A 63,946-nucleotide genomic window follows, 5' to 3' on the forward strand; every position below is an offset into this window, starting at 1 on the left:
TGAAATACTTGAGCACCACAACAAGATAAAGGTAAAGAATCCAATAGAAAAATGGGCACAGGATATGAACAGGCACTTCACCGAAGACGACATTCAGATGAATGGGTATTCTTGTCATTACAGAAGTCCAGAGTGAAGGCCTGCATATTGGAGTGAATGTGGGGGGAGGGATGACACAACAATAAAAGAATTTTTCTTTTTCTTTTCAAGAAGAGTGATTTGGGGAGAGGGGGTGGGCAGGACTGGAAATCCTGAGTCTCAGTAAACATTCATTAAAATTAATTAATAATTTAAAAAAAACCCCACCTCTTCAAAGCATTAAAGAAAGGATGTCAGTTTCAAGACTAAATGTGTACTTTATCCAAGGCATGGTATTTTTAATTGCTTCTTATGCTTATGAAAGTTGGACAATGAATAAGGAAGACCAAAGGAGAATTGGTAACTTTGAACTGTGTGCTAATGATGAGTATTAACTATACCATGTATGGACAAAAGAAGAAGCAAATTTGTGTTGGAGAAGTGCAAGTAGTGTACACCTTGGAGGCAAGGATGGCGAAACTGTCTTATACTTTGGACATGTTATCAGGAGTGGCCAGTCCTTGGAAAGACAATACACTCAGCAATGTAGAGTTTTCAGAAAGACCCTCAAAAGGATGGAATGACACAGTGACTGCAGCAAGAGGCATGAGAATGGCAGAGGCTGTGAGGACGATGCAGGATAGGGCAAGGTTTGATCAGCTGTACAGAGTTGCTATGAATCCTAATAAACCAGACCACACTGAACAATAACAGCTTGTATACTTGATGAGTATGATTTACATTATATGTTATGAAAGGATTGTTCAAAGCCAAAATTAATTGTGTCTGCTGCACTTAACACTTGGTGAAAGAGTAAATAATGAAGACTGACTTGGGTAAAATAAGGAGCAAATTGTATGCCTTTGAGTTGTGGTGTTGAAGATGAGTACTGAATATTCCATGGCCTTCCAAAAGAACAAGCAAATATGCCGTGAAGAAAGTGCAGCCAGGGCACTCTTTGGAGCCAAAGATGATAAACCTTCATCTCATATATTTTGGGCATATTGTTAGGAGGGGTCAGTCCTTGGGGAAGGACATCATGCTTTACAAAGGCTGATGGGCCAGAAACCCATACACAGAGAGAAAGACCCTCTATGAGTTGATTCACCTGGTGACTGTAACAATGCACTCAAGTGTGTCAGAGATGATGAAAATGGCACAGGATAAGACAAGGTTTAGATCCATCGTTCACTGAGTCACTATGAGTTGCAGTCCACTGGAAGGCACCTAACAATAACAGCTAGTGGCCTAGTGTAAGGAGCTGTGCTACCACTGCCACCCCAAAAGTATGTGGTCTAAACTTATAAGCTGCTCTGAGGGAGAAAGATCGCTAATCTACTCCTGTGATTTTCACACTCTGAAAACCCTTGGGAGGGTCAGCTATGAATCAGCTCCAACTGGATAACATATAACAACAGTGGCATTAATGGAGAGGAAAAGACTATACAAATAAAAGGATACATGGAACACATGAGAGTAATGAGGAGAAATTTATTATTATGAATCCAGACAATACTTCAATGGGTGTGTACATACTACCTATTACAGAGCCCTTTGTTGTTGCTGTTGTTGTTATGTGTCGTCGAGTCACTTGAGACTCATAGCGACCCTATGTACAACAGCCCTAAACTCTGCTCTGTCCTGTGCCATTCACACTGTCTCTGACACTCCCATACCGATTATCCCAGTCACTGAATCAATCCACCTCATAGAGGGCCTTCCCCTCCTGTGCCGTCCCTCCACCCTCCCAAGCATGATGTCCCTCTCTAAGGACCGGTCTCTCCTCACAACATGTCCAAAGTAAGTTAGATGGAGCCTCAGAATCCTTGCCTCCAAGGAGCCACCTGGTTTAACCCTCTCCAGGACAAATCTGTTTGTTTTCCTAGCAGTCCATGGTATTCTCAATACTCTTCTCCAGCACCACAGCTCAAAGGCATCAATTCTCCTTCTATCCTCCTTAGTCACTGTCCAACTCTCTGATGCATAACAAGTGATTGAGAAGACCACGGCCTCTATCAGATGCACCTTAGTCTCCAGAGAGACACCATTGCTCTTCAGTACTGTAGAGAGGACCCTAATAGTAGCCTTTCCCATGGCAATGCGCCTTTTAATTTCCTGGCTGCTGGTGCCAAGACTGTTGACTATGGAGCCAAGCAAACTAAAGCTGTGTACAATCTCAATCTCTTCACCATCCATCCTGATGCTGCCAATTGGTCCAGTGGTGAGAATCTTTGTCTTCTTGACATTGAGCCTCAATCCATATTGGAGCCTGCAGTCCTTGACACTCTGCAGCAGGTGCTTTAGGTCCTCCTCAGTTTCAGCAAGCAGGGATAGGGGATGTTAATCACAGGGTCCCACAATTTGATGGGTGGAGGGAGGGGTGGGTAAAGGAAACGGAAAGATCCAGTGTAAAACGCAATGTATGCACACTTTCTAAGTAAACCAGTATAAAATAACATTTTTTAAAAAAACAACCAAGCCAACAAAAAGTTCACTAGGTAAGATGGGTTTTTTGTGTTTTGTTTTTTTTAACTTCTACATGAAACAAGTAGCGCCCCCATCCCCAATTATTTGTTGATGGTTTATTACTCTTCTAAGGTCGCGTTTGTTTTAGAAAACTGGTTCCATGATGTTATTGTCACTTTAGGGGATTATTGCTAGGCTTTTGTCCAAAACATCAAAATGCATGGATCCAAATTGCGCTTGTCCAAGCCGCAGCTGCTTAATTGTACAAGAATCCTTTAACAAAACACACACAAAAACAGCCATTAGGGGAATCTAAACCCGCAGCGGAAACCTCAAACACGAAGATCAAAGAGGTCTTATCCAACACTATCATCCGCTGGCCTGCAAATCCCAGCATTCACGCCTTCCATGAGAACCAATAAGGAAACCAAAAGTTTCTGCAGCCAATCACATCTCGACCTAGTGTACTACAGATTGAATTCTGGGACTTGTGGTTTTCACGTGGCAACATTATAGCACGGTGGCTAATGTAGGCCACGCGTCGGAGTGAAAAGGAACGCTTCCTGTAACAATTTTGTTGGTCCTAGGCTACCATTCGGTAGCATCCCTCCCCTGCCATAGTTCTAAAGTATCAGTATTCTTGTAACTCTTCATGTTCTGTAGAAATTAATATTCAAGTCGATTCACATTAGTGAAGGGTGCTTGTGCCATTCGCCTCCGTGCCTTTAACCGTCGCTCTGAACTATCGCGAGAATACCGCCTCTGGCCTTGGGCTTGCCTCCTTAAACCATGCACGCGAAGATTGACAGCAGCATTAGCCATCAGGATCGCTTTTTAACTAGCGCGAAAGTTGCGTGAGGGGTTCTTCGTGAACTTTGACCTGGGTTCTCCGCAGCGTGTCGCGTTTACCACGCCCGCCCCCGGAGTGAAAGAGGCGGGCTTTGGCCATTTGCCCTAGGGAGTGAGCGCGAAGGGTGTGCGAGTGAGAAGAACCTGAGTTGAAGCGTCTGGCTTCCTGGGGAGGCCCTGCCGTATCGCTCTGCCGCCCATGAACTCGTTCTCCCCGCGAGCAGCGCCGTCGTTAGGCGGGTAACGTAGCCTCCATTTTTCCCGAGACAGGCCCTCGCCTCGCCGGGGAGGGGGCAGCCCACTGAGGCGCCTCCCTAGTCCGCGTCGGCGTCGCGCTGCGACCCTGGAAGCGGGAGCCGCCGCAATCGAGAGGAGGAGCCCCAGCAGCAGCGGCGGCGGGTAACAGCACCAGCAGCGCCAGCGGGCGGGATCGCGGCCGTCAACATGGCGAGCGCCTCGTACCATATTTCCAATTTGCTGGAGAAAATGACATCCAGCGACAAGGACTTTAGGTGAGGCCGAAATCCTTGCCGCCCTCGGGGCTCCCCCTCCGCTGTGCTGGGCCCTGGCTGTAGGCTTTGCCCCACCCCTTCGGCCGGGGCCGGTTTCCTTGCTTCCCCCGGGGTCCCCAGCCCACTTCTCCGCTCTGCATCCCGTTAGGCCCCATTCCTCCCCCGCCTTTCCCATCTCCCCATTCTCCTCGGGAGGCCCTTCCCCGCCGCCGGCCCCGCACCCTTCCGTCTGCGTCCCCAAACGCCCCCCTCGCCATCGCAGCCCCCGGGGAGTGAGCCTCGCGTCCCAGGTAGCGCGAAGGGCCGAAAACATCCTGCGCCGTGGGGAAGGGGCTGCGCTAAGCCCGGGGACCGGCCAGTGGGGCCTAGCCGCCGGCCCGCCGAAGCGCTAGGCCTCCTTGCTCACAGGGGCCGAGGCTGCCCCGCTGCCCACTCGGTGCCCGCCCGCCGCCGCCTCGTAGGCCGCTTGGAGTGGGGTTAGCGTGGGCATAGGGTTCAGCCTGGAACGGTTAACTTTGACCGGCGCTCTGGTTGGTTCGGCTTATGCACCCTTTGTATTCTTCTTGAAGGTGGGGAGGAGGGGTGGGGGTCTGGGTGAAGGAAACTTGGCTTGGAGGTTTTCTCCGCCAGCATCTCGGTCACTTTTTCCCTTAACAAGTTAACCCCCCTGATGGAACTCGGGGTTTCCGCCTTACATCCAAAATCACTGCCTAAGGAGTGAATTGCCGAACGTGAAACGGAAAAGTAACCCGAGTAAATGGTTCATAACAGAGAGTAGAGGTTTGCTAACTTGAGGCCCGTGAATATCTTAAGAGATTCTCTTCCAGGGGATCTGCTTGGTCAGTTCTAAATTCTTGGTTAACTTGCATGTTGAAGAATTGTTACTTTTTATCACAGAGCTATTGGTTTCTTTTTTCCCCCGCTACAGTGACTTTTATATTATTATTCCTGCTTCTCTTCCCTCAAAAATAAGCATTCTATTTTTTTTTAAATCAAAACACAACAAAACCAAGAAAAATGTATTACTTTGGTACTGAGTCTTATTCTCTGGGACTGTTGTTAGAAGTCCAGTGCATTTCCAAAGAAAGGCCGAAATTTCCCGTTAGAATTGTGGCTAAGGACAAGGAGGAAATTTCTGTTTCTTAGAAGAGATCCATAATGGCCAAGAGAGTTTTAGGTCTGTGACTTTAAAGCCAAATACCATTTGAAGTTCTGCTCTGTAAGGAGATTTTTTAAATTTTTTTTTTTTTTTTAAGTGTATATAGAGCTCTAAAAACTCAGTTTCGTAACACTGAAGATTTTGGTGATGTGTCTTTTTGGAAGTTTGTTTTGAAAGTTTAGATTTATTCTAGTTCTATTTTTAAGATTAGTTTATTGGAAGAATCAGAGTTTAAAAAATACTGCTTTGCTGTGTATTGGTTATTGAAATTTGGTTCAAATGTTTGTGTATATACATTCATCACTTTTACCTGTTTAGGTTATGTGGTCTGATTTTTTTTCTCTTTCAGTTTTATTCAGTCATTATAATTACTAAAAACCATTCAAATTGCATCCACTTTCATTCAGAAGGTCACACTTCATATAATGATACAATTTTAATTATTCAAAATCACTAACATAAGTGTCTTTCTTACATTATAGTAAAGCAAAAATGTTTATATTTTATGACCAATCGGTGGCATCAGGATGGATGGCGAAGAGATTGAGATTGTTCACAGCTTCAGTTTGTTTGGCTCCATGGTCAACACTCTTGGCACCGGTAACCAGGAAATAAAAAAAAATATTGCAGTGGGAAAGTCTTCGGTTAGGGACCTCTCCAAAATACTCAAGAGCAACAGTGTCTCTCTGGAGACTAAGGTGTGCCTGATACAGGCCATGGTTTTTGCAATCACTTGTTATGCATCAGAGAGTTGGACCATGACTAGGGAGGATAGAAGGAGAATTGACGCCTTTGAGCTGTGGTGCTGGAGAAGAGTATTGAATGTACCATGGACTGCCAAGAAAAACAGATTCATCGTAGAGAGGATCAAACCAGGCTCCTCCTTGGAGGCAAGGATTCTGGGGCTTCGTCTGACATACTTTGGACATGTTGTAAGGAGAGACAGGTCTTTAGAAAGGGACATCCTGCTCGGTAGAGTAGAGGGACAGCGGAGGAGGGGAAGACCCTCTATGAGGTGGATTGATTCAGTGTCAGAGGCAATGAGATTGGCACAGGATAGAGCATGGTTTAGGGCTGTTGTACATAGGGTCGCTATGAGTCCCAAACAACTCGACGGCACATAACAACAACATGTAGAAAGGTTGAACTTGATGAGGACTATCTACCAGTTTGTTGTGTATTGATGAATCTAAGCATTGCTTGGGTGATCAGTTCATTCCCAGAAAATGACTATATTGATCTATTTCTGAAAGTTGATGAACACTGTAAGAAATATATTTAGAAATAGTAAAAGACTTAAGTAATTTGGCATTATTAAGATATATTTATTAACATTTCTAAGATTTTTTTTCTTTGTCATCCACTTTAACCATCCAGTTAACTGACAAGTCTTTGGGTTGAAAGTGCAGTGTTTATTACAGACAATTAAGTGTTTATTATGACATTTAATTAAAATAACATTTGAAGTCAAGTATTTTTAACATTATCCCATGTATTTTCAGTGTAGGTGTGGGGTTTTTTTCCCTCTAAGTTTTTACTTCTATTTAGGTGTACATAACTTTTTTTTTTAACCTTGCAATTTTTAAAACATTGGGTATCTGATGGATCTTGATGACAAGTTAATTAACATTAGAAATATCTAATAATTGCAAAGCCCATAATATAGTTCACATGGGAAACATTGGAAACTGGCATTTACTCAAAGGTGTTTGGGGAAAAAAAGTCTGCTGATCTGCTTCCCTATAAAGTCAGCCATTGAAAATCGAATGGAACAGTTCTGGTTTGACTCACATGGGGTCTCCTTGAGTTGGAATTGACTCCATGGCAACTGGATAATGTGTACAAGCATTTTACTTTGTTACTAAAGGAAACAAATAAAATGCAGCCAATAGAAAGAAAAACTCTTATTTTCTTCATTGCGGAATCCAAAGAGATTTTGACCTACTAATTAAAAAAACCATTGCAGAGGTTCATCAACAGAACACTGCCCAAAGATTCATAAGAGGGTGTGGGATAAAGAGGAGTCATTGAAAATAGCAAATGAACCTTGGCTGAAGTCAGAGAATATCTGTTTACATTTGCTTAGTTAACTGTGCAAAGGCATTTGGATATAGAAATCATAACAAATTATGGATGACATTGCCAAGAATGAGCATTCTAGAAAACTTAATTGTGTTGCTAAGAAATTTTATATATATATATATATCGAGAAGCAGTGGATTGACCAGAACAAGGGGTCTACTAAGAGGTTTAAAGTCAAGAAAGATGTCATGGTTGTATCTTTTCATCGCAATTCAATTTATGTGCTGAGCAGATCTGAGAAGCTTGATTAAATGAAGAAGAATGCAGCACCAGGATTGTTTGTGGAAAATCAAGAGGGTTTAAAGTATTTACTGATGAAAATCAAAGATTACAGCTTTCACTTGATTATACTGCAACATAAAACAAGATATCTTGCAGAATCATACATCATAAATGAAAATATTAAACTTTTCAGGAGTTCCTTTTATTTATAACCACAGTCAATGCTTATGGAAGCAAGAGCCTAGAAATCAGTTTGTTACATTGGACAAGTCTGCAGAATACAGCTCTTTAAAGTGTTAATAGTTGTCACCTTGATAACTAAGCCCAAAGTAGTTTCAGTTGCCTCATTTACATGTGCAAAAGCTGGACAGTAACTAGAGTAGACCAAAAAAAAAAAAACTTTTTAACTATACTGTTGACAAAGAATATTTCATAAACCACACACTGCCTGAAAAATTGTTTTTATTTGGAAGTAGTACAGCTAGCATGCTCCTTGGAAATGACAATGGTTGGACTCTAAAATGTGTTTTGGACATGTTATCAGGAGAGACCAATCTAAGGAGAAAGACGTTATGCTTGGTAAAGTAGGATGAGAAAAAAATTCTCCCTGAAATTCATTGACTTAAATGAGCAAGAATTGTAAGGATGGTAGAAGAATGACCTGTGTTTTGTAAGTAGGGATAATTATAAAGTCATTGACACCTAACAACAATCAAAGGATCCATTTCTAGTTACATAAAATTCTTTGTTGTGAACTCTGAGATTGTGGGCAACTTAACTTCTTTTGGAATTAGTATTTTTTACTTAGAGGCTTATGTAAAAAATCTCAGCCTTAAAATTTTAGATCTCTAGATATATCAAGTGATAAGGATGAAAAGGCAGAACAGATCTGATCAGAGTGTCACTGTGGGTCATGGTTGATTTGATGTCACCTAACAACACTTAATGATCAAGATGAAGGGCTGGTGAAGGAGTTGTTTAGTGACCAACCCAAAGGCAAGTCTACCAGTTCCTCTGAGTAGGAAAGAGGGGATCCTACCATGCCTCTGAAAAATGCCTCCCATAACCTCAGAAAACCTGCTGGAGGGTCAGCAGTGGATTCTGATCAAGTGACAGTGACATAATGCCTTCATGCTGTTGTGGGTAGCCCTTGAGTACACTGTGACACATGACCTTGAGAACAGAACACTAGATCTGAGCCATATTGTACCATCTTCACTCCCATTGTTGTTGTCACTGTATCAGAGTCTTCCTCGTTTTCACTGACTTCTCAGCATATTTTCCTCCCACAGAACTAGCTCTTCCTGACAACATATCCAAAGTACATGAGATGAAGTTTAACTATCCTTGTTTCTAAAGAGCAGCCTGACTGCACTTCTCTGAGATACATCATTTATTTGTTCTTTCAGTTCGTGGCATTTCAAAACTCCTCCAACTCTAGAGTTCAGAGATTGATTATCTGATTCAGAATGGTCAATGCCAGTCCATCTCAGCACAGTAATGCCTAGAATGTTGATCTTATTGTGTTCCCTTTCATTTTTGGAAACTTGGAGTTTTCTTAGATTTATACATTCCATGTTCTAATTAATGGTAGTCTGGCTGTTTCTCATTTTGAGTCTTAACTGCATCAACACATGGCGGTCTTTCATTGGGTTTTTGTCAGTAAGATAGATTACTTTGAGGAGACAGCTCTTCTGTGGACACATTTTGAGTACCTTCCATTCTGAGGTGCTCATTTTCCAGCAGTGTTCTTCTGTTATTTATAGGTTGGTTGCTTTTTTTTAAACTTTATTTTTATTATTTTGTGTGTGTTTGTACTGTCAAATTAGATCTGACTGGTACAGGAGGAGGTTGTCCCTCCTTATCCAGCAGAGCATCTGATGGATTCAAACCACTTATCTCTGGGATTGCAGTACATCTTCTTGCCACTAGGCCACCAGAGCTTGCCTTACCTCTCCCCCCCCCCCTTTTTTTTTTTTTTTTAATTTTATAGGGTTTTTGAAGACTTGGCCTGGACGCTCTACTGAAATCTATCATGAGTGACCCAGGTGGTATTTGAAAGAGTGGTAGCATAGCTTCCAGTATCACTGCAACATGCACACCAGCATACGGTATGAGTGATGGACATTAATGCAGAGAGAGGGGTAAAAAAAAAAGTAAAATTTTAAAGTTTCAGCATTTATTATAAAAGAATCATTGACTTAGAGAGTGAACTTATTGGAAAAATTTTACATATTTGTGTTTGCGTCTATATTCTTTTAAAGTGTGACATTGCCATTTAGGAAAAGTAATACTACATTAGAATAAAGAAATGTTAACTACGAACTCTTGAGTACAAAGGATAGGGTCATTTGTGTATATGGAAGTCCATATGACACCTAAAAAGAAAACATTATGTTTCCATTGGATGGTTCTGTAAATACCAGACTGAAAGTGTTAATATGGCTAAACTGTTTAATCCTTTACTGATGAATGTATATGTTGACTATTTTGGCTGGTGAGATAACCAATGATGGTCAACTTTTTAATGTTTCATTATAAGCTGAATTAAAGTATTCCAAGGAATCAGGAGCAGACATTTACTTTTCCTGTCTCTCCCTAAAACTCATTGCTGTTAATTAAGTTCCAACTCAGAGTTGACCCTCAACAGGGTTTTCTGAGGCTATGAACCATCAGAGGGAGTGCACCTTTTGGATTGGTAGGACAACTAATTATGGACTATGCCATCAGAGCTCTCTCAACACAATATAAATTTTTACTTTGGGCTTTATAGAAACCCTGGTTTCACACTGGTTAAGTATTTGTTACTAACTGGAAGGTCATTGATTTGAACCCACTATGAGCTCTGAATGAGAAAGATTGGGAAGCCTACTTTTGTAAAACTTCCAGCTTTGAAATACCGTAGGACAATTCTACTCTTGTGTACAGGAACCAGTAGTCAGTTTGATTAGAGAGCAATGGTTTCAGTGAGTTTAACATTTGATTTTATACGTCTCTTCATAAGTTTACTAAGTTCTTTTATTCTTGATTCATCACTGTTTATGGTCCCTAGCACCACTTATTGTTTTAGTATTTACCCAATGATATTTGTTAAATAAATAAACAAAGGTGCGTGTGCCAACCCAAAGGCAGACATTTCGTATTTACTAGTTGCTTTGCAGGGAAAAGATGGGCATTCTCCCATGGGATTTACAGCCTCTGAAAACACTCAAAAGTCAACTAAGAGTTGGATCTAACTGGAAGGCACATAACAGCAACATAAGGAGCTCTGGTGGTGCATTGTGTAACATTGGGCTGCTCACTAAAAGGTCAGCATTAGAATCCACTAGCTGCACTGGTGAAAGCTGTGCAGGAGAAAAGATGTAAAGATTTCTAGCCTTGGAAACCTGAGGGAGGGCCATTATGAGTAGGAACTGACTATGTGATAACGAATAGATACCGTTTATTCCCTTGCCATCCCTCAACCTCTGTAGGAGGTTTGAAAATAAACATCTTAACCTTTTCCTCTGCCACATAAGACCAAACTGTGCCCTTTCCTGTCCAGTTGGTAATAACTGTCCAGTGACCCCATAGGACAGAACTGATAGGGTTCCCAGACTGCTGCCTTTACAGAAGCAGACTGCCATGTTTTCCATTGAGCCGTTTTTATTAGGTTCTACAGTTTCTACTTGGCCTACAGTTTATAGTGACCTTATGAACAACAGATGTCAACCTTGCTCTAACCTGCACCATCTCACCATATCTTATGCTTGATCCCATTGTTAGAGTGACTGTGTTAACCATTCTTGTTGAGAGGATCTTTGCTTTCTGTGATCATCTGCCTTTCTCAGCATGATGTCATTTTCCAAGGACTAGCTCCTCCTCACAGCATGTCCAGAATATGACAACTTTTACTACCCTCATTTCTAAGGAGCACCTTGGTGCACTTCTCCAAGACAGACTTGTTCTTTTGATAGTCCATGGAATTTTTTTGTACTCTTCTCCAACACCACAACTCAAAGGCATTGATTCATCTAACATTCTTAGTCATTGTCCAACTTTCAGATGTGTAACAAGTAACTAAAAAGACGGTGACCTGGATCAGGCTCAGGTTAGTCTTTAATATCCTTGCTGTTTAGCACTTTGGAGAGGTCTTTGACAGCATATTTTCCCAGTGTAACACAGATTTTGATTTCTTGATTGCTGTTACCATGGGTATTGATGGTGGTATCAATGCATCTTGATTGCATGTTCGACTGATTTCCAACTGTAAAAAATCTTCTATTTCCTCTTCCTTGCCTCTGGTTGTTGGAGCATATATTTGAATGGTAGTGGTATTCACTGGCCTTCCTTGTATGTGTATGGATATTATCCTGTCACTCACAATACTGTACTTCAAGATGGATCTAGAAATTACTTTCTTAACTATGAAAGCAACTCCATTTTACCTCACCTTTTTATCTCCGGAATAATATATGGTCATCTGATTCAAAATGCCCCATGCCAGTCCATCTCCTGTCCCCAAAGCTTAGTATGTCAATATTTATGCGTTCCATTTCTTCCTTAACATTCCTATTTTTTCCTACATTCATGGTTCTCAGTTTCCATGTCCCAATCACTAGTGTCTGCTTACAACTGTTCCTCTTCCGTTGTATTTCCATACCTGAAATCTACATGTGTTGTGTTGTACATAGGGTTTTTGGAGGCCTGCTATTTCAGAAGTGGATGGCCAGTCTTTCTTCCTAGTCTGTCTTAAGCTCAAGGAACTGAAGATCAAATTCAAACCTCGAGTTGCTACAATCAAGGATGCTTTAGGCAGAATATTAAATGATCCAGGAAGTATTAAAAGAAGATGGAAAGAATATACTGAGTCACTGTATCGAAAAGAATTGGCAGACATAGAAGAATTTAATGAAATAACATATGAGCAAGAGCCTATGGTGATGAAGGAAGAAGTTCAAGCTGCTTTGAAGGAAATAGCAAAAAATAAGGCCCCAGGAATAGACTGTATACCAGTTGACATATTTCAGCCAGCAGATGTTGCCCTGGACGTGCTCACCAAGTTGTGCCAAGAAATCTGGAGAACAACCACCTGGTCAACTGACTGGAAGAGATCTATATTAGTTCCTATCCCAAAGAAGGGTGGAAACTATAGAACAATATCATTAATTTCACATGCAAGCAAGATTCTACTGAAGATTATCCAAAAACTATTGGAACAACACATCAGCAGAGAACTGCCAGAAGTCCAGGCTGGGTTTAGAAGGGGTCGTGGTACTAGGGATATTGTAGCTAATGGTAGATGGATCCCTGAAAGCAGGGAATACCAGAGGAATGTATATCTGTGTTTCATTGACTCTGCAAAGGCATTTGACTGTGTGTATCATAACAAACTGTGGCTGACTCTGAAAAGAATGGGAATACCAGAACATTTGATCATGCTAATGAGAAACCTATACTTGGACCAAGAGGCAGTCGTTAGAACAGAGCAAGGAAACACTGCATGGTTCAAAATTGGGAAGGGCGTACGCCAGGGATGTGTCCTGTCTCCATACCTTTCCAACCTGTATACAGAACAGATTATCTGAGAGGCTGGGCTCTGTGAGGAGAAGTGTAGCGTCAGGATTGGTGGAAGATCTATCAACAGTCTGGGTTACACAGATGACAAAACCCTGTTTGCTGAAACTGAGGAGGACCTGAAGCACTTGCTGCAGAGGGTCAAGGACTGCAGCCTCCAATATGGATTGAGGCCCAATGTCAAGAAGACAAAGATTCTCACCACTGGGCCAATAGGCAACATCAAGATGGATGGTGAAGCGATTGAGATTGTTCACAGCTTCATTTTGCTTGGATCCACAGTCAACACTTGGCACCAGGAAATTAGAAGACATATTGCGATGGGAATGTCTGCTGTTAGGGACCTCTCCAAAGTACTGAAGAGCAGTGGTGTCTCTCTGGAGACTAAGGTGCGTCTGTTACAGTCCATGGTCTTTGCTATCACTTGTTATGCATCAGAGAGTTAGACAGTGACTAAGGAGGATAGAAGGAGAATTTATGCCTTTGAGCTTTGGTGTTGGAGAAGAGTACTGAGGGTACCATGGACTGCTAGGAAAACAAATGGATTCATACTGGAAAGGGTCAAACCAGCCTGCTCCTTGGAGGCAAGGATTCTAAGGCTCCGTCTAACATAGTTTGAACATGTTGTAAGGAGGGACAGGTCCTTGGAGAGGGACATCATGCTTGGTAGGGTGGAGGGACAGTGCAGAAGGGGAAGGCCCCCTGTGAGATAGATTGATTCATTGATTGGGGTGATCGGGATGGGTGTATCAGAGACGGTGCGATTGGCATAGGACAGAGCAGAGTTTAGGGCTGTTGTGCATAGGGTCGCTATGAGTCGCAAGTGACTCAGCGGCACCTAACAACAATAACAACAACAACCTTGATGGTGGATGTAAGTTGAATGACGTTGAGAATTTTCAGTCTTTACTTCATCTCTCATTATGTTGATAGTGGTCCACTGGTGAGGATTTTTGTTTTCTTGAGATTTAATCTATGTTAAGGCTATATAGTCTTTGAACTTCTGCAGCAAGTACTTCAAGTCCTCTTCACTTTCAGCATGCAACAAGGTCTTATCATGTGCTTAATATAGTTTGTTGAGTTTTCCTCCAATCCTGTTTGGTTCCCCCCCCACCCCACCCCCGCCGCGCATACAGGTTGAAGAGGTATGGAAAACAGATAAGACTGTGATGCCCATTTTTTTCAGATTATAAACCATGCAGTATTCCTTTGTTCTATTTGAACAATTATTTCTTGGTAAGTTATAGGTTTCTCATGAGCATGATTAAATATTTTGGGATCCACATTCTTCTCTTTGTAACTCATAATTTGTTATGATCCACTTTGGTTCAAACTGCTGATTTTTAGTTTAGCAGCCAAGCATTTTATACCCTGAGGACTTTTTTTCTTGCTCCCTTTGACCTCTTTTTTTTTTAATTTTGACCTGTTGTATACTCCTTGAGGGCAGTGGTGCTAGTTCCGTTGTAGACCTTTACCTTCATTTGAGAAACCCAGGTTCACATGTCTAATGCACAACCATCAATTACCTGTCTGTATAGGTTTTAGTAATACTGTGATTCTGTGCATATTTCAGTGATTCTTGTAGACCAAGACAGACTTGGAAGAAAGATCTAAATCTGAATTTAAATCAGAAAATCATCCAGTGAAAATCTTAGAGATCACAATGAACTGATCTGTAAGCAATCATGGAAATGGGGTAGAACTGGGCAACCTTTGTTCTGGTGTGTGGGGGAGTGCCATGATTTGGGATGACAATTGACAAGACTAAGAAAAGATCTAGAAGAGAGGAATCATTTCTATTGGTTTATCCAGAGCATGCAGCATATTGTATGATAAGTAATCAGGTGTCACTACACATTAAAGGTATGATGGCCTCAGCTATAGGATTTGCCCAGCTAACCCAAAGGTAGCACCTCTCTGATAATTAGAATCCTCTAGGGGCTCTGAAGGAGAAAGTTGGGCAATAGAAAATCTATTAGAGGATCAGTTTATGAGTAGATTTTGATTCAGTGGCAATGAGTGAGTGATATTTAATATATAAGACATTTCTCCTCCTGACATTAGCCTTTCCTTCCAACTTTTTCCTGTTAGGTTTGTTATAGATTCTATAAACATTGGACTGTTCTTAAGTTCTTCACTCTAAAAGTATTGCTGCCATTCACCTAGCTGCTATCATACTAAAACAAAACAAAACAAAAGAAAAGTACGTGTAATTGAGTTGGGATTTACCCATAGTTTACCCTCCACTGGGTTTTCAGTGGCATTAAATTGCACAAGAGGAAACGGTCCATCTTGCCCATAGAACAGCTGGTGGATTCAAACTGCATGCCTTTGGGTTGGAAGTGTAGTGGTTTACCACATGGCCACTAGAGCTCCCTCAAAGAAAAAAAACAACAACTCCACAATAAAGCTACAAACCATGTTCTCCATACAGTCTCCTATTCCTTCAAGATCCATCCTAAAAAAGAAAAAAAAAATCTCTCTTAGGAACCAATTCTTTTCCAAATGCCCATGAATATTGTCTTACCATCCCTTCCCACCCCCGTTTGTCTTCACCAGCTGTCTTCCACATTAACAAAGGACTATATATTTAGGAAGCACTGATGACCTAGAGGGTAAAGAGCTGTACTACCAACCCATAGACATATAATTCAAATCTACCAGCCACAATAAATTTTGGAGAGGATGTGGAGAAGTGGGAACCCCCTCTTACATTCTTGGTGAGATTGTAAAATGGTGCAACCACTCTGGAAGGCATTTTGACAATTCTTCAGAAAGTTAAGCATAGAAACTCTGCATGACCCAGCTATTCTACTACTAGGAATACAACCCAAGGACCTCTCCAAAGTACTGAAAAGCAATGGTGTCTCTCTCGAGACTAAGGTGCATCTGATACAGGCCATAGTCTTTGCAATCACTTGTTTTGCATTTGAGAGTTGGACAATGACTAAGGAGGATAGAAGAATTGATGCCTTTGAGCTGTGATGCTGGAGAAGAGTATTGAGGGTACCATGGACTGCGAGGAAAACAGATTCATCCTGGAAAGGGTTAAACCGGGCTGCTCCTTGGAGGCAAGGGTTCTGAGGCTCCGTCTAACATACATTGGACATGTTGTAAGGAGAGACCAGTCCTTGGAGAAGGATATCATGCTTCGGAGGGTGGAGGGACGGCGCAGGAGGGGAAGGCCCTCTATGAGGTGGATTGATTCAGTGACTGGGGTAATCGGAATGGGAGTGTCAGAGACAGTGTGATTGGCACAGGACAGAGAGAGTTTAGGGCTGTTGTACTTAGGGTCGTTATGCCACTCGACGGCACCTAACAACAAGTGCCTATCTGATGTCACCTTTTAACTCTGAACCCCTCTCCTGCCTTTAGGGCCTTTTCTTCCGGCATATATACTCTTTTCACTTTATGTGGTTGATTATTTTAAGGAACAAGAGCTTCCCAATTGTTTTTTGTCACCTTGGAAGCCTGTATTGCTTGCCTGAAAATTGAACCAGGTTGAGTTTTGTTTCAGGTTGGTTAAAAGGGTGATTTAGGACCATAGCATAGTCTTAGGGGTTCTATCAGACCAGTAAGCCCAATTCTATAGTTCATAAAGGAATGGGGAATGGATGGGAATTTGTATTTTGGAAATTTCCCAGCGCTGTAATTTAAGACATTTACCCACAACAACCCAACATATGCTATTTTTTTTAAGATTTAAAAATATATTTAGTAAAATTATTTGATAATTTGTATATATTTTTTAATAATTTTAATGAACATTTATAGAGATTTTGGATTTCCATTCATTCATTGCTGCAACCAACATACACTATTAAACAGAGATGGTTTGTATTGTTTATAGTTAAGAGCTTCCTGGAAGAAGGGCAGTGATTGCTGGTCTTGTCAGTGAATTTTAAATCAAGACTAATCTTAGAGAAGATAATTTTGGATAATAATCCCTTGTTTTGAGTATTGAACATACCGTGGACCATGAAGAGAACAAACAGGTCTGTCTTAGAAAGGGTGAAATCAGGCTGCTTCTTGGAGGCAAGGATTTTGAACATACTTTGGGCTTGTGGCCAGGAAGGACCAGTACCTAAAGAAAGACATCATGCTTAGAAGGGTAGAGGGACAGCACAGAAGAGAAAGACCTTGGGTGGGATGGGTTTGCAAAGGTTGACTAGGGCAATGGGGATTGCTGTGTTGGAGACAGGAGACTGGCCCAGGATACTGCTGAGTTCAGAGCTCTTGTACTTGGGGTTGGTATGAGTTGCAGGCGACTCAATGGCACATAACAAAATTTTAAAAATACATAAAGATTACAGCGAATTCTAAGTGTGTTTTACCATTGTATATGCTTTTGATTTAAATTTGTGATCATTAAAGAAAATAAGTGGATGACAGTTTTGTATTATGTTCTGTTAGATAGATTTAAATTTAAAAATCATTGCTTTTTAATTGATGCTTTAAAATTTTTATATTAGCAGTAGCTAATCTCTGTTTTTTCTTTGTTAGGTTTATGGCTACAAATGATTTGATGACAGAATTGCAGAAAGATTCCATCAAATTGGATGATGATAGTGAACGAAAAGTGGTAAAAATGATTTTGAAATTACTGGAAGATAAAAATGGAGAGGTACAGAATTTAGCTGTCAAATGGTAAGTTGTTTTTTTCTTAAACTTATTTCCTTCCACTGGTTAAATAACTTTATCTTAATATTGTGGCATATTATGGTTTTCATTAAGAATTTTTAAGTGACTGGTGAATGACGTCTCTCTGGTGACCTAATAGTGATTTGTGCTGCCAACCGAAAGGCCAGAAGTTCATTTCTGTTAAATTGCTCTGCAGGAGGGGGAATAAAAATGGACTGTCCCCTGTAGTATTTACAGCCTCTGAAAAACTACTGGAGGATGACCAGAGTCTGACCCAACTCAATGTGATAAATATTTTTAATGAGGTTACTATTTAGTATTTGTATATTATTTTTAGTAAGTTTCCTTAATATTACATACTAAGTATAGGTTTCATTGAATTAATTTATTTTCATTCTTATGACTTGCACGTGGAAAACACCAGAAACAGCAATTCTTTCATTTGATCACAATTTTTATTTTTTTAAAATAAATTTGCATATAATTATTCATATTCATCATTATTTTCTACATATACTTTGTGTTTTATACATTTATATAGTTTGTGTTTCATTCATCCACCTGTGTACATGAATATACATTCATAGGTATAATATTTGATAGAATTAATTACCATTGCTCAGTGCCTATTGTGACCTTGTCTTTTCAAGTCTGCGTTGAATCTTACCCATTCCTTTGCACTCCTTCCACCCACCAACCTATACTGTCACAGTTGTTTTTCTCTCTTCCCCTTTTTCTAAGCTTCATTCTCTCCTTTTCTCTTTGTGCATGCACGCGCGCGCACACACACACAGGCGTGCACGCGCACACACACACACACACGTACGTCCATACATACACAGACATTTCACCTATCCTCTAGAATCATTTTAGTGGCCTTATGAAATATGTGTCCTAATGTGATTGAGGTATTTTACTCAACATAATGTTTACTAGACTTTCTCAAGTTCAAGTATTTCATAAAGTTGTTCCTTAGTGCTGCATAGTAGTCACTTGTGTGAAAGTAACCAAATCCATTAATTTGTTCATGGACAGTTGAACTATTTGCATTTTCCTGCTATTGTGAATAATGCTACTGTGAACATAGATGTATATACCTCCGTTAGTAGCTTAGTTCTCATTTTCTTGGAATATATTCCTAGCAGTGGAATAGATGGGCCATAAGGAATTTCTGTGTTCAGTTTTTGTTTTTTTTTTTTTTTGAAACAACAAACTGCCATCCATATTGGTTGTACCATTTTACAATCCCACCAGAAGTGCATAAGAGTTTAAATCTCCACATCCTCACCAACATTCATTTTTTGCTGTGTTATTAAACTTTGCTGCTATTGCTGATGCTGGAATGGGATGATATCTTCTTCTTACTTTGATTTGTCTTTGAATGCCAGTGATTTTGAACATTTCTTCATGTGTTTCTTGGCCATCTGAAGGAGATGACTGTTGTGAAAAGTTTTTTTGTGTCTTTTGCCCATTTTGTAATTGGGTTATCAGGTGGTTGTGTTTTTTTCCTTGTGGTGGCCCACTAGTATTCTGTAAACTTTAGTTCTGAAACCCTTATCTGAAATGTCTTTGCCAGATAATTTTTGCAAATCTGTGCCTTTCTCTTTTTTACCTGCTGGAGAACGTACCATTTGCCAATTTTATCTTCTTCACATTGTGCATTTTTGGCTATGTTTTTACAAGCCTATTTGTGCCATAGGCTAGGGTTTCTAATTTTGTTTCCATTTTATCTCTTATAATCTTTATGGTTTTGAGTTTTACCCAGGGTCTCTGATTTTATAATTCCACTTGAATATTTTTCCCCCCTTTATCTCCTTTATTATTTTGTTAATTTCTGTCTTTATGGCATTGTGGTTTGAGAAGATACTTTGTGTTATTTTGATGTTTTTCAATTTGTTGAGGCTTGCTTTATGACCTAATATATGGTCAGTGCTGGAGATTGTATTGTGTGCACTTAAAAAGAAAGTAAACTGAGTTTTGGGTTAAGTGCCCTGAATGCATCTATGAGATGGACTAAATAATATTGACTATATTAGTTCTTCCATGCCTTTGCTGAGTTTCTTTTGAGTTGACCTGTCTTTTGGTGAGATTGGTGTACTTACTAATATTATGGTGGTGTCTATTTCTCCAGGTGGCTTTATATATTTTCAGGTTTATCGTTAGGTGTGTAGATGTTAACTAAGGATATATCCTCTTAATTTATGGTGCCTTTAATCATTATATAATGCCCTTCCTTATCTCTTATGTTGGTTTTCATCTCAACAACTATCAAGATTAATATTGCCACTCCAGCTTTCTTATGGGTGCCATTGGCTTGGTGTATTTTTTCCACCTTTTGATTTTTAGTCTGTTTCTCCTCATTTCTAAAATGTGTCTCTTGTAAGCATCATATTGAGACCTATGTTTTTTAATCCATTCTGCTACTCTTTTTCTCTTAATTAGTGCTTAAGTTGTTCCCATTGAATGTGATTATTGATGGGCTAGGTTTAATTGTTGCCATTTTGCTGTGTCCTTTTTTGGTTGTTGCATACTTTGGTCCATTAGCTTTCCTCTGCTGCCTCAGTGTGAAGGACTCCACTTAGTATTTCTTATAGAGTGGGTTTAGATTCATGGTTTCTGCTTGTTTGCACATGACCTAATTTCACCTTCGTATTCGACGGATAGCTTTGTTGGGTACAGGATCCTTGCTGGCACTTATTTCGGCCTCTTTGTATATCACCCCTTTGTCACCTTTCTCATATGTTTTTTTCTGAGAAATCAGAGCTTAATCTGATTGGTTCATCTTTAGGTGACTCTTTTTCTTCTGGTTCTTTTAGTATTTGTCTTTGATATTGGAGAGTTTGACAGTGATAATGTCTTGATGTTTTTATTTTGGCATTCAGTCTGTTTGGTGTTCCTGAGCTTCTAGAATGTGTTTTTCCTCCTTTTTTATGATACCTGGAAAATTTACTTCTAGTTCCTCTCCCCCCACCCCTTTCATTTTCCTTCTGTCTTCTCACTGTTGGTCTTGTAAGTTCATATTTGGATTGTTTTCTTATGAATGCTGATTCTCTGCTTCCTTTCTTTTGTTTTTTTTTCCGTGGGTTTTTTTTGGGGGGGGGTGGGATGGGGTTTGTTTTTTTGTGCTTCCATAATATTGAGAATTTCTGTTATTTCAGTCTAGATAATTCTAGATTGTATTTCCACGCTTTTCTGTTTCTACTCCTGTGTACTATATTGTATCCTGTCTTGTGATGATGGTTTTCCCCATTCTTGTTGCTCTTAACTTATGGCTTTTCCCTCCAACATTTGTAACTTCTTCAGTACCAGTTCTTGGGACTCCAGAAACTCCACATATTTCTTCTGCTTTCTTGTCTCTGAGGTATTCATTGGATCCTCATTCTGGTTTGCTGTCTTAGAAGAATGAACTTCTTTTAGTTTTTTGTAATGTTTGATTCTACTGCTGCTTTCTTGACATCATGTGACGTAATACCCCCCTGAGGTGACAGAGCCTCTCACAGGAGCTAGGAGCTTCTGAGAAATCTTATCCAAAACCCTTCCTTTTTCCAGGATTGCATAGTTGCTGCTCAATAATGGTCTCTGTGCTGTATATCTGTCTTCTCAGGCTGAGTGGAAGGGGCCACTTCACCTTAATCAACAGAGTCTTTGCTGGGAGCTAAGAATTCCTGGGAATGCAGTCTCTGGGAATGAGGCCCCAGACCATTCCCTCCCTGAGTCTTCTGCTTTGGCCACAGCTTTATTTTTGAGTTAAAAAGCCTACCTTCTAACGGGATGAAAAGTAAAAACTTAGACTATTTGTATACTTCTTAATAAATGATAACTGCAGTTAAAGCATTAATGGTGCATTAAAGTATTTTTCCTAAAATAAACATGAAAACTCTGTTAAATGCAGTAAAATCTTTGTATTAGGCATGATATTAGCAGTTGGTCTTATATGTTGTTGTTGTGTACTGTAGAGTTGGAACCGACCCATAGGTGACCCTCCAGAGGATGTCTGGAGGCAATAATTACCTGGGAAGAGATGGCTTATCTTTCTCCTATGAAATAGCTGGTAGATTTGAATCAGCATACCTCCAGGATTGCAGCACAGATTCTTACCACTAGGACACCAAAAAAATTGAGTTTTCAGTAAATTTTGTTAGCACAGCTATTTTAATTCATGATTATTTAATTTTAGAACTTCTTTAAAGTCCATGGTATATTCTGTTTTCATTAGCACCACAAGATTGCCATTTCTATGTTTATTAGTTCAGCAACATTAAATACGATCTTCATGTTGCGTAATTGTTACTATTATCTAGAGTAACTTACTCTTTGACCCACTTGCTCTTGGTGAGCACTAATAAACTTTGGTATATGCATTTGTCTGTTTTAGATACTTCATATTAAGTAGCTTAAGCAATTACTATTAGCCATTTCAAGTCGGGCATATTTCACTAAGCAAGGGTCATCCACATCATAGCATATATCAGAATTTCATTTCTCTTTATGGCGGGGCAAATCAAATTGCAACTATATATGATGTTTTATTTATTCACCTACAGTTTAATTTATTTTACGTTTTGCTTATTGTCAGTAGTGCTGTTAAAAACCATTAGTGTACAGGTATCTTTAAATTCTTGAGCATATATATCTAAATTAATAAACCAAATGTATTTCAGTTGTCTATTCTGACTCGTTGTGCAACTCTGTCAACTTTCTGGGGCTATAAATTTTCACAGGACAAGCCTGTACGTCTTTCTCTAGTGGAGTGGTTGGTAGATTTGACCCACTAAACTTTTAGTAAGTAGGCAGGTATGGTAAATTATACTACCATTGCTCCTTGCATATATACCTGGAAGTAATACTCTGATATATATGGTAATTCTTATCTTCTACTAAATGCTATGGGAAAGTCTGCTTTCAGAGCCTCTCAAGTACTGAAGGGCAACGATGTCTTTCTGGAAACTAAGGTTCACCTGATACAGGCCATGGTCTTTGCAGTTACTTGTTCTGCATCAGATAGCTGGATAATGACTAGGAATGATGGGAGAGTTGATGCCTTTGAGCTGTGGTGCTGGAGAAGAGTATTGAATATACCATGGACTGCTAGGAGTACAGACAAGTTTGCCCCTGAGAAGGTGAAGCCAGACTGCTCCTTGGGGGCAAAGATTCTGAAGATTCGACTGACATACTTTGGACACATTGCAAAGTAGGGTCAGTCCTTGGAGAGGGACATCATGCTTGGGAGGGTGGAGGGACAGCACAGGAGAGGAAGATTCTCGATGAGGTAGATTGATTCAGTCACAGGGGTAATGGGGATAGGTCCGTCGGAGACAATAAAATTGGCAAGATATAGAGCAGGGTTTAGGGGCTCTGGTGACTCGATAGCACATAGCAAGTATGTGCTAGGCAGATGTAACCAAAAGACTGGTGATGTTAACCTTCCTTCTGTGTAGGAGAAAGTGATACAGTCTAGTCCTCTAAAGATTGATAAAGAGGTGGAAAATTGAAACTAGAAACCTTATGGGGTAAAATTCTACTCAGCTTTATAGGATTTTTGTGAGTCATAATCCAGTGATTGGCAGTGGGTTTAATAACAGGCATCTTTTAAAGTGCAGTGAGTCTTTAAAAGTGAGTATGCAGAAGGTCAAGGACTACAGTCTTTAATATGGATTGAAGCTTAACATCAAGAAAACAAAGATTCTCACCACTGGGCCAAGTGGCAGCATCAGTATGGATGGTGAAGAGATTGAGAGAGTTAATAGTTTTAGTTCCATAGTCAATACTTTGATAACAGCAGCCAGATAATCAGGAGACAAATTGCATTGGGAAAGTCAACTGTGAGGGACTTCTCAAGAGTACTGAAGAGCAACGACAGCAGGCTGGAGACTAAGGCGCACCTGATCCAGGCTGTGTTCTTTGCAATTATGTGCTGTGCATCAGAGAGTAGGACAGTGACCAGGGATGATAGAAAGAGAACTGATACCTTTGAGCTGTGGTGCTGGAGAAGAGTGTTGAATATACCATGGACTGCTAGGAGAACAAACAGGTCTGTCCTGGAGAGGGTGAAGCCAGAATGCTCCTTGGAGTCAAGGATTCTGAAGCTTCGTCTGACATACTTTGGTCATGTTGCAAGGAGGGACTGGTCCTTCGAGAGGGACATCATGGTGCAGGAGAAGACGACCCTCAATGAGATGGATTGATTCTGTGAGTGGAATGGTGGGAATGAGTGTGTTTGGGATGGTGAGGTTGGCACAGGATAGAATAGCATTTAGGGCTCTTGTACATAGGGTTGCTCTGAGTTGCAAGCGACTCAATGGCACATAACAACAACATATTGTTCTTACGTGCCATCTAGTCACTTAGGAATCATAATGACCCTATGTACAGTAACCATTATCATTGATTCTGACACGTCTACCCTCATTACCCTGATTATTACCCATCTTATCCAAGTCTTCCTCTTTGATGCTGTCCCACCACCCTTACAAGCATGAAGTCCTCTAGGAACTGGTCACTTCTAGCCACATACCCAAAGTATATGAGTTGGAGCTTCAAAATCCTTGCCTCCAAGGAACAACCTGGTTGTAGAATAATGTAAATGAGAATATATTTGTTAATCATCTTTTAATTACATAGTGAGTTATATGTTAGGCTGCTAATGGAAAAGTCAGTGGTTTGAATCTTCCAACCACTCCACTGGAGAAGAGTGAAATAATTTTCTGTAGAGATTTACAGCCTTGGAAACCATAGGTAGTGGGTTTAGTTTTGAGTAGTTCTTTTCCCCCTACCTTTATTCTTAAACTTGGAATTTTAACATATGTTCTTAGTCAATTGGGTATGAATCTGAATGGATCAGAAACATGAGCCTTTATCTGTTGATGACTTAAAATATGTCTGAGGAAGAAGCCAAAAGTATTTAAAAAAATAAGAAAGCTTAAGATAAATGCAATCAGTAATTACTGTGAGTTGATTCTGACTCCTAGCAGCCTGATAGTATAGAGTAGAATTGCCACATATCCTTTCTGTAAATCTTTATTGAAGCAGACGTGCATATCTTTTTTCCTATGGAGTGATAGATTTGTTTGAACTACCTTCCTTTTGGTTAACAGCCAGTAGTAGCTCTTAACTGCTGCACCATCAGGGTTCATTAAATAACTTATGGGAAAAAATTACAATAAGTGATCAATTCAAGAACTGATTCTTGTAAGAGGGAAAAGCCCAACTGATAAATTATTACATAACCTTGACAAGAAATTGGTGAAATTATTAACTTGACCAGTCAAAAGAAGCCCAGGTTGAGAAATTTTTTTCACAGAAGCAGGAGTCTTTCAAGCTTCAAAGAACAGATAATTCCGGTACAGATCATTCTGGTAGTGTTCTAGAACACAAAGTAAATATAACAACTTTCTAATCCTTTGTTTTCTTTAACCACACAGATGACTTGTCTGGACTTGAGGTAACAGCAAAAACAGAAAACTACAGAACACTTTGATTTACATTTTCGAGTAAAATCCAGCATCATATTAAGCCACAATGTGTCATTACTTTATGAATTCATCTCAGGAATATGAAAGCAGTTCAGTATTATGTGTTAATACATTTATTTCATTCTAATAGAGATTTAAAATAAAAATTTGAAAAGCTTGTCCATTTTTATTAATTAAGTCCCAGAGCACTTAATTGTGCTCATGTGAAATCTGTACCTGTACCAGGAGGCTGTTGTGCAGACAGAGCAGGAGAACAATATATGGTTTAAAATTAAGAAGGGACACCACAACAAGATAAAGGTAAATAACTCAGTTGAAAAATGGGCACAGGATATGAACAGATAACTTCACCAGAGAAGACATTCAGATGGCCAACAAGCACATGGAGAAATGTTCAAAATCCCTAGCTCTTCAGAGAGAAGCAAATCAGAACAATTATGAGATATCATCTTACCCCAGTAATAATAGCAAAATTTAACAGAACAGTAAGCATCAAATGCTGGCGAGGTTGTGGAGAAACTGGAACCCTTATTCATTGTTGATGGGAATGTAAAATGGTGCAACCACTATGGAAGGCTATATGGCGCTTTCTCAGTAAGTTAGAAATAGAAATACCATTTGACCCAGTAATTCCACTACTGGGAACATACCCCAAAGAAACCATAACTGCCACTCAAGCAGATATATGCACACTCATGTTTATTGCAGCTTTGTTCACAATAGCAAAGAGTTGGAAACATCCGAAGTGCCCATCAACACATGAATGGATAGAGAAGCTGTGGTATGTTCACACAATGGAATACTATGCTGCATTGAAAAACAAGGAGCTCATTCAATATTGCTCAAAATGGGTGATTCTGGAGGACATTATTAGTGAAATATCTCAGTAACAAAAGGACAAATACTGCAAAGTGCCACTGTTGTAAAACGGGACTGACATGGGGTTGAGGGAAGACTGAGTTAGAGGGTATCAATAATGTATACTGCATTGAAACAGATGATGTTATTGTCATGACAGGAGTCCAGAATGAAGGCTGCATAGTGGAGTAGACTTGCGGGGATGGATTGTACAGCAATGAAAGAATTTTTCTTTTACTTTTCAAAGAGAAGAGCGAATTGAGCGGGGAGGGTGGGCAGGGAGAAAAGTGCAACAATGAATAAATGAATGGAAACCCTAAGTCTGTAAACTTTCTTTAAAATTAAGAAAATTTTTTTAAACAAAACAACTTTGTAGCCTAGTTAGGTAAAAGAGAAAAAAAAATTGAAGAAGGGAGTGTGTCAGGGTTGTATTCTCTCTCTTCATACCTATTCAGTCTGTATGCTGAGCAATTTATTTGAGAAGCTGGATTCTCAAGGATTGTAGCATCAGGATCAGAGGGAGAGGGAGACTCCTCAATAACCTGTGTTAAGCAGATGACGACAACCTTCCTTGCTGAACTACTTGTTGCAGAAGATCAAGGAATGCAGCCTTCAAGATGGACTGCGTCTCAGTGTCATGGATACAAAGATTCTTAGCACTGGACAGAAAGACATCATTTTGATGGATGGAGAGGAGATTGAAGCTGTCAGCCACTTCATCTTGCTTGGATCCACCAATTAACACCCTTGGTACTAGCAGTCAGGAAATAGGAGATACATTGCACTGAGAAATTCTGCAATTAGGGACCCTCCAAATTATTGAGGAATAATGAAGTCAAGTTTGTGGACTAAGGTGTGTCTCATGTGTCTGAGAGCTGGACAACGAATAAGAATGACAGAAGAATTGATTCCTTTGAGCTGTGTTGTTGGAGAAGATCACTGAACATCCCATGGATAGTCAGGAGAACAAACATATGTCTTGGAGAGGGTGCAGCTGGAGTGCTCTTTGTAGGCAAGAATGATGAGGCTTCACTTCACATACTTCAAGTATATTGCTAGGAGGGGTTATTCCTTGGAGGAGGCCATAATGCTTGGAAGGGTGGAGGGTCCTTGAAGGAGACAAAGACCCTCAGTCAGGTGGATTGACATGGTGACTGCTGAAGTGGGCTGTAATGGGTCGGGAAGTGTGAGGATGGCACAGTGTAGGGCAGGATTCAGATCTGTTCATAGGGTTGCTTTGAGTTCTTACAATAACAACATTCCTTTTGAAGAAGTTATTAATAAAACATGCATTTATGATAAAAGCTCTAGCCAGAACATACAGAAAATTCTCCAGTTAGATAATAAAAAAGATTACTGCTTTAAAACTTGGAAGAAGTTCATAAGATCGAAACTATAAAGTACTGTTTGCTTTTTTGAGTCTCACTTTCTTGTGCATACATTGTCACCTTTCAGAGGCTACCTTTTGAGTAATTTCAGAAGTTATTGAGTACAAAATTACATGAGTAGTCAGCTGTTTGATTTTAAAACTAAATATTAATGAAAATTGTAAAAATGTAGAGTAATGCTATTTTCTTATTTTATATTTTTTTTAGAATATTGTTTTTAAAAAATCCTACTGCCCTCATTGCTTAATGGTAAAGAGTTGCACTGCCAACCCAAAGGCATATGGTTCAAATCTACCATCTGCTTTGCTAGAGAAAGATAACCTCCTTTTATATGAGTTACTGTCTGAAAACCTGCTGTAAGGTCAGGTATGAGTCAGTCCTGACTCTCTGATACATACCAAAACAAAATTTATGTTAAAATGTAATGGATTTGTTTTTAAAATTTTTAATAAACACGGCATATATGTTACATTTTTATTTATCCCAGTATTTAGTTAGTATTTTATTGATAGAATAGACAGACCTTGCAGCCTCATGTTTCTTACTTCATACTTTTGTTTATTCTATTTTTTAGATAGTTCTATGTAATGTGTGTGTGTGTGTGTGTGTGTGTGTGTGTGTGTGTGTGTGTTTCCATAATGTAATAATGATAATTTAAAGGGGGAAGGAGGAAATGTAGTCTTTGTTTTTTAGCATTAACACATACATTGTTTCTGGTGACTTATTCCTTTCTATAGACCAGAGTTACTTTCTGGTGAAATTTTCTTTTACACTAAAGCACTTCCTTAGCATTCCTAATGGAGAAGAACTCAAAGGAAGCATTCTCTGTCCTCACTCAAAGAGTGGTGGTTTAACTATATGCAAACCTTAAGACTAAGAAAGGTAAACACACACACAGTACTTTGGCTGCACTGTTGTCAGGTACTGATGAAAGTACAACAGATTTGATATGTTGCGGAAATTCTGATTTCTGTAGACCATTGTCTTTAATCTGATCCAGTTACTCCAACTCTTCCTGCCCTGCACACTTGTTGGCTTGTTTACATCACCAATAGCTGTTTGAGCCATGTCTTGGAGTTGATGATATACTCCAATATAAAAAATCACACATTGATTCCCCCCCCCCGTAATCCTTAGTCATTGTCCCACTTTCAGACACAAAGCAATTGGAAATCCCATAGCTTAAATCAGGCACACTTTATGGCTTAAACTGACATCCTTGTTCTTTAACACTCTGGAGAGGTCCTTCACAAAAGATATTTCCAGTGCAACATATTATTTTATTTCTTGACTGTTGCTGCCATGGGTACTTGTAAATCTAAGTAAAATGATATCATTGACATCTTCACCCTTTTCTTTTTCTGTGGGAGAAAGGTAGACAATCTCCTCCCATGTGATTTACTGCCTCTGAAAATGTGCTGGATGCTCAGCTATAAGTCACTTCCAACTTGATGACATAACAAAATCAAGATGTTGCCTTTTGGCCCAGTGGTGAAGATTTTTTTAAATTTTTTTTTTTTTTAAATTTTTTAATGTCAAATGTAATCCATATTGAAGGCTCTAGTCTTTGATGTGTGATATAGGCTTGCTTTGTATGCTGTTGGCTTTTGCTAGGCAAAAAAATTAATGTTTCTACTTGTCTATTTTTTGTCTAAATTTAAACTTTTTTCTTCCTTCCAGCCTTGGACCTCTAGTGAGTAAAGTCAAAGAGTATCAAGTAGAAACAATTGTAGATACCCTCTGTACTAATATGCTTTCTGATAAAGAACAACTTCGGGATATTTCAAGTATTGGCCTTAAAACAGTAATTGGAGAACTTCCTCCAGCTTCCAGTGGTAAGCAAGAAGACAACCTATTTCCTTGAACATGGAGAGAATTTATCCTTTACCTTTTTTAATTCCTGATTAAGTTGGAGGAAGGGTTATCTGTTCTAAAAGATATTTATTTTATATGCATTTCTTTGAATAAGTATGGAAAATTGAAGTGTATTTTTGCTTCAATGTAAGTTTAATTTTCAGTATTAAATGAGTGTTAAATATCTCATGCTCTAAAAGAATTTTTTTGGTTAGAGATTTTCTATGTACCATGCCTATAGACTAGTAACACTGATTTATAAAATTAGTGAAAAATAATCCAGAAGTGTGAGTTTTTCTGATTAGCCGTTTTTACTGTTATTTTTGCTTTATATCAGAATTTGCTGACTAATTGTGAATAATTCCATTTATTAGTGGCCTTGATTAGAACTAAGACTTTAACTGCTAAACTTAGTAATTAAAACCATCTAAAACTATAATTAATAAATTTGCCATCAAATTAGCTTTTGGCCTCTAACACAATATCATAAGTAATATGCTAAGTTTTAGAACTGATCTTGACTACTGCTATTGACTAAAATTAGCAGAGTGAAAGTGAAGTGAAATTATCTTTCTGCTGAGAAGGGAAATTGTGATTGGTGATATTGTATTCTGTATATATTGTTTTCATTCATTCCTTTAACAGATCTTTATGCAAATTAATATGATACCTTGGTGATAAATAGGCTAAGTATTTCTCTGTGAACCTAAACATTCATGATTCAAATCCACCACCAACAACAAAAAAACACAAAATGGTCCACTGTGAGTTGATTTCAACTTAAGTGCAATGAAGAATGATACAAATATACCCTAACATGTTTTCTTCATGACACAGAAATAAATTTTTCCAAAACACTGAGCGATGACACTCAGGTGGAAAAATTCTTGAATGATCCAGGAAGCATCAAAAGAAGATGATGTCACTGTCCCCAAAAGAATCAGCACTGAAAAATTTCAGGAAGTAGCATATGATAGAGAGCCAGTCGTGATGGAGGAAGAAATTGAAGCTGTATTGAAGGCACTTGCAAAATATAAGACTTCAGGAATCAGTAGGATACCAGTTGACATGTTTCAGATAGCAGATGCAATCCTGGAGTTGCTCACTAGTTTGTAGTAGGCAGTTTGGAAGATGGTTACCTGGCCAGCTGAAAGATAGTTGTATTTTCTTCCATTCCCAAGAAAAACCAGTTGACATGTTTCAGATAACAGATGCAATCCTGGACTTGCTCACTAGTCTGTAGTAGGCAGTTTGGAAGATAGTTACCTGGCCAGCTGAAAGATAGTTGTATTTTCTCCCATTCCCAAGAAAGGTGATCCAACAGAATGTGGAAATTACCCGACAAGGTCATGAATAGCATACGAAAGCAAAAAATGCTGAAAATCATCCAAAAATGGCTAGAAAAGTACATTCACATAGAACTGCCAGAAATTAAGGCCAAGTTTATTTAGAAGAGGCCCTGGCACCGGGTAGATCATTGCAGATGTCAGATGGATCTTGGCTGAAATCAGAGATTACCAGAAGAATGTCTTATTTCTGTTTTATTGATTATGCAAAGTAGAGTGTGGATTAAAACAAACTGTGGTTAATATTAAGAAGAATGGGAATCCCAGAACACTTAATTATGCTTATATCAAACCTAGACCAAGAAGGCCTTGTCTGAACAGAGCAAAAGACTACTTCATGATTTAAATTTGGGAAAAATGTGAGTCAGAGCTGTATCCTTTCTCTGTACTTCAATCTGTATGTTGAGCAAAACATGTGACAAACTTTATTAGGAAAAACTCAGGATTGGAGGAAGACTCATCAATGGATCTGCGTTATGCAGATGAGCAGCTTTGCTTACTGAAAGCAGGGAACACTTGAAGTGCTTGCTGCAGAGAGTTAAGAACTGCAACTATGGATTATATTTCATCATCAAGAAAAAAATTTTCCCTTCTGGACCAATATCATGAGAGATAGAGAAAAGATTGAAATTGCCAACAGTTTGATCTTGCTTGGATCCACAGCCCTTCATACCGGTCCTTCATAGTAGCCAGGATATCTGGAGATGTATAGATGAAATTTGCAAAGTCTTTCAGGGCCCTCTTCAAATCCTGATGACTTGTGATGTCACTTTAAAGGCTAAGGTTTGTCTGAGTCAAGCCCTAGTCTTTCCAGTAAACTGCTATGCATCTGAGAGCTAGAAAGTGAATAAGGATGATAGAAGAATCAATGCCTTTGAGTTGTGGTGTGGACTGCCAAAAGAACAAACCCATGTGTCATGGAGAAAATACAACCAGAGTGCTCCTTGGAGGCAAGAATGACAAGGCTAAAGCTTATATACCTTGTTGTTGTTATATACCTTGGAGAAGAAGGACATCATGTTTGGAAAAGTGGAGGATCAGCAAAGCAGAAGACCTTCAACCAAATGCATTGCCACTGTGACTGCGTTAGTTGTCTCAAGTGTGTAGGGGATGGTAAGAATGGGAAAGGATTGGACAGGCTTCAAATCTGTTGTTCCTAGGATCTCTGTAGATCATGCTCAAGTTGAAGGCAGTTAACAGATTATAACCTTGTAAACACCCTATGGGGTGGTTCTGCTCTGTTCTATAGGATCTCTTGAATTAGAAATCTCAACAGCAGCAAGGTTTTAAAAAAATTTGTTTTATGTTTGATGTTTTAATGTTAGTTTTTATGTTTATGAGAGATCATATGTATTTGTTATTTATTTAGTCTAAATATCACCATATTTGATGTCTTAAGATCCCTGGTTCATAGGTGAAGGATCTGTAATTTGAGAAGTTATCTTAGTTCACCTTAATTTGGAGCACTTGATGGGTAAAGAGTCATATCTGTTGTCTTTACAAGTCCTTAAAACTGCTGCATTTTTTCCCTACTCTTATATCAGCATTGTTTACTTTTACTAAGTTAATATCTCTTGTTTTATTTACAAGTTGAATTTTTATTCTAACTGAATTGTTTTGACTATTCTTTTAAAAATTTTCTTCATTATTCTATACATCTATACATATATTTAAACAGTTTTCAGCATTCGAAACAGAAATTGACAGATAGGATGATACCATTATGCCGTGCAGCATTGTATATTGGCAACTAAAATAGTAACCATAACTGTAAGTCAGAACTTTGCTTACCTTGGAAGTTTATTGACTTCTTGTTTGTACAGGCTCTGCATTAGCTGCTAATGTATGTAAAAAGATTACTGGGCGTCTTACCAGTGCAATAGCAAAGCAAGAAGATGTCTCTGTTCAACTAGAAGCCTTGGATATTATGGCTGATATGTTGAGCAGGTAAGTATGTCTGTCACTTGCATTTATAATATATGTATTTATTAAAAGCCTTTTTGTAAATAAAGTTAAAAATTACTCATTTTTCAAATTGTGGCTATTTTATATAAATGTGTATTTGATGGTGAGAAGTTCATTATAGTTCTTTTGCATGGCAAGCATGTTTTCTGTAGTTACAAAAAATAATAAAAAAAATTAAATTTGTGGTTTTAGTATTTCAGCACAATATTTTTGAACAGTAATAAGAAGGATATAGTGGGAGTGGTAAATAATTCCGTTAAAACATTGCCAGGAAATTTTAGCAACTCTTTATTACCCATGTTTTGGAAAAATGAGGGGCTTAGTTGCATACATTTGTTGCTCTTTTGTTCCTCTGGAGGTCAGGCTTTGGAAGATAGACTTTTTAACTCATGGTAAAGAGTTCTATGGAAGACCTGTCAGTATCAATTTTCCCTGCTTCTCATGCTCATTATTTACATATCTGTTACTTGTGGCTGTTTCAGCTTGAAAATAGATATTATAATGTGGTACATTTGTATTAAAAGAAAGAGAATCTCTCATCCTAGCATACAGAGTTTATATTTTAGGACATAAGAATACAACTAGTTGCAAAGTAAATATTAAATAATGAGTAGGACATATACATGTGCTGCTCGGGATAGCATAAATAAGCATAGAATAAATAAGTCACTCTTGGTGGCCTAGTGGTAAGAAGTTGCACTGTCAGTCAGAAGGCATTCAATTTGAACCTATCAGCTGTTCCACAGGAGAAAGATGGGCAAGCTACTCCCATGCCCCTGAAACCCCACTGGAGGATCAGTTCCTCAAACTAGCAATCTTGGAGTTGGAAATCCTTGCCTTCTTATTTTCAAAAGTAGTAAAAAAATAACTCTGATAGATACCTGTCATGTTAGGGTGGGTTAAAAATATATATTTGATTTTATAATAAACCATGACAGTCCATCAAGATTCATACTGTGTGTTGTCTTAGCATATCATAGATGTTTAACTACTCTTTATACACTGAATTACCCGTCTGGTGGGGTAGGAAGAGTGGTTGGGCCAACAGAATCCTGAAATTTAGTATCTAGATGAGTAGCAGAAAGATCAGCGAGTGAATTGTCAAGATAGAGCAAGGTAATCTTCTTCCTCTCCAAATATATACAGTTAGTACAGAATATGCTGAGCTCTGGGAAGGGTAAAACTAACACAATTGTTTATCCTTTGTCTTATTTAGCGTATTATGTGTACTCAAGTGAATTGTATGAAAATATTATAAAATTGGAAATATTGGTCGACAGTTCAGGAGGTTGTTGGGATATATATTTGGTAGCATTTATAGTGAGAGCAAGAATTGAGTGTTTCTGGTATTATGAATTTTGTTTGATTTATCTAAATTTATATTTTGAGTACTTAAATTGAGATTAGAGGCCAGACATTTCAGTAGAGTTGAGGCATCTTGAATTCATTTGTGTTTTTTTGTTTTTTTTTTTTTATTTTAAGGCAAGGAGGACTTCTTGTTAATTTCCATCCTTCAATTCTGACCTGTCTACTCCCCCAGTTGACCAGCCCTAGACTTGCAGTGAGGAAAAGAACTATTATTGCTCTTGGCCACCTGGTTATGAGCTGTGGAAATATAGTTTTTGTAGATCTCATTGAACATCTGTTGTCAGAGCTTTCTAAAAATGATTCCATGTCAACAACAAGAACCTACATACAATGCATTGCTGCTATTAGTAGGCAAGCTGGTCATAGAATAGGTAAGAAATGTTTAAAATGCTTTTAAAATTTTCTTTCAATTTAAAGTGATATTACTGTATGTTTTAAGAGTTCAATATGCTTTTCTTAGGTGAATATCTTGAGAAGATAATTCCATTGGTGGTAAAATTTTGTAATGTAGATGATGATGAATTACGAGAATACTGCATTCAAGCCTTTGAATCATTTGTGAGACGGTAAGTTTTTAAGATCTTTATGGTAATATGGTTTGTAGGGACTTGCACTGCTAACCTCAAAGCAGGGCTTTCTCTGGTGATTCAAACCCACCACTGGCGTTCTAGGGGAGAGTTGAGCAGTCTCCTCGCATACCATTTAAAGCCTTGGAAATGGAAATTCAGTGGTGCATCAGCTATGAGTTGGTTCCCATTCAATGGCAATGAATGAATGAATGAGTGATACTTTGAATAACTGAGCCCTGGTAGCATGGTAGATTAAAGTGTTGAAACTGCTCACTGAATGATGAGCAGGTCAAACCCACCAGCTCCTCCATAGGAGAAAACTGTGGTAGCCTCCTTTCATTAAGATGTATAACCTGGGGAATATCATGAGTCGTAATTAACTTGACAGTAGTGGGTTTTAGTTTGGTCTTTATGCTTTATATGGAAGCTTAGGGGCCGTGGTGGGATGAACATTGATTGGCAATTAAAATCCATAAGCCACTGTAAGGAAGAAAGATGCAGTATGCGTACAGACTTGGAAACCTTATGAAACAGTTCTACTATGTCCTCCTGTATCGCGTTCACTAGATAATGATTTTGGGGTTTTGCTTTTTTTAATCCTTCAGAGGTTTATCCTTAAGAATAGAATAATTAAGATCTGAATGAGAAACAAGTTATTCTACTGCTATTTTGATCTTTACCTGTGTTATCATTAAATAACATAAGAACTTAAATACAATAAGTATCATATTTTAAAATATAGCCCTCAGATTTGTTTTAGAGTGCATCCTTCATATTACTATAACCTTAACTTGGAGAAAAATAAAATTCTTTTTTATTTGATTTAATTTAAGAGAAATACAATTGGTAGTCTTAGCCTAAAAGATGCATCAAGGTAAATTAATTTTCTGGACAGAAAAACACACTAATAATCTCTTTTTAAAAAAATTAAAGAATTTTGTTAAAGTGGTGATTCTTGGTGTTTAAATCTTAGTTCTCAAACTTTTAAAGCTTGATAAAGATTGTACATTTATATATTAGAAGATTTTTTTTGCCTTTGGCCAGAATTGACAGTGCAGTATTACACTGTTTTTTTTGAGGTTTTTTCTGTTAATTTGCGTAAACTTGGCTTAGTTTTGAGAACTGACTTTATAATCATGTCAGATTGTTAAAATTGGAATTCTTTATTTCATTTCCATCTTTTTAATCAAAACACAAATTATTTCTCTTTTTTGGCTATGTGGTCATTTGTCTTCTAACCATATAAGTAGAAGAATGTACACTGACATTTTCACAAATAGTCCTAGTTGCTGAAAAACATGGCTCATTTCGATGTCAGTCTGGAAACTAAGGTGTGCCTGATACATGCCATGGTCTTTGCAATCACTTACTATGCATCACAGAGCTGGACAATGACTAGGGATGATAGAAGGAGAATTGATGCCTATGAACTGCTAGGAGAACAAATGAATAGGTTTGTCTTGGAGAGGGTGAAGCCGAGCTGCTCCTTGGAGGCAAGGATTCTGAAGCTTCGTCTGACGTACTTTGGACATGTTGAAGGAAGTGACCAGACCTTGGAGAGGGATGTCGTGCTTGGGAGAGTGCAGGGACAGCACAGGAGAGGAGGACCCTTGATGAGATGGATTGATTTAGTGACTGGGGTAATGGCGGTTGGTGTTTTGGAGATAGTGAGATTGACACAGGATAGGACAGAGTTTAGGGCTGTTGTACATAGTGGTCGCTGTGAGACACAGGCGATTTGATGGCACATAACAACAACAACAACATGTAGTTAAAACATTGAGAAGATTGAACATATGTAGAGTTCTAGGTACTGCATGTTGTAAAATTTTCCTGTTCTCAGAGATGTTAACCTGTGAAAATAGTTCATCTTAAAATTAAGTACCTTAGTCATGGTCTTTTCAGTTGCTTGCTATGCATCTGAAAATTGGACAGTGAATGAAGATGACATAATGAGAAAAAAAATACCTTATGGATTTCTGTCAATATATAATTATATAGAGTGATAAATACATGTTTGCTTGTGTATATTTTCTTTAAATGTAATTAATTATTTATCTGAATACTTGTTAAGTTTTTATTGAAATAATTACATGAATATATTAGTGTAACCTCAGTAGAATAACAAATATATTGGTCTCTTTGAAAGATTAAAATAAAAAGTATATTTTGAAAGGTAAATCTTTTGAAAGATGATGTAGAAAGAGAAAGGGTTATTGGTGTTGAGGATAGTTAGAACTACTTTTTCATGTTAAAGGTTATAAAATCAGGTATTAAAGCAAAATATAGCATACAATGATTCAAAGGTAGCTTTTTATTTTTTTTTCTTAAGATGTCCTAAGGAAGTATATCCTCATGTTTCTACCATAATAAATATTTGTCTGAAATACCTTACTTATGACCCAAATTATAATTATGATGATGAAGATGAAGATGAAAATGCTATGGATGCTGATGGTGGTGATGATGATGATCAAGGTACTTCAAATTAAATACAAGAAATTTTAAACACTTTCATGAGTTGATAAAACGGAGAAAGATAAAAATTTTTTACTATAAATGTTACTGTTGGCTTATAGTAGTAAAAAATAGAAATTATCTCAGTGCTTTTCTGTAATAAATTAAGAAAATTAGAATTTATGTGATGAGCTATGTAACACTTAAAATCATGCTTTAAGAAACTTCTTAGGGATTTGGAAATTGCTCTTTTAAATTTATTGGAAAAGTGGGTAATATCAGTTACTCCTTATTTCTAATTTTACTTCCTTTTTAAATCTATATTAGAGAGTTACAGTGCTACTGGTTATCTTGCCACTAGCAGTTATGTTTTTATTTTTACTTACCATATTTTTCTCAAAGTTTTTGTGAGAAAGAAATCAAAGCTAACTAGTGGCTTAGTGGATAGGGAGCTGCACTACCAGCTCAAAGACAGGCAATTTTATACACTAGCTGCTCTGTAAGAGACAGTTGAACAGTCTCTTCCCATGTGATTTACAGCCCTTGAAAACCTACTGGAGGGTCAGTGATGAGTTGTTTTGGACACAACAGCACATAATGCCAACAACCTATAAAATAGACCTATTCGCAGTACTTTAGTTGATTTTGAGAGACTAATTTATTATACATAACATGTCACTTTCATGAATAAACTAAGTATTATTTCTGAAGCTCTTAAGATTGATGTCATAGTACTATGATTCATGGTGTTCTCCTCTGGACACAAAATACAGCTTCACAGGGTAGTGTTTGCACAGTTAAAGTGATTTCTGCTTACACTGGCTGTATTAGAACAGGTGTTTTAAGTAAGTAAATTATTAGGTATATGAAATACAGGAATTATTTTGTTGTTGAGAATATTCACACAATCTCATACATTTATATATGTATAATTCAGTGATACTAATTGTAGAATTTATTCTGATCCAACAGATTTAGCCTGATAGTGTTAGAAGGCAATAATTTTTAAATATTTCACATGCCAAAAAAAGTCACCTGCTTAGAATAAGAACCTTGGATAAGATCATGCTTGCTTGTCAAGTGATAAATTGTTCTTGTTATAATTAAGTATGAATATGTATTTTTGTTCCTAATACCCCATTTAACAAATTTACTGAAAGCTTTGCAGTCACAAATCTAATTAAGGATTGCTTTTTCTTTCTAGAAAATTAGCCCTACAGTTTATCTGTTTTATAGTGGTGTTTCCTCAGGACTAGCAGCTATTTACATTAAAACTTCTATTTAGTGAGTGATGAATACAGTGATCATAATGTGAGTTGGAAAGGGATTGATAACCATTCTTTTTATGTAAGTTAACAAACCATCCATCTGTTTTAAGTTCTGGTTACTTTTGACACTTGTTCTGTATGCTAGTGCAAATTTAGGGAAAAACCCTGTCATAATTGTGACTCAGTACACTCTTGTATTAATAGCCTATTTACATTAAAACTTTTCTTTAGGGAGTGATGATGAATACAGTGATGATGATGACATGAGTTGGAAAGTGAGACGAGCAGCTGCTAAGTGCTTAGATGCCGTAGTTAGCACTAGACATGAAATGCTTCCAGAATTCTACAAGACTGTTTCTCCTGCACTCATATCAAGATTTAAAGAGCGTGAAGAGAATGTAAAAGCAGATGTGTTCCATGCATACCTTTCCCTTCTGAAGCAAACTCGTCCTGTGCAAAGCTGGCTTTGTGACCCTGATGCAATGGAACAGGGAGAAACACCTTTAACAATGCTTCAGAGTCAGGTTGGTTTGCAATTACAATTCGAAAATCATGATAAAGTGATTGCTTTTTAAAATTTTAAGTGTAAATTCTAGATTGTTTTTGGAGAATAGTATGTTAATTATTATTGGGGATAATATTGCTATTAGAAATTTAATTTGATAAGGGAATTGGAGCCATCTGTAATATTTTTATGGATTGTGTGCATACAAAAATTTTTGTGATACAAAATACTAATTTTTGCTTGACGTATTTTTATCTGATAAACTGCTAAAATAATCTGATATTTAGAAATCTATGATATTAGTAGAGATGTCTTAGAGCTGTGGAATCAGACTACACTTCCTCAGTGATGTTTTCATTATTTTAACATTTTGCATTTAGGACAATAGTTTAAAAAAAATCCAGCTATTTTGCTCATTTAAGCAGTTAATGAACACTAAGATGAGAGGCAAGGATGAATGTCATATTGACTAGACCATCATTCGCAGTGGTTCTCAGAGGCAATTTATTGCATGAGAGGAGATTGGCCATCCTTCTCCTGTGGGTAGCCAGTGTCCTTGAACTGTGAGCCTTCAGGTTTGGATTACAATACAGCTTTTTCTCTCTAGGCCACCATGGAGTAGCTTCCATGCGATGTACACTCTCTGAAATCCACTTGAGGGTTTGCTGTCAGCCAGTTCTGACTCATATAACACAAAACAGTAACAAAATCATTCCAGAATGAGCTCTGGTGGCCTAGGGGTAAGGAGCTGCACTGCCAACTCAGAGGCAAATGGTTTAAATCCACCAGCTTGTCCTTGAGACAAAGATGGACAATCTCCTCTCAGGTGATTTACAGTTCTGAAGCCCATTGGAGAGACAACGATAAGTCAGTTTTCACCCCAGGGCAATAAATGTCATAATTCCACAATTTGTTGTCTTTTTTTTCTCCACACCACTTTGGTACTTAGATACATATTTTTTTTTTCAAAATGTCATTTATAAATTACGTATCTCAAATTTTGTTGGAGAACTGTGGGGTTTTTTTAAAAAATTTCTGTTTGGTCTCATGCATTTCTTTTATCAAGAAAGCCTGTATACAACCAAATGATAGATATAGGAATGTGGATGAGCAAACTTTGGTCCAAGTGATGTATGTCTTATAAACAGTAGTCGTAAACAACTAAATTAGGAAGTTAATAAAAAGCTATATTTCCCCCTTTTTATAAATCTTTCTAAATTATGCTAAGTGTATTGTGGGAAATATTGTTAAACTAACGGGTATGTAATAATTTCAGGTTCCCAACATTGTTAAAGCTCTGCACAAACAGATGAAAGAAAAAAGTGTGAAGACTCGGCAGTGTTGTTTTAACATGCTAACTGAATTGGTAAATGTATTGCCTGGGGCCCTAACACAGCACATTCCTGTCCTTGTACCAGGTATGAGAGTTATAGTAAACCCTTTTAGAGACTTATAGGTTAGCTAAAATTAGATAAGTGGATATATTTATTTCAAAAGGAAAATTGTGACAATTTAAATTGTACTTAGAACTAACTTTATAATTGAAGCATATTGATCATGTGAAATTAGAAACTTGCAGCTAAAAAAATCTTTGGTGCTAATGGATTGTGGATTTCTGTTAGTTTTAGTATATTGCATTGAGATTGAAACTAGCAGTAATTTAGGGTTTAATTGATAATCTTTTTTCTAAAAATATGCTCAGAAATGAGTGTGATTTTTCTTTTGTTGTTGGCTTTTTAGGAATCATTTTCTCACTGAATGACAAATCGAGCTCATCGAATTTGAAGATTGATGCTTTGTCATGCCTATATGTAATTCTCTGTAACCACTCTCCTCAAGTATTCCATCCTCATGTTCAGGCTTTGGTCCCGCCAGTGGTGGCTTGTGTTGGAGATCCATTTTACAAGATTACATCTGAAGCACTTCTTGTTACACAACAGCTTGTCAAAGTAATCCGTCCTTTAGATCAACCTTCCTCATTTGAGGCAACTCCTTATATCAAAGATTTATTTACTTGTACCATTAAGCGGTTAAAAGCAGCTGACATTGATCAGGAAGTCAAAGAAAGGGCTATTTCCTGTATGGGACAGATTATTTGCAATCTTGGAGACAATTTGGGTTCTGACTTGCCTAATACACTTCAGATTTTCTTGGAGAGGCTAAAGAATGAAATTACCCGATTAACTACAGTGAAAGCATTGACTTTAATTGCTGGATCACCTTTGAAGATAGATTTGAGGCCTGTCCTGAGCGAAGGGGTTCCTATCCTGGCTTCCTTTCTCAGAAAAAACCAGAGAGCTTTGAAACTGGGTACCCTTTCTGCCCTAGATATTCTCATTAAAAACTATAGTGACAGCTTGACAGCTGCCATGATTGATGCAGTTCTCGATGAGCTCCCACCGCTTATCAGTGAAAGTGATATGCATGTTTCTCAGATGGCTATCAGCTTTCTTACCACGCTGGCAAAGGTATACCCTTCTTCCCTTTCAAAGATCAGTGGATCCATTCTCAATGAACTTATTGGACTTGTGAGATCACCTTTGTTACAGGGAGGAGCCCTTAGCGCCATGCTAGACTTTTTCCAAGCTTTGGTTGTCACTGGAACAAATAATCTTGGATATATGGATTTGCTGCGCATGCTCACAGGTCCAGTTTACTCTCAGAGTACAGCACTTACTCACAAGCAGTCTTACTATTCCATTGCCAAATGTGTTGCTGCTCTTACTCGAGCATGTCCTAAAGAGGGACCAGCTGTAGTAGGTCAGTTTATTCAAGATGTCAAGAATTCAAGGTCTACAGATTCCATTCGTCTCTTAGCTCTGCTTTCTCTTGGAGAAGTTGGCCATCATATTGACTTGAGTGGGCAGTTGGAATTGAAATCTGTAATATTAGAAGCCTTCTCATCTCCTAGTGAAGAAGTCAAATCAGCTGCATCCTATGCATTAGGCAGCATTAGTGTGGGCAACCTTCCTGAATATCTCCCATTTGTTTTACAAGAAATAACTAGTCAACCCAAGAGGCAGTATCTTTTGCTTCATTCCTTGAAGGAGATCATTAGCTCTGCATCAGTGGTGGGCCTTAAACCATATGTTGAAAACATCTGGGCCTTATTACTAAAGCACTGTGAGTGTGCTGAAGAAGGAACCAGAAATGTTGTTGCTGAATGTCTAGGGAAACTCACTTTGATTGATCCAGAAACTCTCCTGCCACGACTTAAAGGTTACTTGATATCAGGTAGGTATCGTTTTCTGAGAATAAGTATATTTGTTTTTCTAATAGGAAAAAATTCATTTGATTGCCTTTTAAAGATTCCTCCTAAGAGATGTGATGAACTACTGCTTTGTCTTATGGATATGGAGCCATCTTCAAATGACATTTTGTTGTTAATGAGACTGTCACTAGATAATGATTTAAAAACATACTCTAGTTCCTAAGGTTATTCTGTTTTAATGTTAATTTGCCTTAAATTATGGAAAGTAGAAATATTTATTAAATTAAAAATTTGTTAGCACCAACTAAAATTAGTGAAAATGATAGCTCCTAGTGGAATTTTCTAAAATTCATCTGAATCTTTAATTGTTTTCTATAGATGAAATAGAATGTAATAGTGGCTATTTAATGTTGGAAACAGCTTTCTTTAGTGAAATTTCTGAAGATCATCTTGTTAGGTTTAGATACTGTGCTTCTACTCTTCGAGCTTCCCTTGATACCAGGGGAAGTGATTTATTTATTTGTTTTTTTAAAATACAGTGAAATCTCTTATAAGGTTGGTATACAATTCTTTAGTGTCTTGAGGGCAGTAGCCTTCTTGCCTGTAGAGAGTTGCCCTGCAAGCAAGAAAAGGGCTGTCTCAGGCAGTTCAGATCCTTCTGTAGTAACTTACAGCCTCCAGAAGACTGCTGTTGCGTCAGCAGTCATTAGTTGCCTCTGATTCACTAGAATAAATTTGAGTTTTCTTGACCATAGATAATTTTAAGGCATTGAGGGTAGTAGGTTTTTTTAGGGGGAGTTCTAGTGGCTTAGTGGTAAAGATTTGTGCTGCCAACACAAAAGTACTCAAGTCAAATCCACCAGCTGCTCTGAGAGAGAATGATGAGCAGTCTCCTATGTGATTTATCTCTGAAAATGTGTTGGAGAGTTAGTTATGACATGGATCTAACTTGAAGGTCCACAACAACAGTAACTACCGTATTACTTGAAGTTGCTTGAAAATGGTAAAGCTGTCTATAGATTTTTATGGAGTACATACCAATAGACTTTTTTGTTACCTTTAATTAGGCTCCTCGTATGCCCGAAGCTCAGTGGTTACAGCTGTAAAGTTCACTATTTCTGATCATCCACAACCTATTGATCCACTATTAAAGAACTGTATAGGTAAGTGGGAAAACAGATAAACTATAGATTATAAATAGATTTACTTGGTAATATTTTTTTGGAGAAAATAGTTATTATTCAGAAGCTCTTAATTTCAGTTACTAAAAAAATTACTAATTAAAATGCTCATTTATAAAGGTCGAGGAATAGTTTCATTAAAAACAGTTGTTAATTGTAAATTTACTGAATTATCTCCTTTTATTTTCTCCTTAGTTTGAAATTGTTGTCCATTATGGATGTTTTTAGTAGACTCTGAAAAATGAGCACTCTTCTCCTATGTGATTCACTGTCTCTGAAAACCCACCAGAGGGTCTGCTATGGGTCTGTTCTGAACCCAGGGTAGACAACAACAACATTTGAATTCCAGAACCCTGGTCAGAGCAGTCAACATTCAAAAAAGTGCAGTTAAAGCCCACCAGCCGATCCACATGAGAAACATGTAGTCACTGCTCATTGAGATTTACAGCCTTGGAAAGCTTATAGGGAAGTTCTACTCTGTCCTCTTTAGGGTTGCTTTGAGTCAGAATTGACACAAATACAGAAGATTCTTGTTCTGAGACTTGAATTATAGAATCTTCTAAAACCCTCAACCAGCTGTATTGACACAGTGACTGCAGCAGTGAGCTTGAGGGTATCAGAGATTGTAAGGATGGCATAGGATAGAACAAAGTTCAGATCTGTTCTTCATAGGGTCTCTGAGTCATATTCATCTCAGTGCCACCTAACAACAACGAGAAAAGAGTCTTTACTTATTCAATCCTTCACCTAGTTTGTCAGTGTTACACCTTTTCTAATTGTAGGTTTCTACTTCTCTGTTTGCTGATGGTTCTAATTTTTAGATGTCTATTTTCCTTTATGAAAGTGTAACTTCCTTCTAACTTTAATCCTATTCATCTGGCTCAGATAAATTGTTTTATTGTTTGTGTCACAGCTTTTCGAAGAGTTGCTGAAGAGAGAATGCTCTAAACTTTACCTTCACTCACTATTTTTTGGCTTAAGTATTCCATGTTTTCTCATCTAGTTCTTATTTGACATTGTTTTCAATGCCCTTTCTCTTTATTTTCATTCTGAATCCTACGAGAATGAGGCTTCTCAGCTTCATTCTTTGCATGAAGTGTACCAACACAAGTCCAATTTTAGTCTATTTCTGTGAAGACTTAGATGATCTTACAAGAAAATTATTCCTTTAGTCTCTGTATTCCTTAAAATTTTGACTTATATAAAATATTAACAAACATTCCCACATCCTGTACTTTATTTTTTAAAAATAAAGAAATGTGAGTCTTTGGGTGCACTATTCATTGCTGTTGAGTTGATTTTGATTATTAGGAACACTGTAGAACAGAGAGAGGTTCCTTATGATTTCCAAGTCTGTGTCTTTGTGGAAGTAGATTATCAGATTTTTCTCCCTTAGAGCAGCTGCTGAATTTGAGCCACCAATCTTATGTTTAGTCGTCCAATTATTAACCAGTGTGCCACCTGGTTACTTCTTGTTGTCCAGTACTATAGAGTCAATTCAGACTGTACACTAGAACAAAACATTGCCAGGTCCTTTGCCAGTCTCACAGTTATTGCTTTATTTGAGCCCAATATAGCCATTGTTTCAGTCCATATTGTTGAGATTATTCCTCTTAGTTGTTGGCCCTCTGCTGAGCATTTGATTCTTCCTGATAACATGTTCAGAATACTTAATTATGTTTATAGGAAATCTGTACTTACACAAAGAAGTAAGTATTTGTCTGAACAGAACAAGGGGCCACTGTATGGTTTAAAATTAGGAAAGGTGTGTGTCAGGACTGTATCCTCTCTCCTTACCAGTTCAGTTTGTATTCTGAGAAAATCATTAAAGAAGCTGAACTTTATGAAGAAGAGTGCGGCATCTGGTTTGGATGAAGGCTCATCAACAGCCTGTGTTATGCAGATGATACAGCCTTGTTTGCAGAATGTTAGTAGGACCTGACATACTTGCTGCAAAAGAGCAAAGACTATAGCCTTCAGTATAGATTGTATTTTAATTTCAAGAAAACAAAAATTCTTACCTCTGGTCCAGTAGGCAACATCATGATAGATGGAGAAAAGATTGACATTATCAGTGATTTCATCTTACTTGGATCTGTAGTCAGCACCCTTGACACCAGCAGTCTGGAGACATACAGTCTCCTGTCCAGGATCTCTCCAAAGTCTAAAGACTTAAGATGTTCCTCATTTAGGCCAGTCTTTCCAGTCACCTGCCATGCATCTGGCAGCTAGACAGTGAATAAGGATGATAGAAGAATCGATGCCTTTGAGTTGTGGTGCTGGAGAAGAGTGCTGAATATCCCATGGACTGCCAGCAGAACAAAGATGTGTGTTGGAGATGGTGCATCCAGAATGTTTCTTGGAGGCACAGTTCAAACTTTACCTCATATACTTTGTGTATGTGGTTAGGAGAGGCTAGCTGTTCCTTAGAGAAGGACATCATGCTTGGAAAAATAGAGGGGTCACTGAAAGAGAAGAAGATCCTTAGTAAGATGGATTGATGTAGTATCTGTAGCAGTGAACTCAAACGTGCAGGGATATTAAGGACGGCACAGGTTAGGACAGAGTTCATGTCTTTTGTTCATAGGGTCACTAAGAGTTGTACCTGACTGAGGGGCATGTAACAATAACATGACCAACATATGTAAGATGACATCTTTCTTTCCTTGATTGTAAGGAGTGTTGTAACTACTTCCAAGATAGATTTGCTTGTTCTTCTGGCAACCTGTGGTATACTTAGTACTCTTCACCAGCACCAAAATTCAAAGGCATCAACTCTTCTATAGTCTTCCTTCATTCAGTTTTCACACACGTACAAAAGTTAATTGAAAATACCATGATTTTGATCAGGAATGCCTTTGTCTTTAAAAAAAGATCTTTTGCAGCAGATTTTCCTAGTGCAGTATGTTGTTGAAGGATTTTGTTTTGGTTTTTGTTTCTGGAGGTTTTTTTTGACTGCTTCTTGCATGTACACCCAATTAAAATTAATTTCTTGTTTCCGTTAATTTGAAAATGGAAAGTAAGTATCCTAAAATAGCATCATTCGCTATATTAAGTTGCATTTCATTTTTAGTGAACTACACATGGCTAATATTTAGTGACTTAAGATAACTTTTGTGGAAAAGGCAAAAGTAAAATTGATCTTTGTAGGGAGCTTTGGGGGCTTGGTGGTGAAGAATTGCACTCTCAACCCAAAAAAAGCACGTGGTTAGAATCCACCAGCTGCTCTGTAGCAGAGGGATGGCCAATCTTCTCTACTGTGATTTACTGTCTCTGCAAACCCGCTGGAGGGCCTTGTATGGGCATTCATTGATTTATTGCCTCCAAAATCCCTCTTGAGGACCAGCTGTGACTCAGTTCTGACTCAGCAGTACATTACAATAAACTGATAGAATCAAATAATCATCTTGGTCCAAATAGACGTTTCCTCCTAGATGTAAATGAATGTCAGTTGAGTGATTTAGAGCTCCAGTTCTCTGTTATTACTTGTAACTCCCTAATTTCCTGAAGATATCCATAGAATCTTCAGTCTGTAAGATAATCCTGAGACTTAAACAGGATAAAGTTGATTAGCATCAATCCCTGGAAGTAAGATACCTCGAAAGACTAGGGCTATCTCTGTTTCTGAAGATTTACAGTTTCCTTTGCTTTTGTTTTCATCAATGGTTTCCCTAGACTTGAAAGTATCCCAGATCAAAGCGGTTTTGTGTCTCCTTGAGGATAGAATGGAAATACCAGCAGGGAGAATAGAGGTATATGGCAGATAAGATGTACATATTCATGCCATTCTGTAGTGGGTGAGGGAAAAAAGATGACAAATTAAAAGGTTGTATTAATGAATTATGTTTGGGTTTTTTTTTCTTTCCTCTCCCTTATCCCAAAACTAGATCAATAAGCAGCAGCATTATATAGGGGGAGAAAGGCTGGAATTGTCAGGGATTTCATTTTAGTTGCATACAAAGCCAATGCTTAGGGAATCAAATAATATATTGGATTAATTAAGTTTGCTATAAAAGTCCTCTTTATATTGTTAGACAAAAAGCATTGCTGTCACTTGGAAGACTCAGGTGTGCCTTTCCCAACCCATGGTATTTTTCTTTTTTACTTGCCAGTATCCATGTAAGCGCTGGATTTTGACTAAGAAAGGATAAAGGTGGATTGGTGCCTTGTTACACACACAGACACATTGTTTATCCATATATGTGTTGGACACTTGAGTTTTTTTCCTTTTTTTTTTTTTTTGGTATTGTAAATAATGCTTCATTGAATATGTTTTTGTGTTGCGGTACATATCTTGAGGAGTTAGTGGAGTTATTGGATCAAATGCTTTATGATTCCAGCTTTTTAAGAAAGCACTAAACTTTTCTGCAGTTTTTAAACCATTTTATGCTCCCACCAGCAGTGTATTGAGTGCTCACTCTTTCCACTTTTGCCAGCTTTTGTTTTCTGTCTTAACAGAACTTGCTTTTGTTCCTAGAGTGGTTGATTTAATAAAAAAAAAATTGAAAAAAATTATTTGAGTTTTTGCGAATGCCCAACATTGAGTTTATGACTTTACCCTGGACATATTCTACATATTTAAAAAAATTCTGTTGTGATGCACTTCAGCCTCTGGTGCCTTTCTTTTTTCCCTTTTTTCACCTGTATATTATAAAAATTTTGTGAAGAGTGTTGTGGTCATATAATGATGAATAATAGCTACTTGTGAATACTGCCCGTTGACTAGACATTGTGTTCAATAATATTAACTCTTTTAAGGAGCCTTAAAACCTGTACAAAATAAATACTCTTTTGCCTAAAGTAATTTGTCCTATTGGCTCCATAGTCAACAGTCTTGGCACCAGCAGCCAGGATATTAAAAGGCGCATTGCCATGGGAAAGACTGCTGTTAGGGACCTTTCCAAAGTGCTGAAGAGCAATGGTATCTCTTTGGAGACTAGGGTGCGTCTGATACAGGCCATGGTCTTCGCAGTCACTTGTTATGCATCAGAGTTAGACAATGACCAAGGAGGATAGAAGGAGAATTGATGCCTTTGAGCTGTGGTGCTGGAGAAGAGTATTGAGAATACCATGGACTGCTAGGAAAACAAACAGATTTGTCCTGGAAAGGGTTAAACTGGGTGGCTCCTTGGAGGCAAGGATTCTGAGGCTCCGTCTAACATACTTTGGACATGTTGTGAGGAGAGACTGGTCCTTGGAGAGGGACATCATGCTTGGGAGGGTGGAGGGACAGCGCAGGAGAGGAAGGCCCTCTATGAGGTGGATTGATTCAGTGACTGAGATAACTAGGATGGGAGTGTCAGAGACAGTGCGATTGGCACAGGACAGCGCGGAGTTTAGGACTGTTATACATAGGGTCGCTATGAGTCGCAGGCGACTCGACGGCACATAACAACAATTTGTCCTAAGTTACACAGTTAACCAAAGTAGCTTGATCTATCTGTGTGACTCCAAAGATCTTTGGACTATTCTATTTGTGTGATATTTGAAAGTACACATATAGTTAAGTATATTTTTAAGGGTAGTTTCTCATTTTCTGTCCTCTAAGTTTTATCTTTCTCCTTTCATATTCTGCCTATTATGTTGTTAGGTATCATTGAGTCAAGTATGACTCATAGAGACCCTATAAACAACTGAACCCAGCCCTGTCCTGCACCATCCTGCACTTCCTGACATACAAGAGCCTGTTGCAGCGATGCACCTGGTTGAGGGTCCTCTCCTTCACCAACCCTCTACCCTTCCCAACATCATGTCCTTCAGTGAATAGCACCTCCTACACTATGTTCGAAATATGTGAAGCAAAGCCTTATCATTCTTGCCTCCAAAGAACAACTCCGGCTGCTCCCTCTCTAAGACAGATCTATTCGTTTTCTTGTCCGTCCATGGAATGTTCAGCGCTCTTCTCCAACACAACAACTCAAAGGCATGAATTCTTTTTCTGCCATCCTTATTCATTGTTCAGATCTCAGATGCATAGCTAGTAATCAGAAAGACCATGGCCTGAATCAGATGCACCTTAGTCCTCAAACTGACATCACTACTCCTCAGTAATTTGGAAAGGTCCTTAACTGCAGATTTTCCCATTGAAGTGTCTCTCCTTACTTCCTGACTGCTTATACCAAGGATATTAATTGTGGATCCAAGCAAGATGAAGTGGTTGACAGTTTCAATCTCCTCTCTCCAGTCTGCCTATTATAAATTTATATATTTGCTAAAGATGGAATTAAAATATGACTGTTGGAGGCACATTTGTCTTTGTAATTTGATAAAGGATATACTTGTTAGTAGTATTCTGTTTTAATCTGCCATCATTTTAATTTATTTTGCACTTTTAATTTTTAATTTCTTCTGTTCTTTTCAAACAAATAAGTTTTAACTCTAAGGGAAAAGTTTCTGTTATTTATCTTTGTATTTACTGACTCTATCATGTCTTTGTGTGACCCATCTCTCTTTAAAGCATCTTAAATATTATTTCAGGACTTTGTAGATCCTTTACATTATACATGATGAAAGTGGATTACCCATTGAAAATCTACTCAGCTTCAGAAGTGATAGTTTTCTTACTGCGAAAAGATGTCTTGAGTTCATTAGGCTATCTTCAGGTCCACTACTTTCATTAAAGAAATAGTAATTCAGCAATAACCTACCAAATTAGGGAAAATATACGGTATATATGGTAAGATGATTATAATTGTTGCTTCTTTAATAATTTTTCAGGTGATTTCCTAAAAACATTGGAGGACCCAGATTTGAATGTAAGAAGAGTAGCGTTGGTCACATTCAATTCAGCAGCCCATAACAAGCCATCACTAATAAGGGATCTTTTAGATACAGTTCTTCCACACCTTTACAATGAAACAAAAGTTAGAAAGGAACTTATAAGAGAGGTAAGTGAATAAGACTGCACTGTTCATATAAATTTTAAGAAGTTGGAGAAAGTTTATTGTAAAATATATGAAACATGAAAATTGCCATTTAACCATTTTTAAGTGTGTGTGTATATATATATACACTTCAGAGACATAGTTAACACTCAGTTGTGCAAAAATCACCACTATTTAAAGAAAAAAAATTTTTATCACTTCAGGTAGAAGATTTGTTCCTAGTAAGCAAATGCTTTCCATTCTCTTTGCTTACTGGCTAATAATCTTTTATCTAATTTATGAATCCAATAATACAGTGTTTGTCTTTCTATCTAGCTTATTTTAATCCACATAATTAATGCTTTTCCCCCCAGGTTCATCCATGTTGTAACATTTATTAAAACTTCATTTCTTTTGACTAAATAAGCCATTTCATGTGTATTTTTGGTGGATACTTTTCTGTCTTTTGGTTGTTATGCAGTGAATATTACTTTACAAATATCTCTGTCCTTTTAATTTTGGGGGTAGATATGTTGGAGTGGATTTCTTGGTTATATGATAATTTTATTTTTATGTTCTAAAAACTTACATTTCCACCAGCAGTACTTGAAGGTTCCAGTTTATCTTAGACCTTACTAGGACTTACTTTTCTCTGTTTTTAATTGAAATTGGTAATTAGTGGCTGTGAAGTGTTGCCTTTTAAGTGTTAGCTTGTTTACTTTTCGATATATACACATGTTCTTTCTTGTTTTTAACAGGTAGAAATGGGTCCGTTTAAGCACACAGTTGATGATGGCCTAGATATTAGAAAGGCAGCTTTTGAGTGTATGTATACACTTCTAGACAGTTGTCTTGATAGACTAGATATCTTTGAATTTCTAAATCATGTTGAAGATGGCTTGAAGGACCATTATGATATTAAGGTAAGATGTTTTTACCTGTGTGTAGGATGTTTTTAAAAAAGATTTTTCTGTGGTGACTTTCACCTCTTACAGTTTGCTTATTTAAATTCATTACTTTTCATTTGGAACCCACTCATAGCAGACACTTCAGGTTTTCTGAGGCTGTAAATCACAGGGAAGGGGATTATCAACTTCACCCATCATCACTGCTGGTGGATTTGAACCACATAGTAGCACAACTCTCTCTATTAGAGTTCTTGCCTTACTCACATAAGTGAGAATAAGTGGGTTGTTTGTTGTAATTTTAGTAAACATATTATAAACTGATGTATAAATGTAATGGACCAGTTGCTGTCAAGTCTTTTGCAGTGCATTGCAACCCCATATTTTGTTCCATAAACATTTCCATTGTACATTACTATAATACCACCCAAACAGCTTATAAAGATATATAGCATAGCAGTTTGATATTTGGAAGAAATCAGATCTTAGTGTATGGAAAATAAATTATGCCAACTTGGTTAATGAATAGTTCTATAATCCAGATTTTTTTCCCCCGTTTATAAATTTATAACCTTTTTGGTGTGTATATATATATATATATACTCTATATATATGATACTGGATTATAATAAGGAACCATGGAGTTGTCAACATTATCTTGATAATTCTCTTAGAATATCTTTGGCTTAGTCTGATGAGTGATAACTTACATGCATATTATTTACCTGAAGGACTTCTGTTTTCTAATGTAGTATATTGATTTTAACATCAAGAATTTTCTTAAAGATCATGTAACGAGAGATGCAATGTGGGGGTGACAGAGTCTGACTTCTGCCTGCTTCGTAAAGAGGAGCTTTCCTATCAGTAATACCCATATACCAAACAAATGGGTACATGGTCAGACATGCTACCCCAGGTGCTTGTGCACTAATTTCTATGAATCATTGGGTCCACTGTTTGTTCCAGCTTTACTCAGAGATGTTGGGCTTATTAGGGAAATGAGTGACGGAGGCAAAGAATATCACATAATGCAAGTCCAGGTTTAGTCCAGCAGTCACAAAACTAGATTGGCAAGGCATAATTCCTCAATTAGTGAAAGCCCAAGTTCAGTTCAGTATCACAAATGCTGGCATCCTCTCATTTTCCTCCATCATCCAGCAAACTATATGTCAGAGCACTTAAAAGTCAACTTTTACTTAAATCATCCAGCAAGTGAAACCTTTAACTGTTGCTCCCGTCTGCAGGCTTCCCCTAGTTACACCTTGCCAGTGTCTTCACAGCAGTGCCAGCCACAGTCTTGTCACCTTCCCTCCATCACAGTCCTTCACAGTGGAAAGAACTTTCTTATATTGGTCCCACCACTGTTAATGATTTGCACGACAATGTGTTTGCAGTTAGGCAGCTGGAGACCATGGCTAATGTAATGAATAGAAAAGCCAATTTTTAAGGTTTCGGACACCATAGATGTTTTTACTGTGTTTACAAGCAAAACTGTCCCTTTTTAAAAATTTTTATTTTATTTATTTATTTATTTTTCAAAACTGTCTTTTGTAGAAGCAGCTAGCTTTAGAGCAAGAACTTTGCTTTAGCCATTTTATTTTCCTATTATCACTGGAAAGTGGTTTGAGAATTTAAGAAATAGATACATTGTATCTTTTGGCTGACCAGAGCAGGGGTTATAGTTGAAAATAGTTCAGAAAGGATTGAATTTGTCAGTGATTTCATCTTACTTGGACCAACAGTTAAGACCCTTGGCACTAACAGTCATGAACTCAGCAGATGTATTGCATTGGGCAAGTCCACTGTCAGGGAACTCTCAAAAAAACTTAACAGCATTGATGTGAGTTTCAAGATTAAGGTGTCTTCTCAGTCACCTGCTATGAATTAGAGAGCTGGACAATGAATGAACAGGTGTGACAAGTGGAATTGAAGCCCTTGAGTGGTGCTGGTAAAGAGTACTACTGAATAGCCATGGACTATCAAAAGAGCAAACAGTTCAGAAGCCCTCATGGTATAGTCCTTGGAGAGCTGCATTACTAACCTGACGGAGGATTACTACAAATTGGGACCAAGTCAGCAGCAGTGAAAGTTCCAAGTTCTGTACTCAAGGACCACATTATAGGCGATAGTTGCAGTAAAGTGAAGCTCTAGGGTGCACAACAATCGTTTTCTTTTCTAAAAGGATTGTCATGATTTGGATTTTGTCTTCAGAAAGTAATGCGAAGTCTTTTTTCTCCTCTCCCCCTTTCCAATAGATGTTAACATTTTTAATGTTGGTAAGGCTCTCTACTCTTTGTCCAAGTGCAGTATTGCAGAGGTTGGATCGACTTGTTGAGCCATTACGTGCCACATGTACAACTAAGGTAATAATTGCTAGAATTAGGTCATACTGGTATATTCAAGATTCAAAAATTTACATATCAACAACCAACAACAAAATGTAGTTCTACTAACTTAATCATACTAGTACCTTTATAGTAACTAGTTTTTAAAAGTTATATTGAATATGAATGTTTTCAAGAATTCAGCATTGTTTTAGAAAAATTAGCACTATTTAAAAAAATTTAAAACAGCATTTATTACTGTAACAGTATGACATCTCTTAAAGTCAGTAAGTGTGATAAAGAGTTAAAAAAGAGGAAGTGTGTAATTTTAGGTTTTGGTGGTAGAATCAAAATTTTGTATGAGAATATCATTTGACATAGTGTGGGGAAAGTGAACATTTTTTAAGATTGAGAGCAAGTAAGCAGAGCTTTTCATAACAAGAATATTGCACACATAATGGCACAGGAATGCCATTATTGATTTATTTGAAGAATATAGAGCAATTAGAGAAGGGAGAAACAATATATATTTGGGTCATACACTTTGTTAACTGTAATGGCCATAAGTTTCTATTGTTTTTATAATGGTTTTGTATAAAATACTCTTTTGATAGCTACTTTTTTCTCTAAAAATAAAGATTTTTTTAAAAAGCTGCACTTAAAATGTGCATTTTGGACTCACAATAGAGAAATTACTTATTTTACTAATATTCACAATTATTTGTGGCCTTACATTTTATTCATATAAGCATTATCTTAACATGTGTATTTACTCATTGTTCCAGGTAAAGGCAAACTCAGTAAAGCAGGAGTTTGAAAAGCAAGATGAACTAAAACGATCTGCCATGAGAGCAGTAGCAGCACTGCTAACCATTCCAGAAGCAGAGAAGAGTCCACTGATGAGTGAATTCCAGTCACAAATCAGTTCTAACCCTGAACTGGCGGCTATCTTTGAAAGTATCCAGAAAGATTCATCATCCACTAATTTGGAATCAATGGACACTAGTTAAATGTTTATTGAACATGGGGACCATTACATTGACCATATGATGCACTGAATTGACAGGTTAATCATAAGTCATGGAAAAAAGAAGTGTCTAAAGGCTTCAGATGTTCCACTTTACCCCCTTGCCCCTCGTGGAGGCACAGTTTGGCTTTGTTCCATTGTTGCTTTTGTAGCATTTATTCAAAAATATGTATTTCCATAATCCAGAGCTTGTAAAACCACTAATGTTTTAGTGGTTAGGACATTTAAAATGGAAACTAAAATTTAAGATTTATGGAATATGGAGATAGGGTCCAGCATCTATCTATTTACCCTGTAATGTTTAGGATTAAAATGTTAAAATTTTGTGACCATGAATATCTTTCTTTTATATTTTTTTAATTTAAAAATCAAACACAAATTCCACAAGACAAGAAAACACGTTCCTTTGTTCTTCTGTAACTTTCCGTTTCAGCAGCATATATTGATTTTTAGCTGGCAGAGAAGAATATCCATATATATATGATTTACTATATTTCAGAGGGTTTGGTAATTCAATTTTTAAAAAGGTAATAAGGTATCAGTTTTTTAAGTATGGGGATTAACAATATTCCTGTTGCGCACACTAATTTTGCATGAACAAGTTTTAAATATATATTGTCTGTAAAGCATGTGCAAATTATTCATAATACAAAGTTTAAAAGTATTAATGCAATTTTCAGATATTTATTTTTGCACAGAAAACACCTATTTGGAGAGAGAAGGAAGATTACAATTTTGAAATTTTGCTTTTCTTAATGCCAGTGTGAATTTTCAGATATTTTCAGCAAATCAAGTCATAATAATAGTTTGCCGCATTTTTCTATTATAAATTTTCTTACACATTTAAGATGTGGATACTTAAGTACTCAGTTTTCCTTGGTTACCCATTTGTAATGTTTTTCGCCTAGAAATTCTTAAGGCCAGACATTTCTTTCATTCTTTAGATACTCCTTATCTGAGGTTACAAGTACTTTATGTGCTTTTAAATTTCAATTTTACTAAGTCTCTGAAGCCAGCTATTACAGATTTGTAAACTGACAATTGATGTTTGTTTTGATTTAGATTTCACCTACCTGCCTTGTAAAAGCTAATTTACATACTCTATTTGGTAAGTGTTGACTGCTTTCCTGATTAGGTATCTGTGCTGAAGGCAGTCAGAGCTTTGCAGTACCATATATTGTAGTTAGTATTTTAACATATCTTTGAGTTAGGTCATTTTACAGTGTAGCCTCTTCCTTCAAATCTGTGGTGCTCCTGTAATAGTAAAAACCAACTTCTGAAAATAAAAGACATCTCCTAATCTCTTAATGCTGTGCAAACATAGTTTACGTGAAGGCAAGTGTTAAATTGCGTGAAATTGGACACTCAAATCACATTTGAAAACTGCACCCTTCTTTTTGAAACTGTGAATTAGAAATACTTTTTCTGCTGTATTACCTGCTTTACCATCTGAATAGACAGTGATTTTAAAGGTAGCATAAAATGGTTAGATGAACAATTTGTTGATTTGAATGTTCAAATGATAATGCATAAGACATTGCTACCAATCAGGCTTTTAACTAGTAGTACATTGACCTTACCTGAATCTAGTACCATTTTCAAAATGTGGCAGGTGATAATACATAAAAGTGTAATGGAAATTTATTTTGAGATACTAGTATATTATGTATTCTGCATATAACATGGTATAGATGTTGTGGATATATTTACGTATTTGGCTATATAGTTTTACAATAAATTACAATACTTCAGGCTCCAGGACCAAATAGATTGACATGCATATACTGTGTGAATTTCTTAGTTAATTGCTCTACATTAAATCCAAATATTGGTTTTATATTTAGTTTTCTTTCTAACATCTAGATACTTCTACCTGCTCAAGTCTTACAGAGTAGCTCATTTTTCTAGTATGTTTGAAATTTTATTTTTTAATACAAAAGTAGCCTAGAGTAGTAAATTTAGTTTGTGAGTGTGTGTGTAATATATATGCATATGTATTTGTGTGTATATATTATACATATATATAATACATATATATATATATCACCAAATCATCAGAAAGAAATGCTCACATTTAAATGTTAAGTCTTTCCTATTAATTTTTTTATTTCTAGTGATGCTGTGGTCCACATACTGGGATAGAAGTGACACAGTGTGGAGGTCCAGCCATATTCTGGTTTTGGTGCTTTATAGATAGAATTAAGATGTTCTAGTTAGTGGTTTTTACACATTTAGGTTTCTGTGGAGATCCCAAATGAATACTTGGAAAATTAACTGCTGTTTTTCATAAAGACAGGTAGAGAATTGAGTTTTGAGGCACATTTTTTAAAGCAAAAATGAAATTTGTTTGGCAGTACCTAACATAAAAAGTTATACTTAGGAGAAATATCAGTGGTACTGAATGATAATTTTTAAAATTATATTCATGGTTTGGTGGGTTTCCCCCCGCCTTCATAACATAGAAAACTTTTGTCATTTGGGAATTAGAATTTGTAAAAGGTTGGAATATGACAACTTCATCAAATGTTTGAATGTTTACAATTTTTATATAACCATAATTACACATCATTTTTTTTCCTTCTCTACTTTCTGCTGAGCAAATAGTGATGAAAGAACATAAGGGCATATGAAATCAACCAATTTTTTAATACATTTTGTTGGCCTATTTTACGTTATCTGGCCTGTTTTGCAGCAGTATTTGAATATGATTATCTAGTCATTAAAGTTTTAAAAGATGAAAAAGGCGAAGTCTTTTTAGCCACTGAAAAATTAACGTAACTAAAGAAATTACTTAAGCCCTCTGTGTAGTATTTGGCCCTATTAAGCAATATATAACATTGGAAAAATTATTATATTTCTTCCCACTTTAAATTTTACTAAGTATGTAAATTGTTAAAATAAATTGGCCAGTCTACAGATGTCATGCTTAGTAAATGTTTTTATATTTATTAAAGTGCTTAAAAATTTCAACAACTTGGCAGTTAGCTGTATTTTAAATGGAATTATTATTTTTAAAAAAAAATACTGCTAGTCTAGATTTCATACCTCTTGTAAAAGTTTTGTTTAATCTCATGGGGTGAAACAGTGACAGTACTATAGCAGTCTATTTACTGCTTGGAGAATAGAATATTCTGATATCCCCCCTCCCAGTTAAAGGAAGCTTCTTTCATTTCTCTGGTTAAAAATCTAGAACATTATGAAATACTTGACAGACAGCCAGAAGCTTACCTGATAAGTTTTCTTAAAATGCAATATGAATATATTCTCTTTTCAAAATAGTTGCTTGGTTTTTTATTAATTCTAGAAAAACAAGATTTTTGTGAATACCTTTATTGTGCTTTTTTAGGAACACATTTTTGCTCTAAATTAGAAAGTTTAAATCCAAAATGCAGCTTCTTTTCATCTTATAAAATGAAAGCTAACTTTAATTGTTGGGTGCCATTGAGTTAACTGACTTATGCATGACCTTGTGAATACTAGATTGCAGTCTTGGCCTATGATGCACCATCATAGGTCTCCACCACGCTCAAGCCCATTACTACAGTCACTTAATCCATCTGTTTGTCCACGCTCAGTGCCTTTTTCTGAAGACTGACAACATCCCCAAAGTATGTGAAACAAAGCTCCACCTTCCTTTTTCTAAAGAGCACCCTGAGTTGTACTTCTTCCAAGACTGATTTATTTCTTATCTTTGCTCTCTGGTATATTCCGTATCTTTCAGCAAAACAATTTAAATGCATCAGTTCTTTAGTCATCTTCATAGTCTTAACTTCCAGATACATAGGAGGAAATAATTGAAAAATATTGTGACTGAGAGCAGCTGCATCTTGAGTAGCATTATTCTTTAGCACTTTAAAAAAGTTCTTCACAGCACATTGCCCCATGTAACAGTCTTGATTTCTCGATTGCTGTTACCATGGGTGTAGATGGCGATCCCATAATTAAAATTTTAAGAGAGAAATGCATATCGTACCTTTACTGGTACCCTGTACGTTCATGTTTGTCAGGCTTCAGAAGTGATTTTTAGTAGGTGGATTGTGGATATCTACTCTTGGATTTCTATTTCTATCCTCCTTGTTAAGTGTCATCAAGTCGAGTATGACTGCTAGCAACCCTATGAACAAAAGATCGAACCGTTTGATCCTGCGCCATCCTCGTGTTTCCTGACACAAGAGCAAATTGCAGCAGCCACTGTCAGTCCACCTGGTTGAGGATCTTCTCCTTTGTTAGCTCGCCACCCTTTCCAGCATCATATCCTCCAAGGAATACCCCTCCTGGCAACATCTCTTGGCAGCATGCTTCATTCTTGCTTGAATCCACAATTAAGACCCTGGTACCATCAGGAGATTGGGAGATGCATCACACCAGGAAAATTTATAGTTGGGGACCTCTCTAAATCATTAAGTAATGATGTCAGTTTGAGGATGAAGGTGTGTGATTGAGGCCATGGTACCTGCTATGGATCTGAGAGCTGGACAGTAAATAAGGATGACAGAAAAGACCTCTTGGAGCTGTGGTGTCAGAAGAGCACTGAACATCCATGGACGGCTACTAACAGGTATGTCTTAAGGTGCATCTGCAGTGTTCTTTGGAGGCAAAAGTGATGAGGCTTTGCTTCACATACTTCGAACGTGTTGCTAGTAGGGGCTATTCCTTTGAGAAGGACATGATGCTAGGAAGGGTGGAGGGTTGTTGAAGGAGAGGAAGACCCTCAACCAGGTGGATTGACAGCGTAACTACTGCGATGCGCTTTTGAGTGTCAAGAAGTGTGATGATAGAAGATAGGATAGTGTTCAGATCTTTTGTTCATAGGGACACTATGAGTCATACTCAACTAGATGGCACTTAAGCCATATGCCAAAGTATGTGTGGCAAAGCCGCATTGTTCTTGCCCCCAAAGAGCACTCGGGCTGCAGCCTTCCCAAGACATACTTGTTCTCTTGGTCTCAGGATTCTCATTACCTTCAAGTCAAAACCAACTCATAACTGACATGACTGGATTTTTGGAGGCTATAAATTGCACAGAAAGATTACACATCTTTCTCCCTAGTAGCCACTGGCACATTCAGAGTACAGAGGGATCTCCTTTGGGTTTGCAGCACTCCCTATATATTAGGCTACCAGAGCACTCCCCTTCCCCTGGTCTTGTTAGGTGCCATCAATCTGGTTAAAATTCATAGCAACCCTGTGAACAACAGATCTGAACCCTGTCCTATCCTGTGCTGCCATCACTGATGTACATGAGCCCATTGCTGCAGTCACTGAAAATCTGTTGAACTTTTCACTGGCCCTTCATCTTTCAGGGAATGGTTGCTCCCAATATATCCAAAGTACATGAGATGAAGCTTTACCATTCTTGCTTCTACAGAACACTGGTCGCTCTTCCTCCAAGATGTATTTGTCTTTTCTTGGTAATCCTTGGGGCATCCAGTACTCTTCTCCAACACCATAACTCAACAGGTATCAATTTTTGCTGTCATCCTTACTCATTATCCAGCTCTCAGGGTTTGGAAAGCTTAAAAACTAGGTAGTGATATAATTGAGTTTATGCTTTCCAAGAGTGGAGGGCTTGCATCATTTTGGATGATGAATTAGAACATTTGGGTAGTGCTATTAAGAACGAATCATAAACAGCCAATTTGGTTTTGGAGTGAAAAAACATGGGGCGGGGGGAGAGGGGGAGAGAAGATAAAATTGGCTAGACAAAAACTGATTAGGCATGTTCAGTTATGCTGCAGTTCCTAGAATTGGTAGCATATTGTTACTTTGAGTTGAAACTGATAACTGATTCTCCAAGCAGATTTAGAGTCTGTAAGTAATATGGAAGGGAATTGCCCATGCCCCCTCAAGGTAGCTAGTGGCTTTGATGATGGCAATGGTGATGGTGAGTGTGGTGCAGAATGGGAAGGGTTTTGATCTGTAGAAAGGTTGATTCAATGGAGTGGCTTGGTAACACTAAATGACATGTCCGTTGTAGGTAGCATAGGAGGTCTGTTTCTTAACTCCAGAGCCGGTGTGATGAAGCCACCATTTACAGTGTTAACTAGTTGCTGTGGCAAAATAGTCACATCTAGCTCCTGCTGCTTTTTTTGCTTGATGTCATGTTATGTGCTGTAGAGTAGCTTGCAACTTAGCAACCTTACCCACAGTAGCTCAGAACCTGTTCTTATCGTGAACCAAGCTCACTGTCATAAACACTTGTACTATTTTGTTGGCCAACGGTTTGTGATCATGCCTAAGAAGTGGACACATTCAGGAGGCATTAACCAGATAGTATTCTTGAAGTGAGCTGTGGAGTGATTGTTTTTAATTTGGGATGGAGGATGATGGGGGTGGAAGAGTTACATCATCTTATACGCTACCATGAACAACTCAAAATTTGAGGTTTGTATTTTCACAAATTCTTTAGCAGTCAGCCTGCTTGCTGTTCCTTGCAAAGCAACCAGTTTTGTTCTTTTTTTTTTAAAGCTATGACACCTAGGTAATTTAAGTATTTTTTTTAAAAAACAGTTCACAGGATTTAAGAAAATTTTAATGTCAACTATTTAAATGTTTTCAAACATGTAATTATGTAGATACTATAATTCAACATTCTGTCCCCATGAATTCTCACCTTTAACTTCAACTCTACCATTTCAAGCAACCTCTCCAATGACTGTCACTTGGTATTTTTAGCCAGAACTGAAACTGATAACCTAATGAAGCCACAACCTGTTTTTCAGCTTCCTTCAGAGTCACAATTTTCCCTCAACCTGAATTTTGATTGTAGAGACTTATAGTCTGCTCCCCGCACTTTTATTTCTGCCCCTCCTAGCCTCTTAACAGATGTTTGTTTATAGAAAAACTGCTTGTGCATTTTAGGACGCTGCTCAAATTCCCAACCTCTTGTTTGCTTACGCCTTATACTTAGCATATTCTCTACACTTAACCAGACTCTTGTTAGGTCCTATGAACTGATCTGAACCTTGTCCTCTGCATTTCCTGATGCACTAGAACTTATTGTGACAGTCACTGTCAGTCCACTTAGTTGAGAGTGACTCTTCTTATCGACTAGCATTACCCATATTTTATCATCAAAATTAGTCATCGTTTCTGTTCATTCCCATACTTCTCAGCTCAAGGCCAACCTCTTCCACCAGTGACCAGCTCCTCCTAGTCTCTTGGAATTTGGTTAGATTATTTTACTTTTATCTTCGTCATTTCCTTAGGTTCTGTCTTTGCTGAACTCTCAAAATTAAGCCAGGATCTCTGTCTTCCTGATACTTTCCCTCACCTACCTCATTCTTCAGCTAGAGTAATTTTTATTGATCACACATTTTAAGGTCACTGATTTGGTATTTCAGATATGCATTAGAGTTCATTTTTAAAAATCTGTTTTCATTTGTGCCCTTGTAGTAGAAGATAAAGATTAGCCTTTGATATGGATTACATTTCAACATCAAGAAAACAGAAATCCTCACAACTTGGGCCAGTAGACAACAACATCATGATAGAGAAAGGAGAAATTGTCAACGATTTCATCTTGCTTGGAACCAACAACTCCCTTGGAACCAGTGTTAAGAGATCAAAAGACGTATTACAGTAGGGAAAATTTGCTGTAAGAGACCTCTCCAAAGCTAAGGACCAATGATGGCAGTTTAAAGACTTAAGTACATCTGATCCAAGCCATAGTCTTTTTAGTTACTTGATATTCATCGGAAAGTTGAATAATGAATAAAAATAACAGAAGAGTTGATGCCTTTGAATTTTGGTGTTGAAGAACAGTATTCAGTATCCCATGCACTGACAAAAGAATAAACAGATATGCCTTACTCCATCGGGGCAAGAATGGTGAAACTTCGTCTCACATATTTTGGCATGGTAGGACGCGAGCCAGTCCTTGGAAAGAAGCACCATGTTTGGAAGGGTGGAGAGTCAACAAAAGAGAAGGAGGTGCCAAGTGTGATAGATTGACACAGTGTAACAGTGGGCTCAAGTATATCAGATGATGAGTATGGTGAAGGATAGGACAACTTAACAGAACTGTTGTTTCATAGGGTTACTATGAATCACAATCAACTCGATGGCACCTAACAACAATTCTAATAACTACATTTTCCCCCCTAAAGTGTCTTTATCAAGTATACTTTTTCATTGAGTCACTGCCATATTTTTGTTTCTAACAGTGTTTATAATAGATGTTGTGAAGTAACTATCTGTAGATTATAATACCTCAGATGGTTTTTTTATGTCTTATTGAATGTGTTTTGGGGTTTGCATCACTTCAGTCTTTTTATTACCTAATAGTATTGCATTGCATTGCATTGCATTGACGTACCAGCTTTGTTGGGGTTTGTTTTGGTGGTACGTTTTTGTTTTCCTTTTATTGGTATGTGTACCCATTTGTTTTCTATGTTGATTTTAATAAGTGGCCCTCAGGCCAGGCTCAGATTGTTTTCCCGTCAAACATTCTTCTAGGTAGTATAGCACTGGTCGTGGTTGCTCTGATGCTGGACACTGTGACACTGATATGCCAAACGTGGTAATGGGTACTCATGGTGGACAGTGCTGGAGCTTCATGACTAAACCAAGCCTGGAAGCAGGAGCGGCATCCACTTCCGAAATGGCTTGCCTCTGGAAACCTATGTATGAACAGTGCTGAGGCTTTTCGTTCATAGGGTCGCTATGAGTTGTCTGCGACTTGACGGCACCTAACAACAACAACCCATTGGTTTATAAACATTTCATTTTCTACTTTTTTGGCGATTATGAATGGTGCTGCTTTGGATATTTGCATGCAGTCTGTATGGATTATGTTTTCTTTAATTGAGCTGCTTAGAAGATTGCAGGGTTTATCTGAAGTTTGCAAAGTTTAATAGTTACTGATTGTGCGGCAGTTCTGTACAGATTTCTCAAGCTAATGAAGCTTTCACCTATTGATGGATGGAGGTGGGTGTGTAAACAACAAAATGTGGGCAGTTCACATTACATCTGCTTTTACTCTCTACTAGTTCCTTTTTTACAGCATTCCTCTGTAAACTCTATGAATTTTGATAAATGACGATAGTTATGAGTCATGCTCGACTCGACAGCAGTCAACTACATCAGTCCCTTTTTTGGTACCTTGTTTACATAATGGTTAAGTGTTTGACAGGTAGCTGAAAGGTTGGTGAATCCGACTCAAGCCACTCTGAGGGAGAAAAATGTGGGAGTCTGCTTCCATAAAGGTTGTTGTTATTAGGTGCTGTCATATGCAGAGCACATTATCCGGGAGGCTGGGCTGTATGAGAAGTGTGGCGTCAAGATTGGTGGAAGATCTATCAACAATCTGCATTATGCAGATGACACAATCCTGCTTGCTGAAACTGAGGAGGACCTGAAGCGCTTGCTGCAGAAGGTCAAGGACTGCAGCTTTCAATATGGGTTGAGACTCAATATTAAGAAGACAAAGATTCTCACCACTGGACCAATTGGCAGCATCAGGATGTCTGGTGAAGAGATTGAGATTGTTAACAACTTTAGTTTACTTGGCTCCACAGTCAATACTCTTGGCATCAGCAACCAGGAAATTAAAAGATGTATTGCGATGGGAAAGTCGTCTGTTAGGGATCTCTCCAAAGTACTGAAGATCAATGGTGTCATTCTGGAGACTAAGGTGTGTCTGATACAGGCCATGGTCTTTGCAATCACTTGTTATGTGTCAGAGTTGGACAATGACTAGGAAAGACAGGACAATTGATGCCTTTGAGCTGTGGTGCTGGAGAAGAGTATTGAGGGTACCATGGACAGCTAAGAAAAAAACCCGATTCATCCTTGAGAGGATTAAACTGGGCTGCCCCTT

The 63,946-nt window shown here is 37.7% G+C and overlaps 1 protein-coding gene across 1 annotated transcript; it reads left to right on the top strand.

The window, feature by feature from the left end:
- Positions 1-3,412: 3,412 nt before the first annotated feature.
- On the top strand, positions 3,413-55,880 carry LOC102869715 (cullin-associated NEDD8-dissociated protein 1-like). The gene is made up of 15 exons (XM_006886068.1): positions 3,413-3,905; positions 17,428-17,571; positions 28,964-29,118; positions 32,307-32,430; positions 33,931-34,187; positions 34,277-34,382; positions 36,718-36,863; positions 38,342-38,634; positions 39,892-40,033; positions 40,356-41,849; positions 42,894-42,989; positions 49,725-49,894; positions 50,629-50,793; positions 53,031-53,138; positions 53,885-55,880. The coding sequence occupies exons 1-15, from the start codon at positions 3,838-3,840 to the stop codon at positions 54,107-54,109; spliced, it is 3,693 nt and encodes a 1,230-aa protein (XP_006886130.1). The 5' UTR covers positions 3,413-3,837; the 3' UTR covers positions 54,110-55,880.
- The last annotated feature ends 8,066 nt before the right edge of the window (positions 55,881-63,946 follow it).

The sequence above is a fragment of the Elephantulus edwardii genome, unplaced genomic scaffold, assembly GCF_000299155.1.
Source record: "Elephantulus edwardii isolate Elephantulus edwardi_28Jun2011 unplaced genomic scaffold, EleEdw1.0 scaffold00047, whole genome shotgun sequence".
NCBI lineage: Eukaryota > Metazoa > Chordata > Mammalia > Macroscelidea > Macroscelididae > Elephantulus > Elephantulus edwardii.

Bases quoted from the DNA above. Each gene is read 5' to 3' on its own strand.
- LOC102869715 (XM_006886068.1), top strand. From the start codon at position 3,838: ATGGCGAGCGCCTCGTACCATATTTCCAATTTGCTGGAGAAAATGACA. The intron at 36,864-38,341 runs GTACTTCAAATT...ACTTTTCTTTAG, and splicing joins TGGTGATGATGATGATCAAG to GGAGTGATGATGAATACAGT. The intron at 53,139-53,884 runs GTAATAATTGCT...TCATTGTTCCAG, and splicing joins GTGCCACATGTACAACTAAG to GTAAAGGCAAACTCAGTAAA.